General features: G+C 40.5%; 3 protein-coding genes and 1 pseudogene across 3 annotated transcripts; 2 read left to right on the top strand and 2 right to left on the bottom strand.

The window, feature by feature from the left end:
* Nucleotides 1-12035: 12035 nt before the first annotated feature.
* On the bottom strand, nt 12036-13232 carry LOC139446290 (uncharacterized). Its single transcript, XM_071227640.1, has one exon. The coding sequence runs from the start codon at nt 13230-13232 to the stop codon at nt 12036-12038; it is 1197 nt and encodes a 398-aa protein (XP_071083741.1).
* A 4141-nt stretch (nt 13233-17373) lies between these two features.
* LOC139446119 (receptor-type tyrosine-protein phosphatase epsilon-like) lies at nt 17374-67583 on the top strand. Its single transcript, XM_071227401.1, has 32 exons — nt 17374-17464; nt 30415-30660; nt 34249-34431; nt 36809-36943; nt 38904-39038; nt 42287-42421; nt 42847-42981; nt 45059-45193; nt 45619-45668; nt 45906-45992; nt 48119-48251; nt 48952-49025; nt 50735-50823; nt 52797-52924; nt 53319-53409; nt 53897-53988; nt 55695-55828; nt 56064-56151; nt 56341-56417; nt 56830-56866; nt 57082-57179; nt 57455-57583; nt 57941-58086; nt 59644-59779; nt 60683-60829; nt 61781-61880; nt 62404-62477; nt 63076-63216; nt 64015-64158; nt 65179-65327; nt 66906-67041; nt 67485-67583. The coding sequence occupies exons 1-32, from the start codon at nt 17374-17376 to the stop codon at nt 67554-67556; spliced, it is 3747 nt and encodes a 1248-aa protein (XP_071083502.1). The 3' UTR covers nt 67557-67583.
* On the top strand, nt 23630-26202 carry LOC139445245 (myb/SANT-like DNA-binding domain-containing protein 4). Its single transcript, XM_071226386.1, has 6 exons — nt 23630-23808; nt 24084-24140; nt 25113-25209; nt 25399-25468; nt 25658-25771; nt 25964-26202. The coding sequence occupies exons 1-6, from the start codon at nt 23630-23632 to the stop codon at nt 26200-26202; spliced, it is 756 nt and encodes a 251-aa protein (XP_071082487.1).
* LOC139444803 (uncharacterized) lies at nt 32254-33636 on the bottom strand (annotated as a pseudogene).
* Nucleotides 67584-72089: the final 4506 nt, after the last annotated feature.

Below are 72089 nucleotides of genomic sequence, written 5' to 3'. Positions count from 1 at the left end.
AAGGCTTGATATTCCAAAAATATAATGTGCATTTAGTTGAGTACAGTGAGAAAGCTGTCAAAATGGATCCAATATTAAACAACCTAGATTTTTAATATTTTAGCTTCATCTATTGGAATCTCGAATGGTTCAATTTATAACATAAACAGTAAAAGTAATTAGATCTACTCACAATATATAGATAATCAATTTCTGAAAGACAAAAAGTTTTCAGTATAAATGTGATTTCGTTTTAATGTTTTATATAGTAATATTTATGTCTTTTTTCACTTTGCATTATCTGAATTACCAAATACTTCGACCAGTGACATAGTAGTAATCAGATACTACTTTGTTTTGTATCCTAAGTATGAAATAGATTTTTTTTAAATAAATATTTGTCTAAGAGCAAAATCAATGCATTCTTGTTGGGTTTTTTTCACCATTTTAATTTGTATATCTTCCCTCCAAGCTGTAGTTAAGCTAGGCCAAATTAAATTAAGAAAAAGAAGGTCAATTCATAATCTTATTCAACATTCATGCTTCCAACATGGGAACTCTTTATTTGGCAATATATATTTTACATTTATTTGTATATTTTTCAGATCAGATTTTAGAAACTTTGCCAACATATGCTATTTTGCATTATTTTTTATTTGATCAAAAGTTTGTGCAGAAAGGTAAAGTTATTGCTTTTGAATAATTACAGTTGATTTCTACTGGCTGAAAAAACTATTTGCCTAAAAATAACACCACTGACATCATACTGTTAGTAAATGAGATTTATCTCTACTGATTTATTTGAGAATGTGATACTTTGAGGTTTCTATTTTTCTTTCAGGTGCAATTTACAGTATTGTGGAAGCATATTTGTTTACATCACATCACAGCCAGAAAGGTATGCATGATGCAATAATATATTCAAACATCTTCATTAATAAAAAATTAGATGATTCTTATTTAATTATACCCTCAATCTAAAAGGGCAGGTGATCAAGTTTATCTGTCCGTCCTTCCTTCCAAAGACATTTTTTTATGTGAGTACAGTGTAAAGTTTGATTTTGATATGTATATTTTCTGAAAAAATAAGATTCTTTAAATGTTTTTAACTTCAAATATTTCTTTTTATTTGTGCGACCTATCACTTGAACACTACTTCATGGACTCTTTTCCAATTATGGGTACAGTTTCTACACCCACAGGCGAGGTGCAGTGCGAAGTTTGGTTTTGATTAGTGTTTTTTCTAAGAAAATATAGCTTTTGTTACGATTTGAACTTATAATGTTTTTTACTTCAACAAATGTGCTACCCATAACTTGAGAACTTGAGATCTACTAGAGAACATGGATTCTGTCCAAATTTAAGGAACACTTTTATATTAAAAAATGGAATGCACAGCAAAGGTTGATTTTGATATGTGTATTTTATTAAACAATATAATTTTTGTACATGTTTTGAACTTAAAATGTTTGTTTTTTAATTCAACATTGCGCGACCTTTAACTTGAGAACTGCTGCATGGATTCTTTCCAAAATTTAAGAAACACTTTCTATACTAATAAAAGAGGTACAGTGAAAACGTTGATTTTGATATGTGTATTTTCAGAAATAAATATGATTTGTTTCATGTTTTGAACTAAGAATTATTTTCTTCAACATTTGTGAGAGCTATAACTTGATGTGCAGTGCAAAGTTTGATTTTGATAATTATGCTCTATCTATGTTTTGAACTTTGAAAAATGAATGAGTCGTTACCCTTGTTCATTTAGTGTTAATAGCTTTTCTGCCCATCTATGATTCAAGAGCATCATGGTATTACTGTCTATCCCAGCTAGCACACCTACATCGGGCCGACGTTGGCTTTACATCGGCAACCGCCGGCAATATCAGCATCGGCAAACTGCAGTGGTCCGCTGTCGGGCCAATGCTGGTGATTGGCACTGACACTATTGAACCTGATATATGATTTGATTTTGTTATGATAACATAAAAGAAATAACACATTTGTCGATTACAATGTGACAAACCTTAGATCAAATATAATTACGAACAATACAATAATATTAATTTTTGGCTGCACATATACAACAGACAGAAGATACAGACGGGATTCGTCACATCTTACAATTCATTCAGCAAAATACAAGATGTTGGCAAAAGTTTGGAATATCGCGATCGGTTATGTTACGTTGGTCCAACGTTTTCACAACATGCTTCAAGGGAAGCTACTCTTGTAATAGAGGGCGCTGTTACTCACGCGCGGTTTTTTTAAGCAGACGACGAAAGGATGATGCGTGAAGGGCTGAGGGAAAACCTATTTTGCGGTAAGTGTTTACTTCATTTCTGTATTTACGAGGTGTTCATTTCATTTTCAAACCTTACAATTGAAACGAGAAACAGTGTTCATTCAAAAGTGTCACCGTGAGTAGAGAAATCTAGGCCTAGATCTATGTGTTTTGGAAGTTAGAGAAACAAACTCCTATCAATGTACCCTGCCTATTTTACGTCAGTGACAAAATCCGTGGACTATGTCGTGACACTGCATCCTCACTATACCTATTTTTTAAACACCATATACATATTTATAGAAAAACGGGGGGACAAGGGCAAATGCAAAACATGACAAGATATGTTTTATTACCATGTAGATTGTGCGATGTTCAACCCACGAGTCGCAATCTTGGGGTGAGAGGATGACAGCGGTAAGCAAATGAATAGCCAAACAATTACTTACATTAGTATTTTTGAATGAACATTGCTTCATTTGTCATTGTCGCAGTCGTATTTTAAATTTAAGGCATTATTTGTTTTTCACCTTTCCTTGTTTAGGGGAGGCAATATCGATAACTAAGATATTAAAAAAGCTTTCCCCAACGTAAAATATCAAATAGCATATATAAGCTTTAGTCATACTCATACAATAGTACTTCGACACTCTCAGACTATTTCATGTTGTTCAATTTTCTAAAAACATATTTAATCACTGAGTAAAAATGATGCAAACAATTATGCTACCTTCCCAGATTTAGCAGTTTGTAACAGTTTTATGACTTGGAGGGGTGGAGGTAGCACTGCTGAGACTTTTTTTCATACATCAAATTATTATTGGGGGGAAGGCAACATTTTTTATGTAAAAAAAATGTCCCTTGCCTTATCATTTTTATTATAATTGTGTCATTGTTTTATTCAGTTACCAAGGCACACGGAGAGACCATGGATACAGTTAAATATCATCCCTGTGATAAGTTCTTCTGGCATCTGAGGATTGAAAAGGCTCCTCAACCACTCAGCCCAAGTTCTGACTTGTCATGTAACAAATAAATAAAGGTCACCGAAACAAGAATTCTATTGTCATTTTGTTGCTGTTATCATATTTCTTAATAGATCAAGTATATTGATCATAGGACATCCGATGCATGGACTATTTTGCTTGTCTCAGCGTTGCCCTAATGCTGAATGTACGGGGTAAGGTCAAGAAAAATTAAACGTTTCAATTTGTGGCAGGCTCATTGTCTGATGGTTTTTAATTTTAACTCGTGGGAAAATCACTTATCTTTTAATAGTGTTGAAACATTTGTGAACAATTTGCACATAGTCTTGAAAATGGTTTTGGAAAGTAAATCTAATAGCACCAAATTGCACGTGTAATTTAAAACATTTTGATTTTTTTCTTGGCCCTATTTCAAACTATGTATGCCGAGGCACTCTGCCAGAAGAGAGCGCATTTCTGTTCATTGGCATGTTCTTTCATGGAAAGAGTTCAGAGTAAATATAGCTTGCAGAATGTATTGCTAGTTACCTGATGTCTTAACTACATTGGTACAAACATTTCAGGCTGCCTGGGAGGTATAGTGAGGAATAAAACAGACGTAATCCAACGTTGGCCATCTACGTTGGGCCAACGTCATTTTGACCGGCGGCCCTACTTTAGCTGAAAATCGTTGTCCCGATGTTGGGTCATACACATACTCAACGATGGGTCAACGTTGGACCAACGATGTTCGCCCAACGTTGGGCCGCCGGTCAAAATTACGTTGGCCCAACGTTGGCCCAACGTCTGACTGCCATCTGGGATACCATCTCCAATCCCACGTTTGATAATGCCCATCTCCGAGCAAACGAATTCAAGATTCCGTTCAGTTGAAAATGAAGATACTGGTCAAATCATAGAGATGAATGAAAACAAAAACACTGCCAAAAAGACTTTTTGCATCATGAACCTTGTGGATGTCGTCTCACAATGAATGTAGGCCCCTATTGAGGCCATTCTCCCTCGATTTTTCACTTTACATATGTTTACTGGCCATAAATTCATAGCCATTATAAGACCCGAGAGAAGTTCTAAAATCGCGACAAATTGATCTCAAAAGAAAGGGAAAAGCAACCTGCCAAACAGATTCGATCCGTTTTCCGACGACGGAGTACACTTTGGGAAACGGTCAGTTAGGCGTACACTCTCCCCATGCAATTATTAACACACCGCGGTTTTTACAGTTCACTTTGGCCTTTGAAGAGTAAGCAAACCCAATTTTATGAGGGCATGAAGCGTCCAAGCCCCACACCTCCCCCCTAAACGTTTTTCAAAGTAGATCTCTTAAACGCTATTTCCTGCATTTAGGGACCGTTAATGTTAGATTTTATTAGTAACAAATATTGGTAAATTTTCTATTTTATTTTATTAAAGGTAACAGATAAGTGTTTCACAAATATTTTCGACACAACAATGAAATACACATTAAATATGAAGTAAATTACCATGTCATCGACAGAACTGCAGACGCTTAATCTTTGATTTGGTTTGTTTGTTGTTTAACGCCTAATCTTTGAATTAACGTTGAAATGTCAGTGACAAATTTGTTTGTTGTTCAACGCCGCAATATTTCAGCTATGTGACGGCGGTCTGTAAATAATCCAATGATTGATATCTTAAGCATCGATCCACGCAATTGAGACCGATGACATGCACCAACCAAGTCAACGAGCCTGACCACTCGATCCCGTTAGTCGCCTCTCACGGCAAGCATGGGTTGCTAAAGACCTATTCTGCCCCGGCTCTTCACGGGTCTATTAATATCATGAGACTCCCAGTGGCATACGCTGGTGGGCCATCTATGGCGTGTCCAGCAAATATTTGATGGCCCAACGGTGGCATTCACGAACGGTGGTAAGCCAGTGGCATACTCGTGGCATGCCATCACACCATAATCCGTCGGGACTGCAGGTCGTATGAGGCTTACCTTGGATCCTGGTTAGATCTTCAGCTACTCATGCTTGTTCTAAGAGATGACTAACGAAATCGGGCGGATAGGCTCGATCGGTAACTATAATCGTCACTTGGTTGATGCACGTCATTGTAAACCAACCCCGCCGTCATATAGCTGGAATATTGCTGATTGCGGTGTAAAACAACAGACAAAAAAACAAATACACCATCAACAACATAATACGCTTATATACAGTAAAATTATGTTTTAATTTTGAGTCAATTTATCTTAATCTGAATCAGAAGAGTCGTGGAGAATGGTCCTTGCTCGGGCAACACTTTCCTTGGCTTGAGTCTCCCTCTCTGAAAACAGAGGATATGAATACAGACTGAGCTAAAAATTGCTGTTAAATTAGGTAAGAGCAGCACAACATACTTTTTCAAAGTATCTTTCATTTCATGGTTGTTATTGTACACCACTGCCAAGTACTTCCAAAATGACTATATATGCAAAACATGTTATATACTGTTAAAACATGTCAGATGCTTTTTGGACTGGCACAATATTTATGATACAGCCATTATGGCACGTAGAAAGAAATAGTTCTAAGAATAAAAAAAATAAAATTAATAAACATACCCGTAATTTGTGTAATCTAAAGATGGTCCAAATTATTCCAAAAGTGACCTTAATAACATATTTACTGTCATGCTAAGATAAATGTAAGTATATGATCTAATCTAACCCCTCTTCCCTTTGTCTTCCCCATCTCTGTCGGGTGCATTCTTTATCCACAGGCTCTTCATGACGTATCTTGCGGCTTTGGCCAGCCTGTCGAAGAGTCGTGCCATTGTTGTAAACACCAGTGACGTCATTCTGTTCACCACCTCTCAACCAGCTGTTTATGTCTCAATCCAAAACAAAAACGTTGTGTTGTATCAACCTTGCATTAAATTTTACAACCACCAGTATCGATCGGCACGTGGCATTTAAGTCAGCAGATAGCCAGTGGATTGTTTGTTGTTTAACGCCGCACTCAGCAATATTCCAGCTATATGACGGTGGTCTGTAAATAATCGAGTCTCGACCAGACGATCCAGTGATTGATATCTTGAGCATCGATCCACGCAATTGGGATCAATGACATGCATCAACCAAGTCAGCGAGTCTGACCACCCGATCCCGTTAGTCGCCTTTTACGACAAGCATGGGTTGCTGAAGACATAGTCTACCCCGGAATCTTCACGGGTCTGTGTCGGCATGTTTATGATCTGGTGCGTCATCTAAGCGGATAGGGTGGGTCTTCCACGAGTGTGCGAGTGAGTATGGTTACGCAACTTTTAGCAATATTCCAGCAATATCACGGCGGGGGATATCAGAAATGGGCTTCACACATTGTATCCATGTCGGGAATCGAACCCGGGTCTTCGGCGTGACAAGCGAACGCTTGAACCACTAGGCTACCCTACCCCCTTAGTAATCATTGACATTGACAAGTTTTGGGGATAATTTGCATACATCGTGCTGCCAGTTATGCGGTAATGCTGATGCTCGTTCATATTAGGCCATTTAGTGTAGTAGTGGTTGGCACACTCGGCGATCATGAGGTTCCAAATTCTCTCTGGTATGGCGTGCTGACCATCTAAGTGTCTGGCAATCATTGGACTGAATGTTGGTAAAGGAGACTTCATTAGTGCTTCAGTCACTAGGATTGCATCTGCAAAATAAATATAGCGCCATGTGAAAGGAAAACATAACATTCCTTGAAAGGAATAATCGCTTTGGTATACTGTATGATTTTAATAATATATGTCTATATGGATATCGCCAACTTACTCAGACGTGCTTGATGGCGACTATGCTTGTCGTAAAAGGCGACTAACGGGATCGGGTGGTCAGGCTCGCTGGCTTGGTTGATGCATGTCATCGATCCCAATTGCGTGGATCGATGCTCATGATGTTAATCACTGAATTGTCTGGTCCAGACTCGATTATCATATATGTTATCAAATAGCTGGAATATTGCTGAGTGCGGCGTTAAACAACAAACCAACCAACCAACCTGAGCTCCTAAATAATGAGAACTGTCATTGCTTCTGTATAGTCCCTGTGGAATTGAGCTAAGAACCTCTCAGTAGGGCAGTCTGTAGATACCAATCTTGTATGTATCTTGCAACATATTGGTAAGAAAAGCCTAGATCTGCTTCATTGTTTATGTATGCAATTGTGACGAGGACATCAGCAAGTTTGGAATGCAACTTTTCTGCGAGAAGATATATTAGAACATCCAGCATGTCAAACTTCCTAAAATTCGACAGCCTTGTTTTTAACCTGTTGAAGAGAACGTATGTTTACTCAACATATTGATCATTTTCACAGCACAGTAAATAGTTTATATCATTATCTCCCCAATGCACACACAAGCTTGATTTGTAACACATTTTTTCCTGATGACACAACTCATTAACAAGATCCGCAGCGGCTGGAAGTACTAAATGTAACAAATTCCAAACATGTATATTGATCTTGTGAGACAATTGGTACAATATATACCTTAACTATTCAGCATTACCACGCTCACTGTCAAATTTATGAGCAATTTCAATAGTGCACTAGCCTCAAGATATATATTTGGACGATCAGGGTTGATGGTTGGTTGGTTTGTTTGTTGTTTTATGCCGCACTTAGCAATATTCCAGCTGTATGACGGCGGTCTGTAAATAATCCAGTGATTGACATCATGAGCATCGATCCACGCAATTGGGACCGATGACATGCATCAACCAAATCCGCGAGCCTGACCACCCGATCCCGCAAAAAAGGCACCAGTTCATCTTTCATAAACTTTTTGTGTCTTTGTGCTCAATATATCCACATTTATCCCGCGATATGCCAAGGAGAGGCACGGGCCACCGAGCCGTTGGTGCCCGTGCCTGTAATAAAACAGAAGATGAGATTGTGTTAAATGGCCGAGGGTGTGCAGGTACTAGTGGGCTACTTAGCTGCTAATTGTATATACCAAAAATGCTACCGTTGCCATGGCCACGCGCGTGGCCGACGGCGATTGCAGCTAGCGCTGCTGGCCTGAGACTGCTACCGCTGTCCGGCCCCCACGGTAGCATATTTAAACGCTACCATTGCTTGGCAACTCCCACGTTGCCAAAAGCAGCTCCACGCTGCTGGCCTAAGTCAGACTGCCGCTGCCCGGCCCCAGGTAGCCGGCCAAAGCAGATCCCACTGCCCGGCCCCATTTGCAAAACCATTGTGCGGCTCCCGCCGCGGACCCAACTGTCAGCTACCGCTTGACAAGACGACTTCCGCCGCCGGGCCCATATACGTGGCAACTGTTTGCCCCAACGTATGTTATTCTACGATTCCCCGGCTGAAAAGTCGGGAAAGACAAGGTTCCCACTGAGAAGCAGGTAACCCCGGAAAGGTCCCCGCTGAAAAGCAGGTAGCCTTAAGCACGAGTATTAATTTGGAAGCAAGTTAATTTGTTACTAGCAGTGTAGCCCACAAGAACCCCGCACACCTCGACATAGTTTATTGTTGAGACAGGTATTGCATATATACAGATATACAGCTATTAAGAAGTCATGTTTATTTACATATATCAAAATCGTTTAGAAGTATGTACATATATACAAGCGCTCTGAAAACCTATTTTACATATGTGCAGGTTTATTTACATATATACAATCCGCTCTGCTGGTACCTGTAATAGAATAAACGCTGAAGAAAAGAAGTGATTAGCATTCCAGGTGAAGAGGACACGTCAGGCTGAAAAGGAAAAAAAAAGGAGTGGCAAGCTGGGTGGGTGGGTGGGTGGGTGGGTGGGTGGGTGGGAAAGCGATTAGATACAGTGACACACGTGTGTACTTGGGGAAGGGCTGCTCGCGAATGACGGACTAACAAAGGGCGGGATGATGCTTGCGCGGGATTATTCCCCGGGCACGGTGCCGAGTGGTGGCCCGGGGTGATTGAGTTACGAGGGGTGATTGGGTTACAGACGTAATTAGCCCATGGTTTGGATACGCGCGATAAAGTCATTTAGTAGTTAGTACTAAATGTAATTATCCCGCGATATGCCAAGGAGAGGCACGGGCCACCGAGCCGTTGGTGCCCGTGCCTGTAATAAAACAGAAGATGAGATTGTGTTAAATGGCCGAGGGTGTGCAGGTACTAGTGGGCTACTTAGCTGCTAATTGTATATACCAAAAATGCTACCGTTGCCATGGCCACGCGCGTGGCCGACGGCGATTGCAGCTAGCGCTGCTGGCCTGAGACTGCTACCGCTGTCCGGCCCCCACGGTAGCATATTTAAACGCTACCATTGCTTGGCAACTCCCACGTTGCCAAAAGCAGCTCCACGCTGCTGGCCTAAGTCAGACTGCCGCTGCCCGGCCCCAGGTAGCCGGCCAAAGCAGATCCCACTGCCCGGCCCCATTTGCAAAACCATTGTGCGGCTCCCGCCGCGGACCCAACTGTCAGCTACCGCTTGACAAGACGACTTCCGCCGCCGGGCCCATATACGTGGCAACTGTTTGCCCCAACGACGTATGTTATTCTACGATTCCCCGGCTGAAAAGTCGGGAAAGACAAGGTTCCCACTGAGAAGCAGGTAACCCCGGAAAGGTTCCCGCTGAAAAGCAGGTAGCCTTAAGCACGAGTATTAATTTGGAAGCAAGTTAATTTGTTACTAGCAGTGTAGCCCACAAGAACCCCGCCACAAAGCACCAGAGTGCTACCCCACACCCACGGCCACGCGATACGCGGAGATAGCATTGTTGCCCGGCTTGCTTATGTACTGAAAGGAAACACTAAGCTGTGGAGATAATATCCTTACTGGCGCAAAACGAGCGCCAGGGCATGCAATAAATTGTCCGTAAACACACACAGTCCTTTGTCACTGAGGTGGACGCCCTCCCAGGCGTACCATGTCTTGTCAGATGCCAGGATCTGGGGATGTGGCACTGTTGTACCGCCGAGCTCTTTGACTCGGTTGGTCAGTCGGCGGTTGATATTCTTCCGCATCCCCTCGATCTTTCGTGGATCCCTGGCATCGTGCCAGTAGCGCCCGGGCAGCATTGAGGATACGATGATCTTGGTGTCAGGAAGCTGGAGTTGTATCCGAAGGATTGATGCCACCATGTCAAGGTAGAGTTGGCTGCCTTTGACCGAGCACAGGTCGTTGGAGCCCAGGTGAATGATGAGGGCTCTGGGGCTGCGCCGTGTCGCCTTGACCTGTGCATCCGGAATGGTGTCCAGCTCCTTCCACCTCATCCCCCCTCGTGCCAGCCATAGCATCCTCGGTTGGTTCGGGCTGGTGCCCTTCAGGAGCAAGTACTGCCGTGCCCTGGCCATGTAGCTGGATCCCACCATCCAAACTGTAAACAATAAGAAGTGTAGTAAGTACCATGAAAGACTATTTGATTTAATTGTGCAACATTGAATTTGTTGGTAAGCGTATGTAAGCATTGTAGCAATCTGATTTCCACCTGCCGTATTGTTGTATTAGGTGTTCAGGCACCCCGTTCATGGCTGCTGATGTGGCTGCCCCAATGCGGAAGTAGTGCGAAGAATAGCAGGCCGTGTTTATGTTGCTGTGTGCTAAGGCCTTTTTTAGGAGTGCCTGGAATTGGTACCTTGTAACGGGGGAATGGTCAAAGTGGACGAATGCATGTTGTGGGCCGGAGGGGCGCGCCTCCAGGTAGTGCTTGATGGCGACTACCGGACATAGCGGATTACCTGGTATAGGTGACATTGTAACTGTTGTCCGCATCCTGTACTGATCAGACTTTGAGTGTGGTAAATGGATTGAAAGCTGCTGGGGGTTGCCCGAGAATTCTGGATGGCGCAACCTGTTTTTGAGGGTCCAGTTTGGACGAGTTCGCTAACCCTAAAGAAACCGAAGAATGCTGTGCAGTAGACTGCCTTGAACAGCCTGGCTTCATATGCTGATGAGCATACGTGAGGCAGATTGATGGTTACTACCTGCAGCAGATCTGCAGTGATCGGTTTTCTGGTGTCTGGTCGGCCCGCTGATTTGTGTAAGCCGGTTACGATCTTGCCTACCAGGAAATGGTTTGTACAGTCGGTGAGCCCGTGGAATTTGTGGTGTGAAGACAGCGCTGCAATGTAAGTCTTGACTGTGTTAGGGGAGTGGTGAGTGACTGACAGATAAGCAATAAAGTTTACGACCTGATCCAGCGGGACTGGCCACACCTCTTGTAGCTGGTGTGCGGACCGGAACTGGTGCAAGACATTGATGCCTGTTTGGTAAGTGGCCCATGTATTAGTAGACAGAGATTGTTGTAGGAGTCTGCCGGCTTCCTGCCTCAGATCAGCCATATGTTGCACGGGATAGGTGTGGGGTTCTGGTCCGCGGCTGGTGCTGCCTCTCGGAAGCGTTTGAGCTGAAACCTCGAGAGAGCATCGGCAATAGTGTTAGCAGTGGAACATACATACTTTGCCTTAAACATAATATTATATCGGAGACACTGCAGGATTAGGCGACGGAGTAGGCTCATCACTCTGGGGGCCTTGGTAGACTGCTTGTTGATTATTGTTACGACGGCTTGGTTGTCGCAGTAAAAGAGGACCTTTTTGTTTGCGAGTTGCTTGCCCCAGATTTGGATGGCCAGTGTGATGGGGAACAGCTCCAGGAGCGTCAAGTCCCATGTAGTTCCATCCGTCACCCACTGGGGTGGCCATGCGCCGTTAAACCATTTGCCCTGCATGTAGGCCCCAAAGCCGGCGCCACCCGCTGCGTCTGAAAACAGCTGGAGGAAATCGCTGTCCACCCATAGTTGGTCCTGAAACACTGAAATGCCGTTATAACTCGTAAGAAATGTTAACCACATTTGTAGGTCTTCCTTGACCCAGCTGGTAATCCTAAATGGTGAAATGGTTGCTTACCTTTGCTAAGCAGATCGATTAGCCTGCGGCTGAATGCCCTTGCCATTGGTATAGCCCTGCACATAAAGTTAAGCTTGCCTATGAGGGACTGAAGGGCCCTTTTTGTGACCTTGATGTTACCTGTTGACAGGATGTCTTGGATTTCCCTTGTTGCCTCCTTGATCTTGGGCTCTGGGATTCTGATCTGCATTGCAATGGTGTCGATTTCCAGCCCTAGGAATGTCAGTTTGGTTGTGGGGCCCACCGTCTTGTCGTGCGCAATAGGAACCCCAAGCTGTTCAAGTGTATTCACGCATCCGTTGAGGTTGTCTGAGCAGTGGCTGGTGCCTGCTGTGCCCCCCGTTAGGAAGTCATCCAGGTAATGCATGACCGGACACGTTGGAAGATGCGATTGCATGCACCATTGCAAGAAGGTACTAAACGTTTCAAATATGGCGCAAGATATGGAGCAGCCAAATGGTAAGCATTTATCGAAATAGAACTCACCTTCGAATCTGATGCCTAGCAGCTCGAAATCGGATGGGTGGACTGGTATAATTCTAAAGGCCGACTGAATGTCGAATTTTGCTAGTAATGCTCCCTTTCCCAGTTGTTGCACCATCTGGGTAGCTTCATCAAATCTGGCATACACAACGGAGCAGGCCTCTGTGTCTATGAAGTCATTTATACATTTACCCCTCGGATAGGATAGATGGTGAATTAGACGGAATTCCTCCGCATGCTTACCCAGGTGCTGACCATATCCTGGCTGCTTCTTGGGCACCAGGCCTATTGGGGATACTTGGAGGTTGTCTAGGGGGGTGTCCTTGAAGGGGCCCGCCATCCTGCCAAGGTCGACTTCCTTTTGTAGTTTTTGTTTCACGTAGCCTGCCGTATCTTGGTGTGTGGCTGATCGCAAGTTTCGTGCCAGGCGACCCGTGCGGCTTCCCTGGAACTCGAGCTTAAAGCCAAAGCTAAAACCTACCCATAAATAATTTGCATCTCTGTAATTGACCCTAGCATATTGGCGTAACCAGGGTGCCATTTCATTGAGATCCACGGGGGAAGGGGCCACTGAATTTACCTGCCTTGCCGGCTGGTTTTCTGTTAGGAAAGGGCTTATTGGGCTTGTATGGGGTCGGTTGGACCCCATTCCCTCGAAAGCAGGTCCTAGAGCTATGGGAATGTTTGCCACACTTACCGCATTTGTGAGTGTACTTACAGTTGACCCTGCTACAGCCAAATTTATTGAAATCCCAGCATACCTGACTGGCGATGTCCCCCTGTACGCGTGTCATTGCGCCCCGTCCGCCTGATTCTGGTTGTAGTACCGGCTGTGTTACCATGTACTTCAGCCACAACTCCCCGTCGATGTTGTCCCAGCGTCGTGGGGGGTCCCTTGACATTCTGTGTCGGAATTGTTGGTCGTAGGTTGACCAGGCATCCCCCCCGAATCGAAGTGCCGCCGTTCTTATGGTTTCCATGTAGGACAGCAACCCCTGGGTAGTGCGGACCTCGGAGTGCCTACTAACGTAAGTACACATGAAAATGTGGAAAGCTGAAGTCCAGCTTGCCAGGGACAGGCGCTTTGGTTGCTGTTTTATTGGTTTAAAAATTACCTTACCTGAGGAGTCATACGCCATGGTAATCGTACCGTCCTCGTGACTTCCCTCGGTGTTTGGTAGTATTGTGCCGAGGTCGACATACTCGCCACGCCAGATTTTTTCCCTCACCTGTAGTTTGACGTGCGCGTCTATTCCGTCCGCACGGAAGGAAAGGGAATCCCCGTATCCGGCGATGTGATTGCCTGGGGCCGCGTCACCGTCGGCCTCGTTGTGCGCATCGGGGATTCTCCCTCTGTTGGGCGAAATGGCGGGAGAACTAAAACCAAGCCTTACCTGTTGGTTTGCGCTAACCGGGCCGGGCGCTGAATGTTCCAGCAACTGGAGTATTTTTCCCAGTTGCTCGTTTACCTGGGTAGCCGAGTTGGCAACCTGCGCGGCATTTACAAGCTGCGCCGATTGTACGTTAATTCTGTTGCCACCTTCGATATTTCCGTAATTGGCAGACTCACCATCAGCTGTTGTCTCCTGTACAATGTGTACTCCCGGGGGTTGTCTTCTGGTTGTCCTGGCCTGCTTGGCTCCCCTCACAAGCTTGTGGTTGACGGTTGCTCTTCTCTTGGGAGGCATCACGAAAAGTCGGGGTGGTGAGTTGGTATTCCACAAGCGTAAATTGTCCCGAGGGTGAAGTTCGGGAGTAGAGCGGAATAAATGCGATACGGCGAGTGCTGAAATAGATGGTATTCAAAGCGTAATCGGCGAAACGGTCGCGATTGTGTAAATGCGATACGGCGAGTGTTGGAATAGATGGTATTCAAAGCGTAATCGGCGAAACGTTCGCGACTGGGTACAAAGGAAACGTAAAATGGGAAAGCGATTAGATACAGTGACACACGTGTGTACTTGGGGAAGGGCTGCTCGCGAATGACGGACTAACAAAGGGCGGGATGATGCTTGCGCGGGATTATTCCCCGGGCACGGTGCCGAGTGGTGGCCCGGGGTGATTGAGTTACGAGGGGTGATTGGGTTACAGACGTAATTAGCCCATGGTTTGGATACGCGCGATAAAGTCATTTAGTAGTTAGTACTAAATGTAAATAAACGAAAATATGTAATACCAGTATCCACAAACAATATACATGTACAGGCTAGGTATTTGCCCACAGCAACACCTGCATAACTGTTTATTCACGCGTGGTGTGGCAGATTGTAACTGACCGACAGCAAGTATTGTAGAATCACCTGTAAATAAGGGCGACACTGTAATTAGAAACAACGTACTAATGAGAATATGAGAATTATCATAAGAAGGTTGTTGCGTTTTTCTTAACTATTACCATTTTCATACCAAAAGTGACAATGCAGTTAAAAGTTGCTTTAGTGTCACAATATTCACTCACGTTTTCCTCAATTGCATTGAAACATAATTCCCACTGGTCAGTTCGACACAGCATGTAATTAAATAATTATTTCGAGATTCCGTTAGAATGTAAGATATTCAGCCAAACGTTATGCAATAAAAGACGAATAGTTGTTTCCAATAAAATACGCGCACGCGTACCTATATATTGCATACCTAATGTCACGTAATGTATCAACGGGACATAAAAATTGGAAATGAAATAGAAACTAACTAAACTTTAATGTTGTGGAAAATATCTCCAATGAATTGGAGTACACGCACATGAATTCGTACGAAAAACTGTCAAAACGGTTTTAGAGGTAAGGCCGGGTTCATTTAAGATAGCTACAATATGTAAAACAGGTGAAATTCGTAGAACTTCTTCAAAGGAAACATCCAACCAAATGCCCTTTATATATAGTAATGTAATGATATAATATAAGTATTTTTCACATGATACAATATACTTTGCACACAGTTAGTTGATGCTTTAAAGGGACTGACGAAAACATGGGCGAAATATTTTAATAACGCCGTAAATAGTTGAATCATGTGTCATGTTTGTAAACACACCTCTACGTATTTGCGAAACTAAAACTGTTGAGCAAAGGAAAATATTCTCGCCCATGGGCCAAACTTTCTCGTCAAGGGCGAAATATTTCAAATCGCTATAAAATAGTTGAATTAAGTAAAATTGAGTTACATTATGTGCCATGAAAATGGTAAGAACACCTGCATATATTTGCGAAACAAAAACACAAGTTTTGAGTAAAGGAAAATATTGTCGCCCATGGGCGAAATATCTCAGTATCGCTATAAAATAGTTGAATTAAGTTAAAATGAGTCATATTTTGTTTAATGATACTTGAATGAATACATTTAATGTATTGGCGAAACTAAAACACGAGTTTTGAGTAAAGGAACATATTCTCGCCCATGGGCGAAATATTTCAGTATCGCTATAAAATCGTTGAATTAAGTTAAAATGAGTTACATTTTGCGTCATGATACTTGAATGAATACATTTAATGTATTTGCGAAACAAAAACATGAGTTTTAAGTAAAGGAACATATTCTCGCCCATGGGCCACACTTCGACCGTTGGGCGACATAGTGTAAATACTGAGGTTTTTTTCATTTTTTCTTCCTTGGTATGTTCCCATGAAAACAGAATGTTTAATTTTGTAAATACCTTTGACCGAGACTGCAGCATAAACTTCCTGAGCTTTTCCCCTAAACACACTTTGCAAAAGCATGGTCCGCTTTTTTCAAACTGTCAGCCATCTTTTTCAAAATGCAAGAAAAACTTCTCAACAGAACTCGAACAAGGGCGCGTTTACGAATGTGGAAGAAGAGACGTTTTCATTGGTTGTTGAATTAACGCTCATGGGCGAGAGAAATTCTTTGCTAAACTGGCGATACTAGAGAGGAAGAGTGAGTGAGTGAGTTAAAGCTTTACGTCACATCGGCAATATTTCAGCCATATCGTGACGAGAACAGTTATAATACGGACATTAAAATAAAACACCTGTCATCGACGGACAGTAGAACAACTAGCATATCACGGTTTATAAGTAAAACTAGTTTAGAACAATTAAAAGAATAACCTATTATTCAACAATACAGTATAAAAAACGGGCTAGAGATCGCCACACGCCAGCAACCAAAGTTAGGCCACCTAACTGGGGCCCGTGGGGACTTACAATACTTCTGCTACCTGCTCGGCTCCCCAGCAGGATTTACACCATCCCTTCAGCAGCTGGCGATGGTACGCAATTAAGCCATAATTAAAACAAAACAAATATACTACGTTGAAAAACAGTGGTATGAATAAACGTACTTTCAGGACGTGGTCTTACATATCCTCTCAGGGGGACCTAGAGGAAGAGGGTTACGCCACTTCCAAAAGCTTTGTGGCGAAAAGGTCCAGGGTGTTTATGATAATAATAGAGGAAGACCAAATGGATACATATCCACTTGCCCCACTTTTGGGCCTTTCTCTTACATACCACGCGGACTGCCAAATATGGTGTAAACCCATCTAAACCTCACAACCATACATTCACCTGAGGTGATGGGATTATGAGGTATACATTGCGCATACAACGTGCATGATATAACCTATATACCACAACACACAAAATCACGACGACAGAGGGCCAGCTCGACCTGACACCGATAACAAGGACTGGTTGAAGTTACACGACAGTAACACACGATAACAGACTGATAAAGAAGATGGCCATGTCAACTCGTTCGGGGCAATGTACGTTTTGCAAAGATAACGCCTTTTCACCTTCCTAACTATGAGGGCACGTTAGCGTTTTAAAATGTTCGGACGGAAGAACGTATGGTACTTTCTGTGGATTTTCCCCGTTGTAGTCATTGTATGCTTAGATCAGCAATTGCCACCGAATACAGGTGAGTATCATCTTTTATCTATGTTTGATTTATGATACATATAACATTTTCAAAAATTGCGGGTGTGCATCAGATTTTGTTGTTTTAAATAATTTTAAAAGGATTGAATGTAGTAAATCTTCTGGACTATTCACAGTGTATAAACAAATTGTTGATAAAGTTGTTCTTTTTTCTGAGTTTGAAAATTGGAAGAGGTTATCTTGCATTGAAATCGAATTCACTATACAGCTGCTGAACAAAGGTTTGTTACATTGCTATGTTTACATGGCTATGAAGACTTTATACACATATTACAAGGTTATTAATACTTCTATTGTAGCGCTATTTGGTATCAGAAGAAAGTACATTCAATAAGGAGTATTACCCCCTTTTGCTTTTCGTAGTGCCTTTATTCGTTTAGGCATCAATTCCAAGAGACCACGACAGGTATCTTTTGAGACAGAATACCAATATTTCTTTACCAAATTCCAGAGCTCCTGGCTTGATGTAGGCATTTCCCTAGCAACTCTCTTGCCAATAATGTCCCAGAGAGTCTCAATAAGGCTTATGTCAGGGGAATTACCAGGCCATTCCAATAATGGTATGTTTCTGGCAGCCAAAAACACACGAGCGCTCTTGGAAAAATGGGCAGGGGCTTTATCTAGCTGAAATAGGAATGTTGTACTCGGAAATACAAGGCATTCACACTGTGTTTTGAGGTCATTGATGATCTCAGTCTGTACCATGCACCTTTTTAAGAATACCGGTACCATTAGCTGACATGAGTCCCCAAACATGAACCTGGGGTGGGTGTTTTACGGTCACCTGTGAACAATAACTGCTGTATCTCTCATTTTGGAGACGCCTTACTTTCATCCTACGCCTATTACTAAAACATCTGAAAATAGATTCATCGGAGAAAAGTACACGGTTCCAATCTGCCACTCTGAAATGTGCGTGTGCTCTTGCCCAGTCCCGTCTCAGTTTTCTCTGCCTTACATTCAGAAGGGGTTTTCTACAAGGGACGTAACATTTCAACCCAAATTCTTGTAGACGTCTTGAGATTGTCATGTGACTGCTCCGCAAACCAACACTTTTCCGCACAATACCCCTCAAAATGTTGAGAGTTGAGAATCTGTTTATCATACACTGTTTGCGTATCAATCTGTCCTCTCTTTCTGTTGTGCATCTTGGTCTGCCAGACCTGGGTGCATCAATAACATCTCCTGTGGAATCAAATTTTTTCGTCAACTCTATCATACCATGTATTGTGACACTGCAATTGTATTTTTCGGCCATCACTTTCTGAATTTCCTTTCATTTCAGTCCAGTGTGCCTGAGGGTGACAATCCGGGTTCTTTCACTAAAAGTTAAATTTCTTTGCTTTGTGATATATTTTCAGCAGCAGATATTGAAAACATCCGTTATCTAAGACAATTCTGCAAAAGAAAACAGATAAAATCTTTTTTGGTCATGCCAATTTTTAATGGCACCGGACATCAAGTCATGAAACCCTTTGTACAGTGTAGGAATTTTGTAAGTATCTCTATATTAGATTCCAAAATGAATATATTACATTCAAAAGCAATTAATGTTTCGAAGAATTATGCAGTTTAGTTGTTTCATAAACATTAGAAAGTACATGTTCAAAAAGAATGTACTCACCGAGACAGACTGGCGATACCTGTAGAAATTACCTCCGCAACTTGAGCAGTAATTGTAATGCATCCATAATCTAACTTAATGTTCTGCATAATACCAACATTTATTTGCCTTATTTGCATGTAAAATGTGTGGACTATCTTATTTTGACAAGAAAAGACTATCTTTAATATTTTTTTGGGAAACGAATGCAACAACTGTTAGAAATTTGTGAATGTAACAAACTTTTGTTCAGCAGCTGTATATTTGTTGTGATTAATATTTGTCAGCGCTCCTTTTAGTTAATGCATATGAGCGCTATTGATCAGGAAACGTATGACGTCATCCATTGTTTGATTATGCCATTGTGATCCACAGTGACGTCATTTCTATCTCACAGTTGTACACGTTTAAAAGAGAGTTTTAACATAATAACTGACACTTTCTTGTATTTACTAGCAACTATTTAATAAATCAAATCTATTTTCATGTACATCAGCCGCGACTCTCAAAATAAAATACAATATATTGAAATAAGATAAACGTCTAAAACAGTGAAAGCTTTTCAGAGATCATCAGTTACATTCCTGACATTATCAGCAAGAGAGGAACAGCATGTATCTTTACATGGCTATATTTCGGTTGAGGTTCAACTTGTATTCTAGGTGCTACTAATCTTCCATTTTCACAACGAGCACGGATCACATACAAGGTGCAACGAATTCGTTTTTTTGTATTTGTGTTTTATCAACTGTGTAACTCTTCAGCAATGTGCCTATCGCTAGTCTGAGAAGATACTGAATCTGTTTACTTCGTCTTCACGTGTCACCACGTCTGTCAACCCAGTGCTAATATACTAAAGAATCAAAGATAAGATAGATAGCAGTAGAGGGAGGGAGTTAGTTGAGTTTATCGTACCTTTGAACAGCAATCTATTTATGTCTAACGAGCCACTATTTGAATAGATTATAGTGCAAGGATCATGAACAAATGTAGGCGTGGATTAATTAACACGGTCGATTAGGGCCCCAAGCTGTTTGTGTATTACCCCGAGCCGGGTATTGATTACATATATTACCGGAATTCAATGTAAAGCCACCCTGACACTTGCACGATTTTTGTTCCCGCAATGGCTCGCTCTTCAGCATGCCAATGATTAAAGTCTTCGGGAACGAGCGTGAGGAGAGTGTGAAGGGTGCGGGGATGCGTACCAAGTCGATAATTTCAAAATGTTCAAAAATTTGGCACGCATCATGCGTGAACACTGTACGAACTCGACGTGAACACTGCCAACGGTGCGTGTCAATGCGTGCCATGGGAATCCACTACACGCTCTGACACGCCATGCCACGCATGGGTCACGAACTGTCCACGTTTTTGGCGCGCCTGTTCGCGCCGCGTTCACGCATTCGAGCTAGTCACGGAGTGATCGTGCGGTCGTTAGGGTGTTCTGATGAGTTGTTCACGTTATCTTGGAACGCCCAGCATAAGTCGCGAACGTCACGAACCATTCCCGCAATGCACGAACTGTTTAAACATTGTTCGCGCGTAGTTTCTGACAAAATGAGCGACGACGGCGCTCGTGTCAGTGCGTATGTAAGCGGGTCCTGGTCATTCTGCAACTTGCCAGCAAACAGACAACATGCCTTACAAGGAGAAAGTCCGTAGAAGGGGAAGACCAGTGCAAAAATAGACAGGAAGAGGACGAGACAGAGAAAGAGACACAGATTGCTGACAGGGAGAGGGATCTTTCTCCTCCTTCCTCCAGCTCAAGTGTGGATGTTGTTCCACAGACGCAACTTGCAGTTTTTACAGAGACTTAAATAGAACTGTCAAGTGAAGAAGAGCCCACAGTAAAACAGAAGAGAATCAGATTGTCCAAGGAAGAAATTCCTGAGTATAAGTGGACAGATGAGGGTACCATGAAATTAGCAGAATATGTAAACGACTACCCACAGCTGCATGACAAGAGACAGAAGGACTGGCGCAATGGGGCACCACCCTCTGCCCCAGCATCAACATACAAGAACTTATACCCACCACCTGCAACTGCCATGAGTACAATGATGTGGAAGCCCTTGTAATTATAATAGAGGGAGCCTGCTTTGAGTGGCGTCTTCATAGCAACGTGCTTGCCGTCCAGGGCCCCCAGACAGTTGTGGTAGTTCCATCTGAAGCTGAACATCTCAGCAACCCCCTTGAACTCTTCTTGATTTTTGGGGCAGCTGAGCACTTCGTCCTTGAAGACCTCAATGATGGCTTTGCACACCTCTGGTAAGAACTTGCAGATTGTACTTGCTTCAACTCTGAAGCTGTACTGTGGACTTGGATAGGAATTTCCAGTGACTAGGAAGCGGAGGGTGGCAGCCAGCTTGAGTCCAACTTCAAGCGGTTCTCTCATGAATGTGGTCTCTTGCTTAAGGTCAGGGGTTAACTTCTGCACCATTTCTTGGAACAGGTCAGGTGTCATTCTCAGGTAATTCCTATAGCCTCTGGGATCTTCCTTATGGAGTCCTGTCAATAGCTGATCATAATGTCCGAACTCATGTCTTCTCGCCAACCAGTCCCTAACCCACACTGTCCTTGCTTTCCTTGTTCTAGTTAGGGTTGTCTCTTCTTCTTTCTCATGCTCTTCCTCTTGCTCTTGCTGCCCTTTCTCCTGCTCTTCAAGAAGCAATAGTCCTGCAGCTGCCAGATATAGACACCTTCTCTGTTCTGCAATAACAGTATCTCTGGTATGCAGCATGTTGTATCGTCCACAGCGAGTCGAGGAATGAAGCGTCTCTTCTATTTTGAGTTTATATACTTACGCCAATAGCGAGATTTGAAGAGTGCCGCCAACCGGTACAAAGCGTGACCAAAAATTGCCAGGACGACTTCACGCATGAGCGAAATCGTCGGGGCAATGCGTGGAGATGCGGGAAAACAGCGGAAACTATGCCTGTCGTATGTGACACTGCGGGACATTGCGGTACGGAAGACGTAAACAATGTGCGAACGATACTTAACCTATACGTAAACAAGTCGTGCCATTGCGTGTCAATGCGTGCCAATGCGGCCCATTTTTGGACGTGCATTGCGTAGACATTGCGTAACTTATGCGTGTACACTGCACGAACAGGGCACAATAGCGGCTTCACGCTCCGCTGCGTACCACTGAAATGGCACTCCTTGCCACGACGCATTGCGTGGCATTGCAGGGACAAAAATCGTGCAAGTGTCAGGGTGGCTGTAGTCAAATAAGTCACTCTCATCGGTGGGTTTCACCGATGCCCCGGCGTTCCTCAGATTTTTGCCCACATCTGTGACACATCGGTGCAGTAGTCATGAAACTAAAGATTATCGGCCGGTTCCTGAAGGGATTTTGGAAAAAACGGTAGGCTTATACCGTCCAGTGACTGACCGGTCATCTGGCGGGAATCGGACGGTAATCTCCCGATACCCAGACGGTGCCCGTCCGATGTAAACCCAGTCGTTCGGTGACTTTCGGGCACTGGTCGATGCCCGGATGGACACCGCCCTTTTGCTGCTCGTTATAAGAGGGGCCCGCTCAGTGCTCGGCTGATCATAGTTCGCGTTCGCCGTCGAAATTGCTGGAAGATCTATATTACATTTCAGTTGATTTTGTAAGTTTGTAGTGTCTGTAACTTCGGAGATGAAGAGTGGAAAGGCAAAGGGAGCTTTGGACTCTAGCGTATTGCGGGGGGTTGTCACTGGTTGGCTGCCGGAAGATGTTATTTTCTTCCGATGTTTTGGTTTTGGTTTTGGTTTGGTTTGGTTTGTTGTTTAACGACGCACTCAGCAATATTTCAGCTATATTAAGTCGGTCTGTAAATAATCGAGTCTGGACCAGACAATCCAGTGATTGTTATCATGAGCATCGATCCACGCAATTGGGATCGATGACATGTATCAACCAAGTCAGCGAGCCTGACCACCCGATCCCGTTAGTAGCCTTTTACGACAAGCATAGTCACCTTTTACGGCAAGCACGGGTTGCTGAAAACCTAATCTACCCTGGAATCTTCACGGGTCTCTTCCGATGTGTTCACCGGGGTCTTTCCGATGTCAAAAACACGTTCAATGCTCACAGATGATCATCTGGCGACCCGTTTGGTAACTCTCAATTTTGCCGATTTTCAGTCTTTTCGGGCATGGTAAACTAATCTTTCCCGGCATCAGTGGATATGTGACTCAGGCTTAAGTATGGCTAGTGGAGGCGGGTCAAGTAACTTTGATTTTACATCAATTATATATTTTTTACCTTTAAACTGAAATACATCTACCTTTTGAGGACCAATTGGCGGTAATTAACCACAAAGCGAACGTAACTACAATCAATCTTAGAGACTTACGTCGAGTTTAAAATCGTCTTGGCTAAAGTTTACGCCCGTTCCACAAAGCGATCTTTCGGCGATTGTAACTTCACAAGTTCTTAAGTAGCCAATCTTAACAAAGATCGGAATCTTCAGCCATGAAGATACGAAAGTTTCCCTGAGAGTGGCCTCCCTTAGTCAAGTTTAGCAGACGACGCATTGTCGAAATATGGCCGAATCGCAGATCTCTGTCGGCGTCAAACGCGTTCGTCGCAGCAATTTTACCGCAAGCGAGATCGCTGTCCTTGTTGATGAGGTGGCTGTTCACCACACGACACTGAAATCCTCATTCAGCTCTACCGTCACCAATAAGCTGAAAGGCAGCATATGGGAGGACATCGCTAACAAGTAAGTGAGCGGTGGACTGTCAGAATGTTATCTGATATAATAATAAGTCAACATACGTACCCTAACATGCACCATACCTTTGAAATAATGAATATATTCGATTTAATATTAAATTCTGGTAAATTGGAAATAATAGCAAAACCTAGAAAATAACCTCAATGCCTTCTTAGTACAACAAAAACTATAACTAATGTAACTGCATTTTGTCCAGTCTGTAAAATAAAATAATAAGGACCCTGGGCTTCCATAATTCCAACACCGACTATCATTTACAGGATCAATGCAAGTAGCCGATCAGCAACCGATGTTCGGAAGAAGTGGAATGACATCAAGTTAAGTCCAACAAACGTACAGGTATAAAAACTTTGGCTTTTTCTCTAGATTCTACGTATGTTCCCCTATATTATCTGATATTCAATATACTACTGTAGTAGAGTAATGGTGCTTATGATGTACTATGTATATCCATATCATTTGACATTCTGAAAATATATGATCCTTGAGAGACGCCAAGAAAGTATGAGGAAGATATTTGCAAAACACCTTAAACTATTGATTGAGCTCAGCACCCTCAGATGGCTGAATCAGTATTGAGGAGTATCAGGTTCATCATCCATAAATTACAGTGAGTGCCCATTTAGATTTGCATACATTTTCTATTTCAACAAGTGTGATTGGTTCACACATTTGTTTTATTTCAACAAGTGTGATGGGTTCACACATTTATTATTTCATCAAAAGTATGACGGGTTCATACTTTAATGTGCATAATGACAAAGTGTATATTTTTAATATTGAAATAAGATGTAATGAAGCTTTTGAATGGTAGTCTTTAGACATCAGTTCGAGTTCGGTCAAAAGCAAATACATCCAGAATCATTAACTGCATGTATTGTTATTTTGTGATGCAATGTCATATTTTTAATATCATCATTATTGTTATAATTGTTGCATGTTTTCTAAGAACAAATTACCTCAGTAGAAATATAAAGACTATTTTTAGTATTTTAATTTTGATGTTCTTGGGACATGTTCACTGAAATAATAATTGATATGTTGCACTTAATATATTATTTAGAAACTACAGAAATATGTAATGTAATACATTCCAGATGTATACCATGCAGGAAGATAGGTATATGCATGCATAATTTAACATTCTATGTGTTTTGATATTGTACATGTACAAGAAATTACCAGTATATATATATATATATATATATATATATATATATATATATATATATATATATATATATATATATATATATTATAATAGTAAAATACTACTTCTTATTCAACAGATGCCAAACGAGAAAGAAGGCCCAAGCAAATAGAAAAGAGGCATGTAAGACTGGAGGAGGTCCATGTCCTGCTACCATGTCGAAGGTGGAACAAAAGGCACGTATTTAATGTAAACACATGTTTGATAATTTGATTATATTCACAATTGAGTTTGTAATATCTATCTAACCACAGTTATAGCTGAAGGTGTCAACATGATTATGTTTCAATGAAGGATATGCAAATCAAGTAATGGTTCTTATGACTGATGTAATATTGAATTATAATATTTCCTTTGTATTACAGGTACTCTCATTGATTCCAGCCTGTCAGGTTGATGGCATCCAGGGAGGTTTGGAAACATTTCTTAGTGAAGGTAATACTTACAATGAAAAACAATATTATAATGCTGAAAGCTACAAGTGTGTTATGCTTATATCCTCTTAAACATAAGAATTATTTGTTCATGTACTTAATTTCAACAAGAGTATCAATTTTGCTTTTGATATTTCATTTAAATGTTTTAATTTTTAACAACAAAGAAAACAATCTTTTTATTTTAAAGTGTCTAGTGATACAAATGGGGTCACCATGCCAACCGAACCAACACTGGCAGATGAGCCTGTCCTTGCAAGCCTTCCTAGTGAGGAAGCAATCACTGAAACAACAGTGCATGCAGGTGAATATTCTGGTGAAAAATGAATATAAGAGTATTATCCTAAGATCATTAAGTAATAGAGTCAGTAATACACATAAAAAAGTATATTATTCTGCATAAACAGACAAATAGTGCATGTACTTTAGGAGCATCTGAGGAAGTATTACCAAATCATTGCTTTCAATGTCGTTATCAGCTTTCTGCTAATTCCAGGCAAGAAGTGTGTGAAGCGACCCACACAACATGCGGAGACCAACAAGTTATCGGCAATAAGGGAGCTTGTTTCAATCCAGCAACACAGGTGTGAGATGGAGAGAGAGAGGTTGGCATTGGAGAAAGAAAGGCTAGAGATAGAAAAACGTAGATTAGCTCTGGGGGAGAGAAGATTTGAAAGTTTATCTTTTGATTTTTTTCCTGACACTACTCAATCCCCCTCTAACTATCAAACTTAATTGTAAACTTTCTTTTATCCACATCTTAAATGTGTGTCTATAAATGTTCAGATGTTTTTTGTTACGATGAAACTAACAAAATATGGAATATTACTTAAAATATAAGATTTAATATCATTCACATTATCCCAAGGGAGATAATCTGAACAACAAAAAGTATAGCAGTGCAGCATGCAGTTTTGATATTTGGTCCATTTTAATTAGTATTTAGCAGATGTCTAAGTCTGATATTATTTAAATGAAAATAGCCTATACTGTTGTTTGTGGCAACAATTCATGATGTTTAAATAAAATTGGAAAGTAATATCCCACCAGACAATGATGTCATGAAACTAAGAATTCACATCATAAAATGTTAACTGAATATAGTGTGTGGAGGGAGAGGGGAGACGACATGATATGATAACAATATAGTATTTGGAAGGTAGGTACTTACTTTTCTGATAACATACACTTGCATTTTACTTGTACTTCTTTCGTTCAAACAAACAACAACTTGTATTGACCTGTCTCATAACTTGGAAACAAATTGAATAATGTCAAATTTGTTTTGATTTATCATGATGTCAATGGCTCACATACATAGATGTCATATCACTTGTATTATAAGAAGTTAGACATTACATTTAAACAATAATGCATGGACAGTATTCATGTATTTAAATGAAACATCTGTTTAATTATAAAGAAAACTGTAACTGTACAAATACACACAATTTGAAATTCAAATGTTTTTATCAGTTGTATTAAATCATTTACATCCAGAATATACACTTGTTCTTGTCATTAGTGATATGTACTTAGAATTATGAATCAGAGACAGTTGATTAGTATGACAAATAATGAGCACTCAACTGAGCTCTTGCCTGATGTCCATCTTGAACATTGCCCTGGTAGATGACGTGGGCTTCCTGGTTTTCTTCCAGCAGTTGTGGTAATGGCACTTTCTGATCCATGCAGAATTTATGCAACTTAAATGCAGCCATGATCACTCTACAGTTCTTGCTGGTTGAAAATGGGAAGCACCCCGTAGATTTGTGAAGACACCTGTTATACATGAAAGAGATATTCTTAACAAAGTTGAAGAAAGGCATGTGAAAATTTAGTTGTGTTTCTGAATTACTTGAAATTAATTTATTTTTGATGAACTGAGCAGAAATTTATACTGAAAACACTACATATGAATCTTCAACTTCATCATCAATAAATTTAAAATTATTGAAACCTTTAAATAGCCAAAAGTATACATGAACTTATTGGAATTCACAACTGCTTATTAAATTCAATTTATGAATATTTTTGCAACCTGAACTTAGACTTTAGAACCCCAAATGCTATCTCAATGGTGTTTCTTGTTCGGGAGTGTGAAGAGTTGTAACGCTCTTCGTGTCTTGTTTGTGGGTCAAGTACAGGTGTTAGGAGCCATGGTCTGCATCCATAACTGTAACATTATCCAAATATATTACCCATATTGTGGTTAAGGTGACCTAGGCCAAAACTACTTTTCACAATCACTGCTTCAATCAGCTGAAGATATTGTGACGTATGTTAAAGGTTTTTTTAATTTCAGTCAAACTCATTTGAATAAAACATTTATAAAAAAAATAATTAAAAATTCAATTGTATAATATACCAACAATTTTATTGCAAATATTTACCCAGAGTCTCCAAGAAGAAATCGATCATGGCAATTTCTATTAACCTGATCTCCAATGGAGCTATGGGTTAGAATTGATGCATCATGGGCTGAGCCTGGCCATTTTGTAACAACATTAGTAAACCTAGGCCTGAAAATAGTAAGAACAAAACCCAGATGACAAGTTTTCAACAAGCAGACATTATGAAGGGTTTATACTATGGACAAGAAGTTACATCCTTTTTATATTAATGTGACGTGTAACATTGCCACACTGATTTGAATTATATGACTAGTCGCTATTACAAATAACTGTTTTACACAACAAAGTATGACTTTTACATGTGTGATATCCTTAAGTAACCCAAAACATACCCCACTAAAAAATTGCTCATTGCCTATTGGCTTATAGATATCATGGGCGTGTCTACTGAGAGGTACAATGCCAAGGTCGTATCTAACGTTAACAGGAAGTAAATTACCAGAAATAGGCTCAGACTTGATTGCCACATTTGTCTTTATTTTGATACATTTGCGTGTTCTTTTTATTCACTGGCATTGGGGAGGGGGCACTGCATAAATTACCTCAGGTTTGCATCGCAAATGGCTTGAACATTAATGGCATGGAAGCCCTTTTGGCACACGTATGCTGCTTCCTCATCGGCAGGGGGCCTCCTGATCGGCACAAGTGTCCCGTCTATGGCTCCGATGACAGGGGGAATCCGGCAAGTCGATAAAAATCGTGCTTCACAAATTGTAAATTGTCAAGATCAAAACGGATATTATTGATAGAGTTGCAAATGGCGTCTACAGTCGGGTGAAACACCCGGGACACACTTGACTTCACTGTCCCGTGAAGGTCGCCCAACTCAACGAAAAAAACACTCTTGCTAAAATATCTCGAAGTCAGGAGTAACTTCGTTTCTGGGGAGAGGGAATGTGAACGCTGGGTTGCTGGTGTAATGGACGGAGAGACTGCTTCGAGCAGTTTCAAGAGGGCGTGGCATACGATATCCCGCATACAGTTCATCGTCAGATAACGTATCCAGCTGCCGGTTGCGGTCTCTAAAACCCTTTCTTTGTGTAAGACACGGTTCATTTCCTTGCACATCATAAGAAAAGTCGCCATCTTTGTTACTATGGTACAATATTTAAGATCGATTTTAGCGATCCTAAGTTGGTCCGGAGCAACTTAGCATTTTGATCTTAACTTACAACTCTCTTAGTTAAGATTGCTATGAGGGACAGGCGGCCGGTCGTAACAAAAATTTAAGATCGCGTACTTAGTGAGTTACAATCAACTTAGCCCTAAGATCGCTTTGTGGAACGGGGCCCAGAACATGTACAGTTTTTGTCTCCCCTCCAGTCACTCTCATCTCACAACTGCATGCACCTGCAGTAGATTATTACATAATGTATGCCAGCAGTCAGTCCAGGTGTCACATGCCACTCAGCCATGTGTGAAGTGTAATGCAACACTTAAGCGAGTCCATGTCGATTCGTCTTTGTAGTGCTTTTTCAAGACTGCAAAAGGATATTGTGATTTGGAGAAAATAAGCAAAACAAACGAACTAATTTGTGTTTTGCAATCACTTCTGATCTATGCGTCAAAGTTAGGGATAATCCTGGTTATTTTCGTCACTATTGCCGGTCACAGGCTCTTACATGTAGGGTTCACTTGTACTTCTTCCTCAGAAATCACGCTTTCATCTTTCGTCAAACATTCACATTCCATGATGACTCGAAAACTAGTCACTGTTAGAGTTGGACATATTGACAAGTTAGTCGATTTCGGCTAACGATACCGAAAAAAGCAACGAAGTAAGTACGATCGATGTTTCATCGCTTTATACACAGCTCAGCGAATATTTTAAAGAATAAATGGTCTCGCACCAAAACAAATAAAACAACTGAAAAATGAACTCAATTTGTGATAAAATGTTCTTTGTCACATATCCGTTGTTCAAAGACTCAAACGAAGGAAAATACAGTGTGCAAATAATCATTGTTTAATTGTGGATAGGAGACTGTCTGTGGGTTAAAAAAGCTGATGAATAGGTCTGTTTTGCCGAGGAAGTGTGGAGCCGACTATGTCCGTGAACGGAGGCTTGCGTGCTAGGGTGGAAACGGAGTGGCAGACTTGTGTGATAAAGGGTGTAATTTTGGAGAACATCTCCTCCAACCAGACCGTATGTGAAGCCTCCGAAGTATTTATTTCAGCCTTTGATAGACGGTACTAAAGTGAAAATAAATCTTCTTTATGCGCCGCTTTCCATGTTTTGAATAGGATATTTGTATTAACGATCTTTCCATTTCTGCAAAACTGTATATACCTTCCGGACTTGCACTTTAAAGCGTAATGAAAGCCATGTGATTAAATTTTGCAACTTACTTTCAATTTTATTGAACAGTAATGATCGGATAAAGTGTTTTATGGACACTACATCTGAAATTCATTATTGATACGCCGAATGATCCAAACGTTTGTGAGTGCGTGCACTGAAACACGTGGAACAACATTTGATCAGAAGAGAATCTTTTAAGCCCTTTCCGATCTTTCACGCACAATGTTTCAGTAAACGTGGCACTAAACAAGCCTGCAACTCAACAGGGAGACTTAAACGATACACAATGGTGCCCTTACGTGACTGGTGATGTGTGTGGTGTCAAAAAGGCAAACCTGTCCGTGGATGGGAATACAGACACACAATACTGGGATGGTTCCTGCTCTCATGCCGCCATACAAGACAAGCCCTGGTGGCAGGTGGACCTGGGGCAGTTGTATAACATTTCCTGGATCAAGATATACAACAAAGCACAAAGTGAGAATAAATAGAGGATATGACTATGCAGTTTAGCCCATCGAGTTAATGGGGAAAATATATATTGAAACTTGTGCATGATTTTTGCTCTTAGTCTTGAAAGTATGGTCATGGACATTTTAATTTACCAATGTAAAACATTAAGTTCTTTTGGACCTTAACTATTGCGTTTCCTTTGAATCAGCATATTAAAGACATAACGCTTTTGTATACATTGGGTTCAACATTGGATTGTTGTGTATATTGGTAGACATATCTCACGTGTAAGATTTACATATTATTATCGCGATTCCCTACATGTACTTCGCAAGAACCGTCGGCCGTTGAGAAAATTATCAACAAAAGCAGACATACATTGCCTTTAATTTCATGTGGACCAAACGGAGCACTGGTTTAGTCTTTGATATTAGCATGAAAGTGCAGATGCTTTGCAGATGAATAAATATTTACTATATACCCAATGAAAGAAGGATAATTTAATATAATTGTGCAGATTACATTAAATGTTATAAAAGAGTGTCTTATGATTCCTATGAAAGATGTGAAGTTAAAAGAGCTTATGTTATTCATATGTCTTTACTTCTAATCACACAAGATCATGATAACAATTAATGTTTTACTGATGTTCTCTATATGACTTCGTGATACGTTTATTATAAATATCACTTTGTTCGGTGAATAAGTACAGCAGGATGAGATGTTACTGTACACCTTCGGGGAGATGGGAAATAAATCAAATTTGAGTGTACGCAGATCCAGATTTATATGTTATATCTTTATTTCACATACTGAAGAGGCCACAGGCCTATAGTACAATTTGAAGAATATACAGTTTTATACAATTTATGTACATATCTCACCAGATCACCTCACGTCATTCCACCTCGCATTACAACGCAGTCACATAATTTCACACATACAGTACAATACCACCCTGTAACTTCATAATTTCTATATTACCATATCACAACTTGTTATATCATACAACATATTCTATAACATCATATCATATTGTATCATTATTATAAGATCATACTATATAGTATTATTTCATATAACATTATCATAACATACTATACATACCATCGAACCATATATCACAACTATATTGTATCACATTTCAACATGTCATATCACACAACACATTAGCAATGTCATAGCTTGTCCCATCATATCTTATCATATCATACCATATAATGCCATGTCATTCCATGCCAATTTATTTCATATCAATCAATCAATATTTATTCAACACTGGAAGACCGCAAGCCATATAATATGTACACTTAAAAACAGTATTTACACAATTTCTAGAATACACATAATATATTGCATCATATCCCCTCATGTATCATATCACACCACAACACTTCATATCATATCACATCATGTCATGTCACATCATATCATTTCATATACATATAACTATACTTAACCATTTGTAATATCACGTCCCACAATATCATATGACAGCCTAGTAGTTTAATACCATTTCTACCTCTTTTGTGTGTAGTTTATTCAGATGGCAAATATCTATAAATATGTACTTAATGTATATACACATGATAGTTTCCTAATACCAAGCAGCTAAGATTATTCTTTCATAAGGTTCTGTCGGTATAAAGAGGCATAATATATGTACATGGAAACATTTTGTAAGATACTTCTTTTTGTGTTTGACAGCAATGTAACAAATTTAATAATATTAGGGTACCTGTTATAATACGCTTGCAGGTATTTTTCTCCAAGGTGTAAATACACTGGACATACAAGTAAGAAATTAAATTCATCTTCTACTGAGTTTAAACTACATAGATTACAGATTCTTTCTTCACGAGGAATGTTTACATAGCGCCATGTTTCTATTAAAAGGTCGTGAGAAGAACATCTAAAACGTGAAAGAGCCGTTCGAAATTTTTTAACATTAACTTTTGATAAATAATCTTCCATAATTATTTCTGATTTAAACATTTTGTAATAAAAGCATTTGTTTGTTAGAGTCAATGATGCAATCCAAGATTGTAAATAAATATCCTTTAATCTCTGGGTTAATGAAAGTATAAACATTGATTTGGAATACACATTTTGGTTTTGCCAAATATCACCAAAGCCACAACTGAAAAGTAATTCCCTTACACCTGTAACCCAGTTTCTTTTCCCATTATTATCATAAACTATCATCATATTATAACACTTTTTTGGCAATCTATATGAGGGCATGTCAATAAGTCTCAGCCAGTATTTAATAACTTTTATATTTGAATATACATAGAGAGGGAATCTTCCACATTCTCCATACACCACCAAGCTGGAAGTGTTTATTTTAACACCTAAATACTTTTTGCAAACATATAAATGAATCCTTTCTATGGCATCAACGTGCTGTAAACCCCAGACTTCTGCCCCATACAACAAAATGGGGAGTATCTTTATATCAAATATTTTAAAAAAAAGATGGATGAGAAATGGTTTCTAAAACTTTCAAACTCTTATGGATACTAACAAAGACCTTTCTTGCTTGTAAAGCAGCTTGATACAAACGTTTATGCCATGACAAGTTTCTACTGAAGTAAACACCAAGATATTTATAAAATCCTGTATTTTCTATTTTTTGTCCTTTAAAGGACCAATATTCTTTACTTGCTAAATCACCTCCATTCTTAAATACCAAAACTTTTGTTTTACTCATGTTAACTCTTAGCTTCCATTTATTGCAGAGATAAAAAAAAAGAGAGCAATATCATCTGCAAATAAAAGTAAAAATATCTGTTTAATATCTGGATGGAGCTGAACACCATAATCACAGTTGGTATTTATTTGTACAGCCAGTTCATTTATGAAAAAAGTAAAGAGAAATGGGCTTAAGATGCATCCTTGTCTTACTCCTAACTGACTAATAAATGTTTCTGAAATCTCATTATTGTTTCGCACACACACCTTAATATTCTCGTAGATGCTACCCAATAGTTTGTTCATCTGAAAGCTGAGGCCATGTGATCTTAAAAGGTTCCATAGTTTATGTCTCTGCACTGAGTCAAATGCCTTGGCAAAGCACATAAAGTGTCCCACCCTTGACACTGAGGTATTTGTTAACTAAGACTTGAAGGATAAAAATGTTGTCAATAGTTGAATAGCCCTCTCTAAATCCAGCTTGTTCTTCATTGATTTTGTTGAGGGTATCTGCCCAAAACACTAACCTTTTATTTATTATGTTTGTGAATAGTTCAGCAAAAATACTAAGCAGTGAAATACCTCTGTAATTGTTTATATTATTTAGATCACCTTGTCCAGATTTATAATAGATGTAACATAGTGATAATCCACCAGTGGGTTGATTCAGCGCGTTACACATATCAGCAGTGTGTACTCCCCATGGAAATGAGAATGAGAGCTCACGGACCTAGATTGTAAACAAGCGCCCCCAGTTAAACGCTGTTTTCCTGCTTGAAAAAAGTCGCCCTGACTTAGGTAGAATTGTACTGACTGCGATATAACACAACACTGTTTGAAACTATTTTACAACACCTCAACCAAGTATATGTACGTTGAGGTTTGATAGATGTTTTATGTATGTCGTATATAATGCAGGTGAGGACCGAGTAAAGTCAATGAAAGTAAGAGTGGGGAACACGACCTGTTATACACACGATCCAGCGAGACACGTGACTACCGTGATGGACATCAGATGTGTTAACGTGACCCAAGGCCGGCTACTTTCAGTGAGTCTTACGTCTGGTACATATCTGAGTCTGTGTGAAGTACAAGTACTGGGTGAGTATAGGAGTCATTTCATCACTTGTATCCTCTGAAAAGGTGTCGTTGTAGTTGACAATGTTGCAATATGTTTTTTAAATGTGTAAAGTTTAAACGATATACGGAGTTTTCCATTGACCACCCGACTGCGAATCATTCGTTCATAAGTGTACGAACAACACAATTTGGCCTTTATACGTTTTTCACGACATTGTAGTCTTGAAATGACGTAAATAAAAGCGGTAAAATCATATCCATATTCTTAACAAATCTCAGCAAAAAACAGAGTCTGTTGCACCTTATAACATGTGCATGTGTTTATGAATCACTATCAAATAGTGATGATGCCAGATGTTCGCGAAAAGGTGAGCGTATCCTGCCCCACCGGTGGCACCCGTCACAAACACATGCAAACTAAAACAAAAACAATACAGGAACATATAGTAAACATTAACTGACTACTTCATCTTTGCCCAGCATGAATAAATACAGAAGCGTTGTTACAGCGTTTAATCTTGAAGTGTTTTAGTAAGCATTGTGACAAATCATAAATGCATGATAGCCGAGCAGGATTTACGTCATCACTTTAGCTACTGGTGGTTGTGCACAATACTAGCCAATATGAAAAAACATGCTCAACAATGAGTTGGCTTAAAAACACTAGTTGATGATATTTTGCATCAATTATGATAGGAATTATGTGTCACTCAGGGGGTACAAGAATTTTACGGTACTTTAACCTCCTGAACAGAGCCTTTGATAATCTTTGTTGATAAAAGCATCACACCAAATTTAAAAACAAGCAATTAATTATTCAAATACATATTAAAAAAATATGAAATTGGTATACAGATCAAGTAGCTGAAAATGAGATGCCCGCTTACACAGGAAAAGAGATCTTTCAGATTTACTGTTTGATAATATGACTCCCTTGTAATTGCAAAGACGAACAAGACGAATAAATGCACAACCAAACTATGTACATAATCAGTGTCAAGACTGACAAGGTACAGTCTACTGTAAACTAAAAATTCACGTTACAGCATTCAACGCCTCAGTGAAGCCTTCAAACAGTATTTATGGATTACGTGTGGAGGACGAATCAAATTATGACGCATCAGTAACAAGAATGATTTCCGATGCCATTCTTCTTTTTATTTGTACCATGTGTTCCCGTGTTGTTTTGCAGGACAAAAATTTACTTGCCTTTCTTTACATGTGTTTGTGACGGTGCCACCGGTGGGGCAGGATGCACTCACCTTTTCGCGAACACCTGGTATTATCACTGTTTGGTGGTGATTCCTAAACTCATGCTTAGCTGGAACCGTACGATGCTCTTATGCTTTTATTTAACTTTCATGTAAAAGTGTTCATTAGTCAAGGACGTTTTGATAAATGTCCAAGTCTGGGAGGCAGATATGTACAAGTGGAAACAACATACCACGCCATCACAACAACAAATATTCCGCTGATCTGAGATCGATCTCTGTAATTTGCAAATCAAGCCCCTTACAGGGAAAGGGCGTGACGTACAATTAGTGTATATTATCAATGGCTTAAATTTACATGTCATGAACAGAGCCTTAACATAAACAATTCTGCGTTGCCAATAAGGCGACAAACAAATGCGTCACACCTCAATCTTTGATAAATGTTACACATCGGCTCCAGTTACACCACCACACGGTGGGTACCTCAAACTGTATTTCCGGAGGCATAAGCCAACAACTGATGTACATTGCAACAGACTATCAGAATAAAGCATGTAATGCTGAGATGCCAACTATAAATTCATTCATACCGACATATTATTATTATGTCTCAAATAATTTTCGAATGACAAATGATTTTTTTCTGAAAGAACAACATTATGTTCAAATCTTGGATACATGTGAAAAACGTATGTTTAGTTTCACCATGAAGCACTTCCAATCATTCTAATTCCCCAAACAAGCTGTCTCTTCAATGCATAAGAAAACTAATTGGCTTCCTTAAACGTGAGGTTTTGGAAGATTCTTCACGTTCTATGTTGCTTTTCAATTTCAGAATAAGTGGCCGTGCATCTAATTTACAAGGGATCCCTGTAGTTTTTTTGTTTTTTTTAAACATGGAAAACTTTATATTTCGTTTATAAATCATTTGAAACATAATATGCTTAACAAAGTGCTCTTTTTTATAAGGCACCTCCAACCATATCTTTACAAGTGTACAGAAGATTATAAGTGCCTTGTGTTTCGCGCTGATGACTTATTATGTTTAAATGTATGTACTTCAATGAGATACAGCTGTTGGTGACGTGTTTCCTCTTTAAACAGTTAGTTGTATTACACAAACCACTAGTCCGGAAGGGACTTGTGTATTACCTTCGTATTACGCATGGTGCCTATCCCTGCAGTATGTGAGGACCATTGGTTTGGCCCAAACTGCTCGAACCAGTGCCACTGTATGAACAACGCCACCTGTGACAAGACTACCGGATACTGTGACAAGGGGTGTGGGGATGGCTGGACTGGAAATGACTGTCAGACAGGTATTTAGAGTAATTGAGTAGCGAATTGTTGGCACCAAATGTTCGGATGGATTACAGTACATCGACTTTAAATCGGGAGGTTTCTGTACACTGAAGATTATCTCTGGTAATTTTATGTAACCCCCTACACGTCGAAGAGCTCATTCCACTTAACAGAGATACTCATACAAAGACACTCGTAACAACCTACCTGATCTATGTTATGCATAATATTTGACACTCATGTACCTTTTTTAATAGTGTGTATTACAACACCTAATATAAACCCATTCCAACATGCTATCTGATCAGATTTGCATCAGTAGTATAGAAACAAGAAATCACGATTATGGGCTATTTTGGATAGATACACATTGATGCCATTTTCTGAAGTGTGCGGTAAATACACATATGGTGCCAACTGCATCCAGCGATGCCACTGTAAGAATAATATTACATGTGCCAACACATTCATATTTCATACGAGGGCCATTCAATATATAACCAGCCTAAGCTATTTATCAGATCTTAACGGTTGCATGTTTGTCACGTGCTGTGCACCAATGTATGTCACGTGCATAGACAAAGTTTCACTGAGGAAATTGTATTTGAAGTCACTCACGTGATCTATAAAGATGACAAGGGCAGATTCTGCCAAATTTTCGCCAAAGGTTGAATACAGGGCTGTTATTAGATACCACTACTTAAAAGGGAAACCGGGAAAGGAGATACATGATGAATTGTCAGATGTTTATGGTGACAGTGCACCTTCGTATGCACAGGGCAAATTCTGGGTTGCAGAATTTAAGAGGGGTCGGCTGAACCTGGAAGATAAGCCACGCCCTGACGGGCCTGTAGAGGTGACCAATGACCAAACCTGTGAAGCTATGAGACAACTGGTTGTCAAAGACAGGCGAATGAAGGTGTCAGAAATGGCCAAGGTGATTGTCTGGGTATGAGGAAGCTGTGTGCCCGATCGGTCCCGAAATGTCTGAGTGATAATCAGAAGGATGTACGTATGGAATACTGTAAGGGACAATCTCGCATTCTCGAAATCTCGACCTTTGGAAACGAGGTAAATATGCCCAAAACACATAAGATTGCGAGATTTTGCATCATGTTCAAATGTCGCATTCTCGCGTTGTCGACTTTTGACAAAAATGGCTATGTACCAAATACACGAGAATGCGAGATCGCGAGAACGCGAGATTTGGCATTCTCGTGTTTTTGGCATATTTACCTCGTTTCCAAAGGTCGAGATCGCAAGAATGCGAGATCGCGAGAATGTCCCTTACAGTATTCCATATGTACGTGAGTTAATGTGTCAGGCACTTTTGACGCAATGCGGTCGGGATGCAGATAATTTTATGGAGAGAATTGTTACTGGCGATGAAACCTGGGTACACCACTATGACCCAGAAACCAAAGAACAGAGTAAGCAGTGGACTGGCTTTGCTTCACCCCGTCCCAAAAAGTTTAAGACTCAACCATCGGCTGACAAAGTCATGGCAACCATCTTTTGGGATACCAAAGGGGTCTTGCTCATTGACTACTTGCCACGTGGCCAGACTATTACTGGAGAGTACTACTCCGATCTCCTGGACCGTTTGCGGACTGCTATTCTTGCCAAACGTCGTGGATAATCACGGTTGCCGCAGTGAAGCGGAACGGGTTCAAAGTATTGCCTCATCCACCTTACGCACCAAGCGTCTACTTTCCCTTCCCAAACTTGAAGAAATAACTGCGTGGACGTCATTTCCGGTCCGATGATGAACTCACGACAGCAGTGGAGGGCTGGTTACACGAACAACCCCATGGTTTCTATCACAACGGGCTTTTAGCTCGCACACATCGCTGGACAAAGTGCATAGACCTCAATGGTGATTATGTGGAAAAAGTAGAAGTGAGGAGCAGTAGCAAATACGTTAGGCTGGTTATATATTGAATTTCCCTCGTAGTGACTGCTATTTTCTGTTCACAGAGTGCTATAACTACACGTTTGGTGTTAACTGTTCCAAGAATTGTCACTGTGATCAAAACACTACATGTGACAAGACAATTGGCTACTGTAAGAGCGGGTGTGCGGCTGGGTGGATCGGGACTGGCTGTCAGACAGGTAATATATGCAACTGGTAAGGCGATATTTGGTAACATAGGTACGATCTAATGCGAAAAACGGGTGTTCTATACAGTGAATTGTAATGGAAGACAATGTGACGATCTCATTGATTACCAAAGGATACATAACCTGTACTGAGTGAGTTGACGGAATAATTGGCCTCGGTAGAGGTGCCTACTTGTCTGTATTTAGGGTATATATTTAGATATATTTAGGTTCCTTTTGGCCTTAATAAGAAAAGCGACCTATTAACACGCTGTAATTTGATGGTTAGAGTGCAAGTCATACCTTCTCGGCTGCAGAGCGACCTGTCACCAATAGTCTGACTTCAAATATGTTGTAAAAGAATTTCAATGAACGATAGTTCGAATATAATACTTACCAGCAATATCAAAACCTACCCGCAGACGTCGTTGAGTACATGATGACGCAGTCATGGATTATACTCTCTTCAGGGTGCCAGAACAACACGTTTGGCCTGAACTGCACCCACCGGTGTCACTGTATGAACAACACTAAATGTGACAAAACAACAGGCTACTGCCAGAACGGATGTGCAGCAGGGTGGATCGGGAATGTCTGCCAGAAAGGTACTATTTTAGCCAAGACTGATATTTAAAACGTTAGATCATATCCAGTGATTGCATGAAATAACAAAATGGATACTGTTTATCTGGTAACAAATAGCTGGTCACATTTCTAGATAAACTGTCGAGTGACTGTGATAGTGATTTGTGTTAGATGACACAAAGGAAAAACACAAAAACGAAAATAAAAACAATGATTTCAATCACAATCAGCATAAAAAATAATGTAAATAAACATGTTCGTCCTTATAATTATCAGTTTTCCATACCATATATAAACTTACAAACAGCAACAAACAGCATTGCTTTGTAATCACATATTTGAACACAATTCCAGAATGTAGTGACCACACGTGTGGTATCGCATGTTCTCATCCAGCATCTCATTTCCAACATACATAATAGGATATTTATATTTCATAGTGACTGCTATTTTCTGTTCACAGAATGCAATACCTACACGTTTGGTGTCAACTGTTCCCAGAATTGTCACTGTGATCAAAACACTGCATGTGCCAAGGCAACTGGCTACTGTAAGAGCGGGTGTGCGGCTGGATGGATCGGAAATAGCTGTCAGACAGGTAATACATGTAATTGGGAAGGCGATATTTGGACATATATGTACGTTCTACTCAGAATTAGGGATGGTCTATCAAGTAAATTGTAACGGAAGACAATGTGACGATCTCATTTATTAGCAAAGGACACTTAAGCCGTGTTGAGTGAGTTGATGGAATAATTGGCCTCGTTAGGGGTGCCGACTTGTCTGTGTATTTAGGGTATATCATTTTGTCTAACTGGTTCCTTGACAAAAGACAAGGTGTGACAACCGTCCTTTTGGCCCACATGACATGCACGCTTTAAGAAACGGGAAAGGTTTTTTAAAAATTGTTTTAACCGTTTTGAGATATCTTCCTTTCAAGGAAGATTCAGTTTAAAACGCAAACATGTATTGTGCTTGATTATTACACTTAAGGTACACATTATGATGTTTCAAGAGGCTGATTTTGGAGTCTTTCAGAAAGAATTTTTAATCTTTTACTCAGGCTAATTTTCATATGAGATTTTGATAGTTTGAAACGTTTTGGATATATACTGAACAGCACTAAAAACGCACTACCATGAAAATGGATGTATTGTTATCTGGGCTTATGTCATATGAAAATATATAATTGAATGAGTATTATACAACGTTCTGGACGAAGCATGAAGAAGAACAGCTCTTCAAAACACATTCCTAAATTTTGAGTGAGCAACAACGCCAAGACGCAACAAATTGCGTGCGCATCATGGAAAATGTGTTTTGTTTCACGGGAAGCATGCAGAATAGGTCTATAAAAGACAGACTTTTAAAATCCACATCACTTGTTGCTTCAGACGTAGAGGGTACTGACACAAGAAATGCCAAAATTAACAGCAGAGGAACGTTAACGTGCCTTGGGCATGCTTCAACTTGGTACGTCAAGTAGAGTCATTGCACAACGGTTTCAATGCCATCATTCAACAGTCCTCCGGCTACTGAGCAGATACCAGCAAACAGGAACCATCAGAGATCGACTATGTCCAGGTCAACATCGTGTCAACATCGCTATCAGGACTGCAGCAACCGTACAAGGCCGACGGTGTTTGATCACCGCTGACACCGTACATCGACGTCTCTGTTTACCTGGGCTACTTGCTCGACGTCCATATGTTGGACCCATGATCACTGATCGAGATCGAAATGAACGTATGCGTTGGGCCGAAAGGCATCGTCATTGGAGATTGCGGCAGTGGCATGCTGACGGTCGACTGCGAGTGTGGCGTCGACGTGGAGAACGCTACCACAATGACTGCATTGTACAGACAGATCGATGGGAGGGGGGAGGGAGTGTCATGGTGTGGGGCGGCATCAGTCATAACCATCGAACAGAGCTCCATGTTTGTCGTGGAAGAGTTATTGCCCTTTACTACAGGAATAACATATTGGCAAATCACGTCATCCCATTCTTTCATCCTCATAATTCTTTCAGGATATGCACACCTTCGAGCATGATAATGCAAGAGCGCACACGGCACGTGTTTCAACACAGTACCTAGCGAACAATAATGTGCCTCTGCTTCCATGGCCAGCCCTGTCACCCATCTAACGCCAATTGAACATCTATGGGAATACCTGGGTCAACGCCTCTCACGTCGTCCGCAAGTACGGAACCTTAGAGAACTTGAATTTACACTACGTCAAGAGTGGAATGCTATCCCACAGAACACTATTCGCAGACATATTCAATCAATGAAAAGACGTTGCATGGCCTGTATTGCTGCAAATGGCGGACACACCAGATATTGACTTTTCATTTTAATCCTATGTGTCTTCCTCACACTGATGACGTAAATGTAATTACTGTGTGGTATTCCTGTTTCCTTTGTCGTCTTTCTTAATAATCCGTCTATGTCTGTTCTAATTAACATCGATCATTGCTCAAGTTGGTTTTGTAGTATTTTAAGATGTATTGCTGGTGCGTTTTCAATGCTGTTCAGTATATTTAGGTTCCTTTTGGCCTTAATTTAAAGCGACCTATTTACACTTGTTTTATTAAAAACACCGTAATTTAGATCATGGCCCCCAAAGTAATTAAATTGACATGATCTCGCATTCATGGATTATACTCTCTTCAGCGTGCCAAAACAACACGTTTGGCCTGAACTGCACCCAACGGTGTCACTGTATGAACAACACTAAATGTGACAAGACAACAGGCTACTGCCAGAACGGATGTGCAGCTGGGTGGATCGGGAATGTCTGCCAGACAGGTACTAGTTTATAAGCCTTGGCCAAAGCCTGAAATTCAAAACATCATTTCATGTGATTTTCTGAAATAACCAAATAGACAATGTTTATCTGGTAACAAAGAGCATGTTACATATCTATATTAACTGTCGAGTGTGATTAGTGCTAAATTACACTCAAAAGAAGAAAACAAGGAAAAGAAAACAATGTTTTCAGTCAAACTCAGCATCAATTCTTCATTTAAATAAATAAAACATATCTGTCTTTTAATATTCTTTTTCAAACTATACACATGAAAATAGTAACACAACAGCATTGCTTATGGATATTTGAAAACAATTCCAGAAAGCAAGGACCACACGTTTGGCGTCGCCTATCTAGTATCTCATTTTCAACATTAATATTTGGATATTTATGTTTCATAGTGATTACTATTTTCTGTTTACAGAGTGCAATACCTACACGTTTGGTGTCAACTGTTCCCAGAATTGTCACTGTGATCAAAACACTGCATGTGCCAAGGCAACTGGCTACTGTAAGAGCGGGTGTGCGGCTGGATGGATCGGAAATAGCTGTCAGACAGGTAATACATGTAATTGGGAAGGCGATATTTGGACATATATGTACGTTCTACTCAGAATTAGGGATGGTCTATCAAGTAAATTGTAACGGAAGACAATGTGACGATCTCATTTATTAGCAAAGGACACTTAAGCCGTGTTGAGTGAGTTGATGGAATAATTGGCCTCGTTAGGGGTGCCGACTTGTCTGTGTATTTAGGGTATATCATTTTGTCTAACTGGTTCCTTGACAAAAGACAAGGTGTGACAACCGTCCTTTTGGCCCACATGACATGCACGCTTTAAGAAACGGGAAAGGTTTTTTAAAAATTGTTTTAACCGTTTTGAGATATCTTCCTTTCAAGGAAGATTCAGTTTAAAACGCAAACATGTATTGTGCTTGATTATTACACTTAAGGTACACATTATGATGTTTCAAGAGGCTGATTTTGGAGTCTTTCAGAAAGAATTTTTAATCTTTTACTCAGGCTAATTTTCATATGAGATTTTGATAGTTTGAAACGTTTTGGATATATACTGAACAGCACTAAAAACGCACTACCATGAAAATGGATGTATTGTTATCTGGGCTTATGTCATATGAAAATATATAATTGAATGAGTATTATACAACGTTCTGGACGAAGCATGAAGAAGAACAGCTCTTCAAAACACATTCCTAAATTTTGAGTGAGCAACAACGCCAAGACGCAACAAATTGCGTGCGCATCATGGAAAATGTGTTTTGTTTCACGGGAAGCATGCAGAATAGGTCTATAAAAGACAGACTTTTAAAATCCACATCACTTGTTGCTTCAGACGTAGAGGGTACTGACACAAGAAATGCCAAAATTAACAGCAGAGGAACGTTAACGTGCCTTGGGCATGCTTCAACTTGGTACGTCAAGTAGAGTCATTGCACAACGGTTTCAATGCCATCATTCAACAGTCCTCCGGCTACTGAGCAGATACCAGCAAACAGGAACCATCAGAGATCGACTATGTCCAGGTCAACATCGTGTCAACATCGCTATCAGGACTGCAGCAACCGTACAAGGCCGACGGTGTTTGATCACCGCTGACACCGTACATCGACGTCTCTGTTTACCTGGGCTACTTGCTCGACGTCCATATGTTGGACCCATGATCACTGATCGAGATCGAAATGAACGTATGCGTTGGGCCGAAAGGCATCGTCATTGGAGATTGCGGCAGTGGCATGCTGACGGTCGACTGCGAGTGTGGCGTCGACGTGGAGAACGCTACCACAATGACTGCATTGTACAGACAGATCGATGGGAGGGGGGAGGGAGTGTCATGGTGTGGGGCGGCATCAGTCATAACCATCGAACAGAGCTCCATGTTTGTCGTGGAAGAGTTATTGCCCTTTACTACAGGAATAACATATTGGCAAATCACGTCATCCCATTCTTTCATCCTCATAATTCTTTCAGGATATGCACACCTTCGAGCATGATAATGCAAGAGCGCACACGGCACGTGTTTCAACACAGTACCTAGCGAACAATAATGTGCCTCTGCTTCCATGGCCAGCCCTGTCACCCATCTAACGCCAATTGAACATCTATGGGAATACCTGGGTCAACGCCTCTCACGTCGTCCGCAAGTACGGAACCTTAGAGAACTTGAATTTACACTACGTCAAGAGTGGAATGCTATCCCACAGAACACTATTCGCAGACATATTCAATCAATGAAAAGACGTTGCATGGCCTGTATTGCTGCAAATGGCGGACACACCAGATATTGACTTTTCATTTTAATCCTATGTGTCTTCCTCACACTGATGACGTAAATGTAATTACTGTGTGGTATTCCTGTTTCCTTTGTCGTCTTTCTTAATAATCCGTCTATGTCTGTTCTAATTAACATCGATCATTGCTCAAGTTGGTTTTGTAGTATTTTAAGATGTATTGCTGGTGCGTTTTCAATGCTGTTCAGTATATTTAGGTTCCTTTTGGCCTTAATTTAAAGCGACCTATTTACACTTGTTTTATTAAAAACACCGTAATTTAGATCATGGCCCCCAAAGTAATTAAATTGACATGATCTCGCATTCATGGATTATACTCTCTTCAGCGTGCCAAAACAACACGTTTGGCCTGAACTGCACCCAACGGTGTCACTGTATGAACAACACTAAATGTGACAAGACAACAGGCTACTGCCAGAACGGATGTGCAGCTGGGTGGATCGGGAATGTCTGCCAGACAGGTACTAGTTTATAAGCCTTGGCCAAAGCCTGAAATTCAAAACATCATTTCATGTGATTTTCTGAAATAACCAAATAGACAATGTTTATCTGGTAACAAAGAGCATGTTACATATCTATATTAACTGTCGAGTGTGATTAGTGCTAAATTACACTCAAAAGAAGAAAACAAGGAAAAGAAAACAATGTTTTCAGTCAAACTCAGCATCAATTCTTCATTTAAATAAATAAAACATATCTGTCTTTTAATATTCTTTTTCAAACTATACACATGAAAATAGTAACACAACAGCATTGCTTATGGATATTTGAAAACAATTCCAGAAAGCAAGGACCACACGTTTGGCGTCGCCTATCTAGTATCTCATTTTCAACATTAATATTTGGATATTTATGTTTCATAGTGATTACTATTTTCTGTTTACAGAGTGCAATACCTACACGTTTGGTGTCAACTGTTCCCAGAATTGTCACTGTGATCAAAACACTGCATGTGCCAAGGCAACTGGCTACTGTAAGAGCGGGTGTGCGGCTGGATGGATCGGAAATAGCTGTCAGACAGGTAATACATGTAATTGGGAAGGCGATATTTGGACATATATGTACGTTCTACTCAAAATTAGGGATGGTCTATCAAGTAAATTGTAACGGAAGACAATGTGACGATCTCATTTATTAGCAAAGGACACTTAAGCCGTGTTGAGTGAGTTGATGGATAAAAACACTACTTGTGATAAGACAACTGGCTTCTGCGTGAACGGATGTGCAGCGGGGTGGACGGGTTGCGGCTGCCAGACAGCTGCAGGTTTGTTTGTTGTTTCACGCTGCACACAACACTATTCCAGCTATATGACAGCAGTCTGTAACTAAATCTAGTGTCGACCAGAGAATCCAGTTACTGGTGACATAAGCATTGATCTACGCAATTGGGATGTGATGACATGCATCAAGAAAGTCAGCAATCCGATCTCGTAAGTAGCCTCGAACGACAAGCGTGGGTTGCTGAAGATACGAGGAGCGATTGATCAGTTGTGAGCCTACCTCTGAAGGAGAGTGGTACGGATGAATTCCTTTGTGGTGGTGATAGACTGATCAAGTACGGTGACATTCACAGGAGGATTGTTGTATTGGACACATTATTTAGTTTAGTATAAGCTATTGACTGCAAGGGGGATTATGAGATGACTTAAAATGGAGAAACTCGAAAAGCGAGCTGTTATCAAATATCATGACAAGAAAGGCTTAACACCCAATGCCATATATGAGGATATGTTATCCACACTAGGGAAAGATGCCCCGTCATATGCAACAGTGAAAAGATGGGTGGCGGAGTTTAAACGCGGGCGATCGAGCACTGATGATGAACCCCATCCTGGTCCACCTGTTGTGTCTTCAACACCTGAAATGGTACAGCAAATCCTGGACATAGTTATGGACGACCAACGAGAGACACAGCGACAGATAGCCAACTTAGTGGGCATCTCTCAGGAGCGAGTGCATTTCATTCTGACAGATATTCTAGGAATGCACAAGGTTTCTGCTCGATGGATCCCCAAACTGTTGACAGCTGATCAGAAACGTCAAAGAGAGAATCTCTCAAGGGAGAACCTGAAGCTTTTTGAAGGTGATCCAGATAACTTCCTCAAACGATTTGTTACAATGTACGAAACATGGGTCCACTACTTGAACCTGAATCAAAACAACAGTCTAAACAGTGGAAACATGTCACATCTCCTACTCCAAAGAAAGCAAAGTCTGTGCCTTCAGCTGGGAAAGTCATTGCATCCGTGTTTAGGGATTCTGAAGGTGTGATCATGGTGGACTGGCTTCCTTAAGGCCGTACTGTTACAGGGGCTTACTATGTGGAATAGTACAGAGAGTTAAGAGAGAAAATAAAAGTTATGCGATGTGGAAAGTTGACAAAAGGTGTGCTTTATCATCACGACAATGCTCCAGCACACACATCACTGATAGCAATGGCCAAAATCCATGAGTGTGGCTTTAAACTTCTCCAACATCCACCTTTTTCACCTGATTTGGCTCCGTCGGACTATCATCTGTTCCCACAGTTGAAAAGGCATTTAGCTTGAACTCATTTCCAGTCAGATGATGACGTCATTACAGCGGTCAACAACTTAGTGAGTGACCAAGAGTTGACTTCTACAAAAGTGGCATAATGGCATTGCAACATCGCTGGCAGAAGTGTGTTGACCTTAAAGGCTACTATGTCGAAAAATAAAAAGATTTGGTATCAAACTGACTTTGTTTCCTTTGTTAGGCTTATAACTTATCAATCGCCCCTCGTATATTCAAACCCGGATCTTCATGGGTCGGTTACAGCCTAATGTTCATCGTCAAATATTCTTTTCTGTAATTGTTTCGTTTGAAAACGTGTATTGGTACATTGGAAAGGGAACAATGTTAAAGGTTAGTGGATATCTTTTCAGGAAAAACTTAACTTGCATATGCATATTCATGCGTGTAGAAACCCACGAGGATGAGTGTATCATGCTGACCAACCTAGAAACATAGTCAGGTCGACCCTGGTGTTCGAATCCAGCTGCACATAGAGAGATGGATCTTACACACAAAATTATGATAATCTAACATGATAATTTTCATGTCAAACGTCCCTATTGCATGTAATTCTTTTTAAACGAAAAGCATCACATCTGTGGATATTTTGTATATGAAAATACATCGGGCTGTATTTGCACGATTGACATTTTTTTCAGTAATTATGCTTAATTATGAATATAGTAATGTTAAAATTACTTGTTATTAAGGTGCAGTGACATCACATATGGTACCGGAAGTGTGACCTTTGTTACAATATATAAACATATAGGTCGGTAACATAACATGACATGTAACAAAAATGGTCGGATATTGATCATCATTGTGGCTACTATTTTCTTTTCACAGAGTGCAACAATTACACGTTTGGTGTCAACTGTTCCCAGAAGTGTCACTGTGACACAAACACTCTCTGTGATAAGGCAACAGGCTACTGTCAGAGCGGGTGTGCAGCAGGGTGGACGGGTTGCGACTGCCATACAGGTTAGAGCCGAATGTTCATTGTCATGCCTTTAATGTAATTGTTTTGTTTGTAAACAAATGTATATCTCATACAGGAGAAAGAAAAAGGCAAAATGTTAGTAATTATGTTTTTGAAAAACTCAACTTCGTAACATTATGCATACATATACGTAATAATAAGAAGTTGCGAAAAACATATTCAGTGCAGCACAATGAATGAGCGAGGTTGTTCATTTCGTCATACTTCTCCTTATTCAAAATTGGTATTCAAACCCAGCAGCACAATGAGTTGGATCTTACATACATATTCATACATGATAATCTAGTGTGATAATATTGATGTCAACACGTCACCATTACATAAATCTAACAACGGAGAAGCTTTACGTCTATGGATAGTTTTTATCTAAAAAAGCACCAGTAAGGCATTATAATGATTGACCCTTCTTTGATTATGATACGATAGACTGTGTGCTCTTTAATGCCATTAATTTAACAAGTATGACATTCAGGTAAAACTTATTTGTGGTGTACAATGCTCACATGCATCCATACGTACATATGAATTTACTAATAAATATTAAAATGCCTTAATATTCGTTGTGCATTGACCACACGTATGGTCTCTCGTAAAGTTGACTTTTCTTTTGGACATGGAAAGGGTTTTGTCACTTTATTTAACCTCCTCCAACACTAATAGTAACATAATCATATTTCACAGAATGCAGTAACTACAAGTATGGTGTCAACTGTTCCCAGACGTGTCACTGTAAGGAGACCCGTGAAGATTCCGGGGTAGAATAGGTCTTCAGAAACTCACACTTGCCCTAGAAGGCGACTATGATTGTCATAAAAGGCGACTAACGGAATCGGGTGGTCAGGCTCGCTGACTTTGTTAATACATGTCATGCTCTTGATGTCAATCACTTGATTGTCTGGTCCAGACTCGATTAGTTTACAGACCGCCGTCATATAGCCGGAATATTGCCTAGTGCGGCAAAAGAAAGTATAGGTTGGCAATTTGTAATTTTCCTAAAAACAGCGATAACTAGTGGAAAGTGGGTATTTGGAATATGACTGCCCAGGAACAGGTACAAAAAACGCGCCACCTTTGACGGCGCTCGTGCGGTGACCTAAAATGTAGAAACAGCTTTCCCGCCTATGGAATAAACTGCACGTGCATGTTAGCTGTATAAATGCGTTCGTCTGCAGGGTATAACCACACGTGATGAAAGCACACAAAAGAAATGCCACGATTGTCACAGAAGCAGAGAGAGCCATCGGTATGGTCGAAAATGGGGCAGAAGATGTCCAAATTGCCAGAAGGTTTGCTTGTACACCATTGACAGTGGCCAGACTGATTCAACGGTACAGGCAGACAGGGAGGACACAGGACAGACCTAGAACCGGACGACCCCGAGTGACAACACCACTGGAAGACGGTCAGATTCGGCTCATTCACCTGCGAAACAGATTCGTAACGGCGACGGCGACGGCAGCAACAACGTTGGGACATCCCATTAGCCAACGTACAGTACTACGACGCCCTTTCCTGAGGAATCGTACTGACTGCTCAACATCGACGCCTGAGACTGCAATGGGCGAAGCAGGTTCGACGCTGGTAAGTGAGAAAGTGGCGTCGAGTGCTGTTTACTGATGAAAGTCGGTTTAACTTGTTCCGAAATGACTGCAGAGAACGAGTTTATCGACGCAGAGGGGACCGTTTGGCTCCGGCGTGTATTCGACAGGTCCATCCATTCGGCGGGTGAGGTGTCATGGTGTAGGGCGGTATTTGTGGAGATCAGAAGACTGATTTGGTGTTTATACGGGGAAGCCTGAACGCTGTGCAGTACAGAGACCAAGTGTTGCAGCCAGTTGTGCTTCCGTTCTTACAAAACCAACAGCAGGGGACATTCTTTCAACACGACAATGCCAAGCCCCATACTGAAAGACTGACTCGGAACTTTCTAAACCAGCAGAACGTTGACGTTTTGCCCTGGCCTTCCCACCCACCCGATATAAATCCTATTTAACATCCGTGGGACCATCTTGACAGACAGATTAGAGCACGCCATCAGCCTCCCGTCAACAAGAAATGCTGCAGGCCATTGAGAGACGAGTGACAACGGATTCCAGTCCACGTCATCAGAAGAGTAATTTCATCGATGAGACGGCGTATCACAGCATGCATTGAGGCAGCTGGAGGTCATACACGCTATTGAAGGCAACTGTGTCGACAATGAACTTGTAGTGTGTCTGACAATTTTTTGGTGACATTTCAGACCACTTTTGAAAATGAAATTTCTTTCCCCGCCATTGTTTACCTTGAGCTTACATTACCTGTGATTGCACAATTTCATTCAAACTGTGGTTGATCAATCATTTGTTACCCCTCCCTAGATAATATTATAATTCACAACAAAACCTCTTCTTGTTATTTATATTTTGATCATGAACTCGATCTATACTTTCTTTTCCCGCCCAGTTTACATATACACTGTTAGGATAACACTATATGTAACAAGACAACAGGCTACGGTCAGGGTGGATGTGCAGCAGGGTGGGTTGGTGATGGATGCCAGACAGATATTTTGTGCTATGGATTTGAAATTACTTTCGTCAAGAAAGAAAAAACAAACGACATGTACTCACACATTTGAATACATTGATTATGATGCCATATACATGAGTATGACATGCAGGTAAAAGGTGATGAAGCCGCAGTTTTAATATTCAGACTTATGCATGATGGACAATGCGCACATGCGTGAAGATCCGGCGTAGAATAGGTCCTCAGCAACCCTTGTTTGCCGTAAAAGGCGACTATGCTTGTCGTAAGAGGCGCCTAACGGGATCGGGTGGTCAGACTCGCTGACTTGGTTTGAAGCATGTCATTGTATCATGACCTCAATGACTGGAATGTCTGAGCCAGGCACGATGATTTACAGACTGCCGTCATATAGCTAGATTATTTCTGAGTCCTGCGTTAAACAACAAACAAACAAACTTGCATGAATACATACGTAAATATGAATAAAGTATAAAATGTTTATTTACCTAAATATTCAGGATGCACTGAGTGAGTAGGTGTAACGCCACTTTTAAAAGTATTCTAGTTATATCACAGGGTGTCAGCTTGATGTGAGAGACACAACTCTGCACAGCGAATTGAGGCGCCTTAGACGACTGGGCCAACTGTACCCCCTACGGTGCAATGACAACACGTATGGTCTCTCCCATAAGTGTAACTTTTCTCACTTTTCCTCAATTCAAACATTAATAGCAGGATATTGATATTTCATAGTGGCTATTTTTATCTGTTGACAGAGTGCAGCACCAACACGTTTGGCCTCAACTGTTCCCAGAAGTGTCATTGTGAGAACAACACTACATGTGACAAGACAACAGGCTACTGCCAGAGCGGATGTGCAGCAGGTTGGATGGATGGCGACTGTCAAACAGGTTAATGCCTAATGTTCATTGTTACTTCACACATAATTGGCAACTTCTATGCTCATGCAAACGAGCATAAATAAAAGATGTACTTGTTTTTGTTTGAAATAAAGTATATTTCTTACATTGAAATTGTAACCCGCAGTTGGGTAAATCGAACTGACATCATACGCGTTAGAAAAGCTAATATTGAATAGGACACAATGATGTGATGATAGTGTCTTCAAAACACCTTAATGTCATTGGAAACGTTTAGTTGGACAAACTTCGAATCTGGGAATATTTCTATCTGAATATTTATCTGGTTTCAGTCAACTGAAGACATCATGATTCAAATGTTATAGTAAACATTGTTTCAATACCTTATCTCTGGATCACCAAGTTCCAGATTCGATACTTACATCCACTGTATTACACTCGGGGGAAAAATGTTATGATCTGATTTATATTTGAAGGTAATGTTCATTTGTACATTTGTACAATTGCTTATCAACTCGTCAGGATCTGTCACCTACCAAGCTTAAATAACAATATGGGTTCTAATGACGTTGAATCATCAGCTGATTGCAATGTGAACAAATGTTCCTCGTTTCAAGTTTGAGTTAAGTCTTTTGACAAAGTTTGAAATTTGAAATGTTAGTTTCATTTGCATCTAAAGGTTTTTAGGGTATCTATTTTTCATTAAATAATGGGTAGGGATTTCGCCCGGATAGCGAAAGGTCTGGGGTTCAAGACGTTAAAAGATTGTACTTGTTGTTACCCTACCTTGCGCCCGGCATTAAGGGGCCGAAACAACGACTGGTCGGCTCGGAATCAGTGGACTGTCTAAGTGGAGTATTCATGTTGAAACGCAGCATGGCATCTCAGTGAGCTAGCACGATCAAATCGGCTTTAGTCTGAACTTGTACAAGCAGCCACACACACGTGCATGCACGTCTCTACATTTGTGCAATAATCTTGAACACAACCATAAACTGCATTTCAGCTCACCATGTATGAATATTACAAGTTATTCTCCAAAAGAACTGGTCACGTTTTTACGTAAATCATTGCTTGTCCCGAAAGTAAACTGGTTTCCTCGTCCTATTTTCTCTTTCGAATTTCAGAGTGCAGTAACTCCACATATGGTATCAACTGTATCAACCAATGCCACTGTAAGAGCAGTGGTGTTTGTGAGAAGACAACCGGACACTGTGAGAGTGGATGTGCAGATGGGTGGACAGGAGAAGGTTGTCAAAAACGTAAGTAGACCATACAGAACCACCTACACCAAGCAGCAGTTTTCTGTAACATTTTGAGTCCCAGGTCACATTGGTAGAGTGCAAAGTTACCTATCATCGGGTTCTTCATCATCTTCCGAGGATTTCAAACCTTCACGTTGCCTGGTTACAGTAATGACGTTAGTAGTCACTGATAACACTTGTAATCCATATACTACATTAGAATCAAGAGTATCTGATGCATATTTCCAGCGCAGTAACCTTTGTCTTGAAGCAGGCTCATATGTATCTTCGCCCAGTACCATTACTATGAATGAAAGTAGGAAACAAATGTTTGTTTTCCAAATTCGTTTTTGTATTAACAAATGTTTATATCTGCAATGGCACAATGAAACTGATTCGTCTTGTGTTTTAGCGAAGACTGGTCTTAACCCGGCAGTTATAGGCGGGGGTGTCGGAGGAGCTGTTGCTATTTTGGTACTGATTGCTGGGATAATTATTTACAAGTGAGAAAATGCATGTCTTAATAATTTTCAATACTATCATGCTAAACACACCGTAACGCAAATGATGTCATTAATGTACCTGACTTAATTATATGTTCGTCCGTGTATTATTTACGAAAGAATTAAGCCACACACTCATATCTTCCACAAATCTGCATTCATTTATCTTTTGTACTATCTCTTGGCCACGTCATACCAAGAGACGTTCTCAAAAGACACTTGGTATTAGCCCTTGCCTTGCGCCGGTTTTAAGGTTTGTCCTTGTTGGTGCCAGTATGGTGTGTCGGTATCCATGTTCAACTGTTATATACTGGCATGTCAGTAGGCTAGCACGATGAAACTGCATGCATACAGACTAGTACACACACGTACACACACACACACACACACCCTCTGCGTCGATAAGTGCTTTGCTATTTAAGTGACATAACTTGAACCCAATGCCGACCCCTATTTCACCTTATCTGGTTATCCCTTTTATTTCAAGAAAAAGAAATCGATGCTCTGAGACCAATACATCTGAAACAAAGAATGAAGGCGGACTTCATATGTCTGAGATGAGAACACAATCACAACCAGGTAATGGAACACTCAAACCTATTTAATGCGAAACATGTTATTCAGATATATTAATAGTTTCTGAACAACATAAAGCCGTACCTTGCAATGGTACAGCTTGTTTTCTCAAACACTTGTAAAAAACATGTTTTTCAACTTTCTCTTCAGTAGCCAACACATTAAAACAGTGATCAGTCTTATTAATTTCCTTTAATAGATGGTGAAGAACACATTACACATGTGACATAGTTTCGGGGCATCTCTGCAACAGTTTCCTTACCATATTGCTGTTCCAGACAGACAGACAGACAGACAATTTATTCAATAAAAAGGCCACTGGCCCAAAGTACATACATATGCAGGAATACATAGCGCCTGCGCAAAATGACATGTTTACAAACTAGGAAAATTTACGTTATTTACATTCTCTTTTCTTTTCATTTTCTTACTTATTCACAGTGGATTATTTACTATTTACCCTGAGTTGATGAGCTTTGGTAAGAAAAACTGATATTTTATATAAGGTAATAAGGAAATAATAGAGATAAAGTAATGCTGAAGGTTAGAGGTAATATATTTATCTAAAAGTGCATTACGAAGGGAGCTGTAGGATTCACAAATTAATAATACATGATATTCATTTTCAATAAAGTACTTATTTTTAGATAGACAAAGAGGGCAGAGTCTTTCTTCATATGGTGTGGCATGGTATCGTCCAGTATTTACTGCTACTGGAAAGTTACTGCATCTGAAGCGTGATAAAATCCTTTTAGAGTGAGATGGAAGTGGTGAATTTAAGTAATATTCAACAATTCGTAGCGATTTTAAATGTTCATTGCCGTTCCATGCCATCATGATCAGTTAAGCCATGACTCTGTAACTCCTCTGCCCATAAGAGCTTCGCTATGTCAAGGAGTGAGTAGTCCGACGGCCATTACTCCTAACTATCCCCATATACATTCATGTTCCGGCATACACACATACAAGGATGAACACAAGGTTCGACACTCACATAAGTTTACTAAGCTTCAGTCCATCTCAGAAGGTACAACTTAGTAAGGACATGCTCCTCACGAAGCGGGGAATTAGAATAGCCGAGGTTCGACTTGGCCAATTAACTGTAAAACCTGTGCACTACTGTCCTAATGTTAAAGGGATCTCTTTAACGTGTTCGAGCTTGACCTGTCTTTATTACATGTCCTATTCGATTGTTTTGATTCGTTAAGAACTATATCAGACAATGAACTCTTGTTGAGTCGTGATCGGAAAACTACCGGAAACTACGAACCGATTAAAAAGCTCTGTTGATTAACTGGTGATAACAGTACTGAAGCAATTACCGAAAATATCCTGTAAATGTCATCCCTATATTGATTTCCTGCCTATTTGCGTCAACTAGGTGGCATGCAGCCATATTTTTTCTTCTTTCATGCATATGATTAAATTGTTGTTTGTTTGTTGCCGCACTCAGCAATGTTACATCTGTTTGATGGCAGTCCAATAATTGATGTCAGGAGCATCGGTCTGTGCACTTGGCATACAATGACATGCAATAAAGTCTGCATTTCTGACCACTCGATCGTTATTATTCCGTTAGTTGGCTCTTACAAGCGTGAATAGCTTTACAGCAATTCTAAACCGGATCTTCGGTCATGTTTAGATATACAGTGCTACATGAACATTGTATACGTGCCATACATTAATTACAGTACTGTACATCCTTGCAGCTACAGCTCCACACGTAGATGACCCTGGAGCAGTGTATGCCAACATCCGGTCTCGGGCCGTCTGTGTCTCAGAACTTCAACAGTACATTCATGAACGATATGGCACCGATAAGGGATTTGAAAACGAATACAATGTTAGTACGACCATATCCAAAGTATCGACTTAAGGTCTGCACATGTTCAGGTATATGGCGTTCACTTCAGCCCTGCCACAAAACCGGGAATATGTTTAACATCCGCATATGACTGTTTGTCGAATACTAACTTCCTTCTCAGGATGTTTTAACATTGACGTAGATAAGATTGTGCTATACTACACCTAAAAACAGTATAGTAAGATATTCACTACCTCATGTTACTATTTTGAAGATGTTCCCACCCGGAATGCAACACCCCTGTGATATTGGCAACAGTCCTGGAAACAAGGGAAAGAACACATTCATCGGAATATTCCCTTGTGGGTATTGAACCATACCTCTATAAAACAATGATGTGTAAATATTTACGTCTATAAAATGATTATGTACCCAATTCAACCCAAGCAATAACGAAGCATCTATGTAATGTCAATATTACAAAGTTTCCATTATAACCATGATCGAAACGTAGTGTTTCCTTCTGAATATATTAATCATATACATTTCAGATGACCACTCCAGAGTTTTACTGAAGAAACTTCCAGGGAAAGATCACTCAGACTACATTAATGCCAATTATGTGCATGTATGAATTCATTTGTGATATGATGTAGTTTATTATGCATAATTTGGTCACTGCAAAATATCTCAGAAGATTGGTGTCGGTGCCGTTTGGGAAATAGATTACGGTTCGCATTTCATAAAAACGAAATTATAATTACACGATGAAACAAACAAACAATTGTAACCATGTGCATGGTTACATGATGTCGAGTAAATCTGAGGACAGTAATCATTGACAGTTATAAATATTCAATCAATTCTCACGATTACAATAAGATTGAGCATTAGGTATGTACAGATTCTTTTCAGCAGATTGCATATGAAATTCATCTAGTGATTTGTTGTTATTGCGTTCAGTTAGGATTTTGATGATTGCAGTTTACTGAAATCTAATGATACAGGTACAAACCATTTACTTTTAATTTATATTGCAGGGATACAACACCGAGAACGCATACATAGCAACCCAGGGTACGTTTCTGGAAATAGAAGTAATGCAGTTACGCTTTGATACGTAGGTCGTTCCATGTAACCAATGCAACCCCCCCCCCCCCCCCCCCCCCTTTGGGATATGTTTTCCCCGGCTATATAAAGCATGCGTTAAAACTTTGTAATACGTGTACAAGTGAGGTTTTGCAGGAGACTAATATCTATTAATAATACTGAGTTTATCATTGTTTCTGAAGGTCCGAATCTTGTCACACTTCCTGACTTCTGGAGAATGATTTGGGAACACGACATCAAGCAGATCATCATGCTCACCAACGTGTCTGAAACAGCGAAGGTACCATGCTGCTACCAAACAAACCCGACACAATGAAACAAACTTGCTTACAGAAGTATTGGATCAACCTATATATTGAAATATATTCAACCAATATTAATACGAAATTCATGTATTGTATGATAATCACAAATTTAGAACAATATCTGCGCTATGCTATGATAATGTTATCCTTCGAAAAGTGCAAAAAAGTTGGAGAACAATCATAAAATGTTTGAATTATATATAATTCACTCCAGAGGTATTGTAAACGAGTCACATAATGTTTTGAACAGAAAAAGTGTGAAGAATACTGGCCTGAAGCTGGGAAACGTAAACCGTTTGAGAACATCCTTGTCGTGAACAACGGAGAGACAGCACGAGCCGACTGGGTCATCAGAAACATGCAACTTAAACATAAGAAGGTTATTCATCATACTTCATCTTTCTTTGTTGATATTTTTAATAGGGTAATCATGATCATTTCATGTTTCTCTTCTGTATTACTTGCAGCAAATTTAAGAACACCAAGAACGAACCCTCTTTAACTCGACGTACTTGTGATCAACTACAACATCCACTATCCAAAGTTTGATATTAAACTATCTTAATATATTCATTGACAATGATGTTGCTGGGACCAAGCAGTTTGCAACTTCTTAAACCAACGTTAATGAAGTGTCACCTCGGGATTTAGTTTCAAGTTCAGTTTTAACGCAAGATGGGTTTAACGCCAAATTTAATATTACTTCAGCTACAGCTGAAAAATGTTTGAACCTTAGACAGGAGAGATGAAGACAGTATCCCAGTACCACTTCGTCACGTGGCCTGTTCGTGGCGTACCGTCAGCACCGGCCTTTGTAACCTTCTGGAAGAAAGTCTGTCATGATAGACGTAGCCAGGAGTCGCCATTGGTCGTCCATTGCAGGTAAGCAAAACGTTTATTAAAGGCATGAAATCACTACTTGGTAAATTGTATATCAAAATGTGATGCCTTATGTTAGACACAAAATGGCCAATATGTCTTGATATATGACATTTCAAGTTTATCTAAATTTAGGTATCATGCAGAGTCAAGTTCACATTCAAATTTGTTTAATTACCTATTTGAAAACAAAGCTAAGATGACTTTCTGTTACCAAAGAAACTGAAAGATACACCAGGCTGAATATTCAGGCTGAGTTTGTGTCCATTATGGAACTCTAGTGGCTAACTAGATATTGAACACGATGTTGCATTTATTTCTTTGAGCTATGTTACAACATGCAACATATTGCTATTGTCCTGATGTTCATGGTGTGTTGTGCAATGCCAGCTTGTCAGCAAATAAAATACAGTAAGGAAACCTAACAATACCATAAATTAGACCATCGGCCACCTGTGGAGGCAATGAGATCCTAAATAGCGCTTTGAGGAATGCTCTGCTACTGTTGATTAACTGCCACTAAACTGTACTTAGAGTGCAGAGAAGGGGGACTGTGATGCAAAGCATTCATTCGACACTCAACAGGTAACATCTTTCTTTCTCTGACAAGAGATCCTGCGTAGCCCAGGGATTTGGATGCTGCTGTTGTGGTTGATTTTCGTAACGATGTTATGAGGCGGTAGTTACTTTCGGACGACCTGACCTTCGGGGCCGTGAAGATCCGGGGTAGAATAGGTTTTCAGCAACACATGCTTACCGTAAAAGGCGACTATGCTTGTCGCAAGAGGCGACTTACGGGATCGGGTGGTCAGGCTTACTGACTTGGTTGATGCATGTCATCCATCTCAATTGCGTGGATCGATGCTCATGTTGTCAATCACTGGATTTTCCGCCGTCTATTTGGCTGGAACATTGCTGAGTGCGGCGTTTGACAACAAACAAACCTGACCTTCGGCCGTCATTAACATTTCCGGTGGTGTTGTACCGTGTGCTTAGGTCTTACCTTGCCACATCTTGTTGTGTTGCCCCTGCCCGCTATCGGTCAAAGACGTTATTGCGTTGAACTGACGTCAATCTTGGAATTGTTCTGTCGTCTATGGTGGCTCTATGCGCTGTGTGTGAACCACCGTTGTTGTGGCCTTTCATACCCAACCAACATAGGCATCGGCATGTGTAGATACAGAACTTCATGAAGGCTGCCTTTTGGCGATTCACTATGAACACTGGTTTACTGTGACCTTGCTGTATATTGTTTCTATTTTTCATGTTTTGCCTTCCTACCCATGCTTATTGATGCATGTCCTCGTATCCCAATAGCGTGGATCGATGCTCATGACTCAATCAATGGCCCAGACTCGATTGTTTACGGACCGCTTTATATAGCTGGAAAATCGCAGAGGACGGCGTTAACCAACACACAAACTTATTGCCGCATCTGTTTCTTTTTAACGAGTACAGTAATAGAATGTTGCATGCAAACATCATGCTGTATTATTGGCCTTTGGACTTCAGAAATGTAGATAAAATGTTTGTCTATAATCGTAAATATATTTCCTGCAGCGCTGGTATTGGACGCACAGGGACATTCATCGGCCTGGATTTCCTGTTTGACCAAGCTAAGGCTGAGGGTCGGGTAGACTTCTACCATTGTATACAGAAGATGAGGGAAAACAGAGTCAATATGATCCAGACAGCAGTAAGGAATATATAAATCCAAAACATGTGACATCAGCCTCCACATGATGAATACATCATAACTTCTAGTTGTAAAGCTGCATCATATACCTGTTTGACTAAAAAATGTTTGCATCTAAACAGAAAAAACTACGTTAAAATGTGAGGGTTACACGGTCGTAGCGGCACGGACATCACAAACGTACGTTAAAGTGTAGCGTTTTCTCCCTAAAGTTTGTATAAGCAGTGACCTACAACACCATATTTCATACTTTTTTAAGCATAAGGTATTTTTATACGTGTCATTAAAGCATAACTAAGAGCTAGGAAGAATTACGGATTACTGACCCAACTGGAAAAACTCAAAGCATGTCATTTGATTTATTGAGAACCCTCGTGGTATATATCTCTCAAGTATAAATAAATCCATTCCTTGAATTAAGGAATATGGTTAATCTTTGTGGCAGGGATTCGGTGGCACATTTGCTGAACCAAGCGATATAAGACACATATGGGAAAGTTAGTACGCCCGACCCCCAATCGGCAATATAAATACTTTGAATTCCCAGGAACAGTAGAGATTCTTTTTTTAAATTGTCCTGAAGCTTTGAAGGAAGAGGTTAAACATGTTTATCGTCGCGACGTGTGGAAGCAAATGCCCAAGTGTTTTGTGTTATAGTGGTGTACAAAGTAAGCATTATTGAACTTTTTCTGAGGTTGAGTTTTCAGAATTCACAAGGTATCAATTCCACTTTCTGTGAATACACAGAAAGCCTTTCCTTGGTTCTGTTAAGGATTATGGTTTGTCATTGAGACAGGGATTTGGGGTACATTTGCTGGACCAATAAATATGTGCAAATATAGTATAGTTATTAAGCTCCATCGTTCTACCCTTTACGGCAATATGTTTACATTATATCCCCAGGAACAGTACCGATTCCTCCATGAAGCTGTGTTTGAAGCCACACAGAGCGACACTACATTCTACACAGTGGATACATTTGAAAGAGCCTTTCAGACCAGTCATTTTGCTGACGAAGAGGAAAATGAACTTATCTTCAAAGAAATGAATGTAAACCGAATCGTAAAAAATAGATCTTTTGACAAAATGGTCAAACCATACATCTCAGTCGGATAAGTTAAAAGTGTACTGTGACTGCACGTTATTAGGCCCCGGGTGCAGTGTTGGTGCAAATTGTCCGTATAGAAGCGTGCTACAACAAATGTTTAAGAACATTCGGTAAACGAGATCAATCAAGTTTTCAGTTTAATGTAAGCATATGGGCGTTATAATTTCCGTTTCTAAGCCCACGCGCTACTTAAGAAACGAGGGAGCTTAATATATAAAAAATGTGCAGTCCCGGTAGTATTCATTTGAATAGATCTAGTTTTAATAATCAGTGCCTGGAGGTGAGAGTTTTAAGTTTTTTGTTTGTTTGATTATTTCTTTTGTTTAACGCCGCACGTGGCAATCTTCCAGCCATATGAAGGCGGTCTGTAAATAATCGAGTCTGCAACCAGATAATTCAATGAGTGACATCAAGAGCATCGATCCACACAATTGGGATACGATAACATGCATCAACCAAGTCAGTGAGCCTGACCACCCAATCCCGTTATAATTAGTCACATCTTACGACAAGCATAGTCGCCTGGTACGGCAAGCATGGGTTGTCATATTGTAATCAGCCAATCATTATATGAGTGTGCCAGATGACAGAACGTGTCAGCTTCAAATGAACCCTTCCTTCCTTCCTGGCATATGACTTGTACACGTGATGAAAGACGATAAATTGATGTATTATTGATATTTGTTAAGCATACACATACCTGAGACTGTTGCAGATGTAAACATAGTCTTGGGTATGATATAATGAGCGCTAATTATTAATATGTATGGCTTTTGACATTTGGGAAAGTAAGAAAATCAGGTGACTAATGCGTATGTAATTTATAAATTTTGAATGTGCTCTCTTACGTGTATTATCCAATGTAAAGGACTTACAATAATATTTTCTTTAAGTCATTGAATGCGCTTCAACGGACACCTGGAGAAAAGGAGATTAAAGCAGCCTCGTTTTCGGCAAATAGAACAAAGAACAGATCACGAGCAGTAATTCCCAGTAGGTGGATGAACTGATTATGAACTGATTTTATGATATTAATAAAAGCGACAAAACACATGTCCATAATCATAAAACTCTCGGCTACATGTAAGTCGGTGAGGCAGTACAACGCTCACCTTATCGCGAAGACCTGGTATCATCACTGCTTGAAAATGATTCATAAACACATGCTGATGACATAGTCGGAATCGTACAATCGATTCTGCTTTAAGGGGATATTTCTATTAGATATGGAAAGGGTTTTGACGACATGTGTACAGACACTGACATTGTGCGCAGCAGGTTTTACTCACAAAGTACGTGTGTATGTGGTGCCCTTCTACGTATTATAATGTTCAATTGGTAATAAAAAAAGAACTGGTGTCTGGTCCAGAGACCAGAGAATAAAAGTAAAGTCTACGCACGAAATGGGAATGTGGACAACTTTTAAAGTATAATTTACCATCTTGAACAACGTGTTAGATCAGTGTATTAATACCTTTACTAGAGGTGTTAACAGTATGTGAATATGTTTCAACAGCTGACAGACACAGGGTAATGTTATCCTCCCCGGCTCCAGGCACCAATGACTACATCAATGCTGTTTCTCTACCGGTGAGAAGTTGAAATGTATAAGTTGAGTCCTATATTACACACAGTGAAATCTTGTTACAAAACATAGCTTTGGGGTAGTTCGGTACATCACCATCGAATTGGGCGATCAGAATCATGCAGTAAAGCATGAAACGTTCTTATTCAAATTTCATTTTTTGTAAATGTTTTATTTTTTCCGGCATCTGGTTGTCCAGCAGTGAAATGCATAGTTATTTACATATCATGACACCTGAAGAAGCCATCTTTGACAATGTATTGATTTATCAATAGTTGGAGACAAGCGGAGTATCTTTTATCCCTAATACATGGACCACATAGTCTAATGCGACGATTCCAGAGAGTTTTGACTTCAATGTAGACGGAATCGTCAGGATTTCAACTTTTGTCACCTTGGAATTCGTTAGGACATCAATTGTTCATGGTTCTTGATTATCAGCGATTGATTCATATAATGTCCAGCATTGCTTCGCCTTTTATGTCCAGTGGAATATGTTTCGGCAGATAATCGACACTGATTATTCTCTTGCTTTGACAATTTACTTTTTAATGTACGCATATATTGAAAGCTGCCTTTCTCTGACTCAGTGTTTGTTTACAGTTCTTTGCACACAAGGGCGATTTTTTGGTCACTCAGATGCCACTGAAGAAAACAGTGGTGGATTTTTGGAGGATGGTAGTAGAGCGAGGCTGCAACCTCATTGTCGCGCTTGATGCCCCAGACAGTGTGTCATCAGACGAGGTTAGCGAAGACATAAGAGGGAAAATTGTTCTGTGTTCCGAGCTTCGAAGCAATCAAAGAGACACTTAGTATTTATCCTACACTTAATGAATACTTCCATGTAGAAGAGACATCCAATGTTTGTAACTTCCATGGAAGTCCCTACATGATTACCCACTGTTGTTTCCTCTACGTCTTTGCTTAGTTGTTTGTTAGTAACGCTATTCAAGCTATATGATGGCGGTCTCTTAACTGATCGAGCCTTGACCAGAAAATCCAGTGATTGACAGCATGAGCATCGATCCTCGCAATTCGAAATCCAAGCAGTTGGGATTGATGACATGCATCAACCACGTCAGCGAGCCTGACCTTCCGTTAGTCGCCTTTTACGGCAAGCATGGGTTGTTGAAGACTTATTCTAGATCTACACGGGTCCTACGTCTTTGCAACATATGATATAACGATATGTGATATAACGTAGTACTGGAGAATCCAACAGTTTGTTAGTTGTTGAACGCCGCACTCAGCAATATCCCATCTATATGACAGCGGTCTGTAAATAATCGAGTCTGGACCAGACAATCTCTCAATCCAGTATGTAGCACTTAACATATAGGATTCTCCTACATAATTCTCATACATACAGCATCGATCTTAACAAAATACCTATTCTTCAAGTAAAAATATAATAGAATGCCCTCATTTGCAGTTGTGGCACGGGTAGCAAACTCCAAAATGACATTAAACGTGGAATTGCAATAGTTCATAATGGGCCTTTTGTGGTATAATTCGCCGTCTTATTTCGGTTTGTGTTTCTAGGATGTTGGTGTCTACTTGCCGAAGAGTAATGAGCCCATCACCTGCAGTCCATTCATTGTTCTTCACAATGGAGTGAATACCCCATGTGAAGGTGTCACGGAGACCTTCCTTATTGTCAAGAGGGAAAGCTTATACGCGAACGAGGTACTGTAGATTCCCAGCATTTCAAACAATACTATGATGTGAATGTGCCTTTACTGCTACTGCAGCTGTACCGAGTCTCCTGGGTCGATTGCGTGTGCACATCAAATATTCACGCCTTGGCTTTGCTTTGAATAACGATTCAGTTGTCTTTCTTGTCACATCCTTGTCTTTCGTGCAAGTTACTTAAACCGACAGTAATCAATATGAATAAGGCTTCGCATGGTATGAATAAGAAAAAGAGAGATCGTTCCAAATAGTTAGATTCGTCTTAATTTAAGATTGTAACAGAGCATTTTTATCTTTGGCCTGACATGGTCAGTATATTATGTAACCCAACAAAACGTGTATGACAAAACAATGTGTCAACAAACACAACATTCCAGGTTGGTCAGTGTGATGTTTGGTGATGAATATACCTCAACCTTAATGTTGTCTGGTGCAATATACAAGAGCACATATATAATTCAATTTGTGAAGGGAGTATGGTTGTTTGATTGTTGTTTAAAGCTGTAGTTAGCCATATCGCAGCTGTGTGACGATGGTCTGTAAATAATCGAGTCGTGATCAGATAATCCAAGGATTGACATCGAACGACGCAATTGGGAGACGATGGCACGCATCAATCAAGTCAGCGAGTCTGACCATCCTATCACGTTAGTCGCCTCTTGCGACTACCAAGGGTTGCTGAAGAACAATTCTATCCCGGATCTTCACGAGGTTCTTGACTTGATAGTACTGTACCCATGCTCCTTTGTTTCATCAAGTGACCATTTGTAGCTTTCGGCACCCGAAGATCCGAGTACAGAATAGGTCTTCAGCAACCCATGCTTGCCGTAAGAGGTGACTATGCTTGTCGTAAGAGGTGACCAACGGGCATAGTTGCCTTTTACGGCAAACATGGGTTGATGAAGACCTGCGTACGTTGTTGGGATAAATTTAAAATGGTCAAGATAACGACATGATGTTTTTCATACTAATGCATCTGGTCATATTAGAATCCTTTATCGGTATCTGTTCTAGGATATCACATCTGTTAGTTTGCTGACGTTCAATGACTGGCCGAAAGATCAGGAAGTTCCACCTCAAACGAAGACTGTCATCAGGTTCCTCAACAACCTTGACCAGAGGATGATGAACTTGGCAAGCAAGCCTGTTGTAGTCCACTGCTTGTAAGTGTTCTTTTGATTCCGGGGTAGAAAAGGTATTCAGCAACCCATACTTGCCGTAAAAGGTGACTATGCTTGTCGTAAAAGGCGACTAATGGGGTCGGGTGGTCAGGCTAGCTGACTTGGTTGATGCATGTCATCGATCCCAATTGCATGGATCGATATTCATGCTGTCAACCACTGGATTGTCTGGTCCAGACTCGATTATTTACAGACCGCCGTCATATAGCTGGAATATTTCTGAGTGCGGCGTTAAACAACACACAATCAGCCCAATCGCTGTTATAATCTTTGGCACAAAATTCAACCACATACACGAAGAAGGTTTGCGTCATAAATGAAACACATTACATTTCATATACAACTGGAATGCAAAATATACCTTCAGCTAAGAATCTTACGTCTTTCACCTGTAGATGGGTCGTTATATCTGATATGCGATGATTCGGTCGCCCTTATTAGCACAGTTTAACGGATTGCTTATAGACGTGCCACAAAATATAATGTTAGGGTTAGAGAGAATATTTTCAAGATTCTTGTAATGACCGCTTGCATACTGATGGCAGTGATGATAACGGGATGGTAACGAAGGTGTCACGCGCTGGAAAGAAGATTCTAATCCCTGCATGCACATGTACGATATAACGGGGATCCATTGTTGGACTAATCTGACAGTACTGTTGATTTTCATAACTGTTGGTGTTTTTCTTTTGACACTCAAAGTATGATATAATAGGATTCGAATAATCAGTTTTATTATTATCGTATTTCATTGTTGCTTCTTATATATATTTAATGTTCATAATGTATTGGTTTTAAGTACGCAACACTATTCCACGGTAATTCATGAGCATCATCGTAACTGTTCTCTCTGTCTTCTATCAGTTATGGGACCGCCTCCGTGGACTTGTGGTAGAGCGTCCGCCCGAAGAGCGGAAGGCCGGGGTTTGATCCCCGGCCGCGTCATACCAAAAGACGTTAATAGATGGTACTTGTGTTACCCTGTCTGCCGCTCGGCATTTAGGGGCTAAAACAAGGACTGGTCGGCTCGGAGTCAGTATAGTGTGTCTGAGTGGGGTATTCATGTTAAACTGCGGCATGGTATCTCAGTGAGCTAGCACTATAAATTGGCATCATTCCGGACTAGTACAAGCAGCCACACATACACACACACGTAAGTGCAATAATCTTGGACGCGACGTTAAACCCCATTTCACCTCACCTCACCTCTATCAGTTATGGGGGGCACGGGTGGCCCAGTCGTTCAAGGCGCCGCGATTCGCTTTGCAGAGTTGCGTCCCCTGGACCCGCCAGAAACCTATGATTGTGGGTTCGAATCCCGGTTCACCTCGATTATGTTTCTAGGTTTGTCCGCACCATACCCGTGCTCGTGGGTTTCACCGAAGTGCTAAATGTCTGAGACCTGCATCACTTCGGGCTTTCCTCCCACATTAAGCTGACACGCCGCCATATAACTGGAATAAAGTTAAAAGCGGCATTAAAACCAAACTCACTCACTCACTCTATCAGAACCATGCAATGTTTTCATATTATGCTCAAAATAAAAATGCTCACCTTAAGTGATGGTGCTACTCGGAGCGGTTTGATCTGTTGTCTGATGAACATCATGAGTCGCCTGAAGTTGGACAAAGAAATCGACATCCATCTGTCTGTGAGGGAATTGAAGCAGCGTAGACGTCAGTTCATACCTAGTTCCGTAAGTTCTTAAGCTATTGTACGACGTTCAACGAAGCAATTAATCACTGTTTATTTAGGTAATAGTAAAAGAACATACGTGTGTTTGGTTTTTCCATCACCTGCATTTCTATAAATAAGCACAATCGGACGGTGATGTTTGTATCAGCACATAACATAGCCTTGTTTTCAAGATCCTGCATTCGTACAAGTTTTGTAAGTTTCTTGTCAACTACATTTTTGCATCCCAACACTGGGACGAGTCAATTTATAAATGTCCACTCCAGAGAATAACCAGTCTTGATTATCCGCCGATTATTCCATTTGGCGTAAACGGCAACAAAGCGGTGAAAATCATATGAATGGATCGCTGACAATCATGCTCCAATAGCTGAAATTCAACAATTCAACGAGTTTGGCAGTATGCTCATAAAAGTTCCTTATGTGTGCTTTCTTTCTGTACAGGTCCAATTGAGGTTTTGCTTTGCAACAGTGAAGGATTACCTGAATGCTAACCGTGTTTCAAGGCACCCGTGAAACAGACAAGTAAAGCCCCGGCTATATCTGCAGAAGTCTACCATAAGTCTAAAAACAATTCATTAGATCCTGCTGTTGACCACGGGCAGAGAACTATGAGACAAACTACAGACTACCACCCACAATCCAACCACACAGAACAACAGGCACTGAATACATCACCATCATCATTTTCCCACACAAGACACAGAAAATACAATTGAATCAATTCTTATAAAAAAACCAGCCTATAATGCGCTGAGATTTTGGAAAGACGATACGTCATACCTTGTGAAATATGAAAGTATATATATATATATACTGACTATAAAAGCCCAGTGTCAACCCTTGCCGAACTTGGCTGGTATTATGGAGTTACATGTTGGCTGGACTAACGAGTCTATGCATAGTCCAGTCAAAATCGCGCACCGAAAAAGAAAACCGGTTTGTAAACTGTCGCGCAGATTTCGGTCGATGGCAGGATTGGCAAAACATGTGCACCACCAACTAGTTGTCAGCAGATATTTTCCAACTCTTTTCATGTTTTTAATCATGGTGCTCACGTGATTTGATGTTTTCCGCGATGTAAGACCCGTTTTATCACAATATAGATCTTGATTATCGATCAAAATCGTCCTGACTGGGCGCCACCATTTTGTATGAAGCAAACGCAAGTGAGACGAGAGGTAGAATCTGATTGGTCGATAGGAAAGGCCTAGATGGGATATAACTGGTAAGAGCCACTGGTGGCTCTACGATCGAGCCTAATAATCCCAGTCTTGTTCGGCATGGGTGGAAACTGGACTTTTAAAGTCCGTTAACTCTCTTGCCTCGGGAAGATGTCATGTATCGTATGATAACTGCACTATTGATGCGCTCTCAACAAGGATGGTAGTAAAATATGCATAAACCACTACCTATTCTCGTATTTAAACAGAACATTTAAACTACATATTTAATTTGCCAATCAATAACGTTAACATTACATAAATGACCATTTAGAGGCCATCAACAATTATATCTATAGTATAAGGTATACATTCAATCGTCTGGAGTATAAGCAATTTGGGATATACTAAAACTGAAATATACTAACATAAATGAGAGTTGTCTCGTTTCGGCTCGTGACAGCAAGGACAGGCATATCTATCCTGCGTGGGCACAGTGAGTGTGAGTGAGTTAGTATTCAACGTCATATCGGCAGTATTCCAGCCATATCGTGACACGTGAGCACAGTACTTCAATCGATGCCGTGTAATCAGATCCATCTGATCCATCTAAGTCTTAACCCGTGATCCCCTGTGTGATATAATTAACGTTACTGCTCCCATGTATGGATATAATAGTAAATATCTACGAAATCAATCGGGATAGCTCGCCCATGCCTGTTATTCTGTCTGAGAGTATAATCATATTTTACCTTATTTTTGTTTGACATTATAAGCCTCAATTATGACGGGATTTTTCAAATATTACAATGTTACACAGTTTGTTCACAACTTCGTCATACACAGTTACAATTGTTATTCACGAACACTTCATGTATATATTAATTGACGAATGAAAGATTTACATGTAATAATATATTCAAACCAATGCCAGTCGACTACATATATAATGCCATTTATTTATCCCCATATGTATCAGACTCCAAAGTCAAAATACTCAGCAGTACTACTTCAACTGTGTGATGAAGATCCGATAGGATTATTCTATTTGAAAGATCTCACGTATTCTATTTGAAAGATCTCACGTATTTCCCTAATCTGGAGGTGAATGTACAGAGCTTTTTCCATTGTTATATTACTTTACCAAAACATCCAGCTTTTCCCGTTTCTCATGTGTTTTGTCTACGAAATGTTCTGCTGATATTGTTTAAATAGCACCAGGTTGTTTATTTTATTGTTTCTCTGTCTTAATCAGTGTTTTTGGTTTAATTACCTTTATGTATGTGATGGAGAATATTGTTGTTTCCTAGTTCAATAAAGTTGCTTTGTATCGACAAAATAAGTTTCTCAATCAAATCTAATTTGCCTGTAGAGTTAACTTCATTGGTAAAACAAACCGTGTGGACATACGAATTACCATCATATCAAATGCATACTTAACAACAGAACCATCCTCTTGACAGTGTATGTTTATTACACATTTGGAGTCCGAGTAAGAGTTAGAGTTAGTCCATAGTAACCTGATCTTGTCGTCAGGGGCCTACCATCTGATATTCAGGGCCATTGATTGAAAAAAACTTTGTCTCGAACACAAATCGTAGGCCTTTGCACAATATTAAATGGTGTGGAGTGTAATGTATCCATTGGTCTGACTTACTTTATTGCGTAAACCTCGAACCACGACGATGTGGGACGTTTCTAATATCAGTAACTGGCTCAGACTCGTGAATTTAGGAATATATCTCGCCAACACATGAACCTATTATCACCGTTGTGAACATCACATCCAAATTAAATAGCACGATTTACTAATATGAGCACAGCCGCATACATTTAACATTAAAAACTGTCTATTTTCCTGTTGAATATAAATAATAAACTGCTCTAGAGACCCTATAATACCATTATATTTTACCTTTTGGACAAACTCAAATTATTCTGTCATCATCTATTCCTAATGTTGAAGGATATCTGCTCCGAATACGAAATAGGCCTTTCAGTAAGCATCACCATTGACTGTTAGGCCAGAATAAGTTGAGTTGTGACCTGACAGTTAACCCGGTATGACTATGCATGAGGTCTGCCTACTGGCGCGTACTACTGTGAAAAAGAGGTGTAGCGGGTAGCCCGCTACAATTTGTACGATGGATATGTGCGTGTCCTGTCTCGGCTTACAACGACATAGCACAAAACAGGACGAGCTTACATGAGGGATCCGGTCACAACATATTTGCACAGATGACAAGAATTAAAGTCAATTAAAATAAAGGCCATAAGGACAACTAATAACCAAAGTTAGACCACCTTACTGGAGATCATGGGGACTTACAGTACCTATTGGGATCGATGACATGCATCAACAAAGTCTGCGAGCCTGATCACCGGGTGCCGTTAGTCGCCTTTTTGAAAAGCATAGTCGCATTTTACGGCAAGCATGGGTTGCTGACGACCTATTCTACCCCGGATCTTCACGGGTCCTGAGAGCAATAATGAGGAGTGTCATGTCATTCATTAAATGCTTGTTGAAAAAATTGAAACCTTAACGTAGTGATGGTTGGTTGTTGGTTGGTTTGTTGTTTAACGCCGCACTCAGCAATAATCCAGCTACATGACGGCGGCTATGCTTGTCGTAAAAGGCGACTAACGGGATCGGGTGGTCAGGCTCGCTGACTTGGTTGATGCATGTTATTGATCCCAATAGCGTGGATCGATGCTCATGATATTAATCACTGTCTAGTCCAAACTCAATTATTTACAGCCCGCCGTCATATAGCTGGAATATTGCTGAGTACGGCGTTAAACAACAAACCAACCAACCAACCAACATGACGGCGGTCTTAAATAATCGAGTCTGGACTAAACAATTCCGTGATTAATATCATGAGCATCGATCCACACAATTGGGATCGATGACATGTTTCAACCAAGTCAGCGAGCCTGACCACCCGATCCCGTTAGTTGCCTTTCACCACAAGCATAGTCACCTTTTACGGCAAGCATGGGTTGCGGAAGACCTATTCTACCCCGAATCTTCACGGGTCCTTGACTCAATGACATACTCCATCATTTTGTTTAGCATGTTTGATGTGTAACGCCTCACTCAGCAATATTCCAGCTATATGACGGCGATCTGTAAATAATCGAGTTTGGACCAGAACATCCAGTGCTTGACATCATAAGCACCTAATTTTGTAATACAAGTGTTAATTCTATATCTTTTGTTGCATGTTTGTTGGTTTCATACTAAGTTCTTTTACGTACAGATTTCTCGGTTAACATATTATATTAATTTGCGAATCGCCAGATAACAGCGTGCACTGTTTGTGTCCCGTCACACGTAATTCAACCTTTGGACCTGAGCATATATAGTCCTCTCCAGCATGCATGGCGTCATGCAGACTGTCTGCGATGTTCAAGTTTCAAATATCGAAGAATGCATTAGAAAATATACCTTTGCCAGCATGTTCAAAACTGTTTGGGTAATGGCAGCTTCCAACAAATATGCAAAGAGGGATTTCTTCGAATCTGGCCTGTTTCCTCTCAATCCTGGCAAAGTAATTGATAATGAGCGCCGTCTTCAATGCATCCAAACCATTCCATCAATCAATCCCTGGAGCTCCACCCGCGGTCAGAAAGTTCATATTTGACAAGCTGAGATTCGGGTAAGTCAGGAAACCTCATCCCATTCTCCGATTATTTACAGACCACCATCACATCACTGGAATATTGCTGAGTTGGTTTGTTGATTAACGCCGCACTCATATATTCCAGCTATATGCCGCCGGTCTGTTAAATAATCGAGTCTGGACCAGACAATCCAGTGATTGTACATCATGATCATCGATCCACGCAATTGGGATCGATGACATGCATCAACTAACCAAGT

This window comes from Haliotis cracherodii, unplaced genomic scaffold, assembly GCF_022045235.1.
Source record: "Haliotis cracherodii isolate W230 unplaced genomic scaffold, xgHalCrac1.p SCAF_6, whole genome shotgun sequence".
NCBI lineage: Eukaryota > Metazoa > Mollusca > Gastropoda > Lepetellida > Haliotidae > Haliotis > Haliotis cracherodii.
Note: the sequence above shows the minus strand (reverse complement) of the source record. Positions and strands in the feature narration are given on the sequence as shown.

Excerpts from the sequence above, each read along its gene's own strand:
- LOC139446290 (XM_071227640.1), bottom strand. The coding sequence starts at position 13,232 with ATGGGGTCCAACCGACCCCATACAAGCCCAATAAGCCCTTTCCTAACA.
- LOC139445245 (XM_071226386.1), top strand. The coding sequence starts at position 23,630 with ATGGCCGAATCGCAGATCTCTGTCGGCGTCAAACGCGTTCGTCGCAGC. Across the intron at positions 24,141-25,112 it reads AAGAAGTGGAATGACATCAA|ATGCCAAACGAGAAAGAAGG; the intron begins GTTAAGTCCAAC and ends CTTATTCAACAG. Across the intron at positions 25,469-25,657 it reads GGAAACATTTCTTAGTGAAG|TGTCTAGTGATACAAATGGG; the intron begins GTAATACTTACA and ends TTTATTTTAAAG.
- LOC139446119 (XM_071227401.1), top strand. The coding sequence starts at position 17,374 with ATGTTCGGACGGAAGAACGTATGGTACTTTCTGTGGATTTTCCCCGTT. Across the intron at positions 57,584-57,940 it reads TGCAACTTAAACATAAGAAG|ACAGGAGAGATGAAGACAGT; the intron begins GTTATTCATCAT and ends TTTGAACCTTAG. Across the intron at positions 64,159-65,178 it reads AAAGCTTATACGCGAACGAG|GATATCACATCTGTTAGTTT; the intron begins GTACTGTAGATT and ends TATCTGTTCTAG.